Source organism: Balaenoptera acutorostrata, chromosome 6 (assembly GCF_949987535.1).
Source record: "Balaenoptera acutorostrata chromosome 6, mBalAcu1.1, whole genome shotgun sequence".
NCBI classification, from domain to species: Eukaryota; Metazoa; Chordata; class Mammalia; order Artiodactyla; family Balaenopteridae; genus Balaenoptera; species Balaenoptera acutorostrata.
Window position 1 is genome coordinate 42,934,829 of NC_080069.1, and position 60,523 is coordinate 42,995,351.

Sequence of the window (60,523 nt, forward strand, 5' to 3'; positions counted from 1 at the left end):
AGTTCTTTCTTTCATAGATCTTGCCTCAAACAGGTTTTTTTTTTGGCTGCGCCGTGTGGCATGTGGGATCTTAGTTCCCCCACCAGGGCTTGAACCTGTGCCCCCTGCAGTGGAAGCACGGAATCTTAACCACTGGACCCTCAGGGAAGTCCCCAGATTTCTTTTTAATTTGTCAGTCTTTCCTAGTTGTTCTTAGGAAGGATGGTCTGAATAAACTTAATCTATCATTGGATTGGCAGCTCCCTAATTGTTTACTTTGAAATGCTTTTTTAAACTATGGAAGTACAATAGCATGTTCCAAAAAATGGAAAAAATGTACTCACAACTTTATCCCCCTAACAAACACTGCCAACAGTCTGGGCCGTCTCTTTCTGGTCTTTTTTCTCATGGGTACATTTTTACACAGCTATGCTTGTGTTGCTCAAATAATTTCACATGCTGGTTTTTTTCACTTACCCTTATCTCATCAGTATTCTACCTAACTACTTCTTATTGTAAATATCAACTTTTTCCAAAAGCTATTAAATTTTTTTTTTCCAGTTCTTAGTTCACAAGTTTATTATGAAAAACACTGCAGTGCTCTTGTGCAGTAACATCGTCTTACAGGAGGGAGGAAAAAAAAAAACAGTTCTGTTCAAAACAACTCACCAGGATCTGACAGTAACAAAGAACAACATGAGGCTGAGATTTGAGAAGGGGAAATAAACTGAGTGCAGACAAATCATACAATTAAATTAAACAGTATCCCTGAAGATAAACAAAACAATTTCAAAACTCACAAGTAGAGGGGAGGCCTTGGTACTTAATTTTAAAAATGTTCATTAAGCTCCAATGATTGTTTGCTGCTATTCTTATCTACAGTCATGCTGAGTAAAGCTATAGCTAAATGGAAGTTAAATTGTATTCACGAGGTGTTAATGTTTACATCTTATTATCTGCAGTCTCTCAGAGAAAGCAAAGTAACTACAAATAGCGCTATGCCAGAAACTGGTTTCTTGACCAACAATGTCGCTTCAGCATGCAATGAACTGGTTCATTCTAAAGTGGTCATGGCTGTTGATGACAAGAGGCTTTGTATTTTTATATGGCATATCTTTTTGGTCCGTGTGAAAACAAGTTTTTTTGAATGTTAACTATTCTCTGACACTTTGTGGAGTTACTGTTGCTCTTCCCATTTCCATTAGGTCAAAATATGGTTCATGGCAATACTGTACAAGTTTAAAATTTCGTTACAGGAAGTAGTCTGGGGTACGACGAGTAACATGTGGCTCGCCTCTGCGAGGTGCTGGGTCAAACTGCAAGAAAGAGTATTTTAGAGTATCATCAAGTTCCATGATTGCAGCTTGGTTACCGCAACGATAACAATAGTTTGGAGCACTGAAAATCGTTACTACATTTCGGTCATTGCACCAGTTATATCCCTCCATCACCAGCTGATGAGCTCTAGACACCAACGTGAGGCCATTGGCATGATTAAATGTCTCAGAAATATCTTGCCCAAAGGTGTAACCAGCTCCTCGAGGAGATATACCCCAACCTCCACAGTCATCTGGATCTGACCATAGCAAGTCACACATTGGACCCTCATGGGGAACTTCTTGTAGGCGATCAAGTGCTCTGATATGATCCAGTGTATCTATGGATGGTGAGAGGCCACCATGTAGACAGAAGATCTGCCCATCCACCAAGGCAGTGAGAGGAAGATAGTCAAAAAGATCTGTAAAATATTTCCAAACATTTGCATTTCCATACTTCCGTAAACACTCATCATAGAAACCATATACTTGTGTGATCTGTCTGCTCTCATGATTTCCTCGAAGAATGGTGATGCGTTCACGGTAACGAACCTTAAGAGCTACAAGCAGAGTAACTGCTTCAACTGAATAATATCCTCTGTCAGCATAATCTCCCATAAACAAGTAATTTGTATCTGGCGATTTGCCACCAATTTTAAACAGTTCCATGAGATCATGAAATTGCCCATGCACATCTCCACAGACAGTGACTGGACATCGAACTTCTTGCACATTGGATTCTTTTGTCAGGATTTCTTTAGCCGTCTCGCAGAGGCTCTTGACCTGGGACTCGGACAGCTGCTTGCACTCGTTCAGCTGCTCGACCCACTGGTCCAGCTCCTTGGTGAACACCTTCTCGTCCATGATGCCACCCACCCGAACCGGCTGCCGCTCCGCTCTCCTCCCGCGCCGCCGCCCGCACACGGGCCACACGCACACGCCGCCGCCGGTTCCCGGGGTACTTGTGCGGGTACTGGCGGTTGCTCGGCGCTAGCGCTGGCCCGCTGGCTCACCCCTCCGTGCTCGGCCACCGGCCGCGGCCGTCCTCCACTCACTCTAGCCCCGGAGCTCTGCCAGCTATTAAATTTTTAATCTTTGTCCGAAAAGAAGACCCACAACTACTTCTTATACCCAGTGAACCAGCTAGCCTATGCACAGTGAAACTGAGTGATGGATAGAACATAGAGTGGCCCACGCTGCTGGTCCTCTTGATCATGGCTAATCAGGTTTTGCCAGTGGAGCTGTGGAGCCAAGAAGCCAGGTATAGGGGAGCAGGAATAGGTGATCTTATCAGAACCATGGAAGTCTGTCAGCCTGCAACTTCCTCTAATCCCTCCTCTGCTTCAGTCCGCTCAGTACATCCACCCTGCTCCTTTAGTATCCATCCCAGCAATGCTATCAGCTTCTGCCCAAGCCTTCCAGTTAAGAGATGGCCTTATCTTTTCAGCCCCGTGCTAAAGTATTCCCGTCAGTTTATACTTAAACCCGTCTTCTTCTTCTTCAACACCTGTCAATCTGGTGGAGCCGGTGATTAATAAGTATATTATAGGCCTTAATTAAAAAAAAAAAAAAAAAACCTTGCCAAGTCACGACAGTTGATACCCCCTCCTTCATCTACTAGGAATGTTCCTGTGCCAAAGATTGCCTGATTTTTGCAGGACCTGTTCTTTAGAAAAGCAGCTCTCAACCCTTTTTCTGCTCTGATACATTTGACAAATGATATTTAAATGCTCAGTATACCCCAGTGCACAATTTCCAGCATATGTGCTGTAACTCTACCCCTTTTTGTCTCACACAGCAAAGCACACCTGAATGGAAGCAAGTAAAAATGGCATAATACGGAGATAAACTTAAATCGTCTTTATTTTTCACTGAGTAAAACATTCACAAAATTTGACATGATATTATTTAGTAACAAATCATCAAGGTTGAAAACCACTGCTTTGGAGAAAAGTAGTGATTCTTCTCATCAGAAAGCAGTTACTGAGCACCTTTTGATGCACAGCACAGATCCATGTTGCAACCCAATATGTGGTTGGTCATAAGCAAACTAATTTTGTTATGGTTTTACCCTCAATATAAATTAAACTAACAGCTCCATGATTTTATGCTTTATACTTTTCTCAGTCTTATATGTATGTAGTTTATTGGTTCTTCAAAACCCCAAGCCTGTTTATTTTCCAGTGGAGTCATTGATACAATTCCTACAATCAGGAATCCAACTGTACTTTGCTCCCCACTGACTGCCCCATGGCCCATCCTTGTTTCTAGCCCCTAATCTTGGGTACTTTTGCCATCTTAGAATTAAGATTGCTTGGGACAAATAGGGAAAAAGTGAGGAGGGGACAAGCCATCTCTCTAAGGGCAATGATTTCTTAGGCACCTCTACAGGACCCATAGAGTAATGTAAATTCTTTGCCCAAACTCAAGAAGAACTATATATATAAAAGAGACACTCCTAGGATACTTGAGAGGTGTTTCCTGACATGAGAATGATGGCTAATATCATGGGTCCTTGCCAAAATCCCAGGCAGTTAAAACTATTTGTGGGAGAATTCCCTGGCAGTCCAGGGGTTAGAACTCCATGCTTCTACTGCAGAGGGCACGGGTTCGTTCCCTGGTCAAGGAACTAAGATCCCACATGCCTCGCGGCTCAGTAAATAAATAAATAAATAAATAAATAAATAAACTGAAGTTTAAAAAAAAACCTACAGTAAGTCCCCTACATACGAATGAGTTCCATTCTGAGAGTGAGTTTGTTAAGTCCAGTTTGTTCATAAGTCCAACAAAGTTAGCCTAGGTACCCAACTAACACAATCGGCTATATAGTACTGTACTGTAATAGGCTTATAATACTTTTCACACAAATAATACATAAAAAACAACCAAACACAAAAAATATAGAAAACATTTTTAATCTTACGGTACAGTACCTTGAAAAGTACAGTAGTACAGTACGACAGCTGGCATACAGGGGCTGGCATCGAGTGAACGGGCAAGAAGAGCTACTGACTGGAGGAGGGAGGAGGTGGGAGATGGTAGAGCTGAAGGATCGTCAGCAAAAGGAGACGGAAGGCAAGCTGCAGTTTCACTCACGCCTGACATTGATGGCACAGTTCCAACAAGGAGCCAGATGCACGTTCGCATCTTTGAAAGTTCGCAACTTGAAGGTTCGTGTGTAGGGGACTTACTGTATTTGTGGCCTTCGTATTTCCAAGGGATAGATGCAGATGAATAGAAATTGTTAAATAGTTTGAAATACTCATTTCTGCAGTTACCTGGAGAGGTGAGAGCAAGAAGCCAATGTGAACATTAGGGTTTAATATGGTTGTAAATAATCCTCCAAAATGGACACTCTGGAGGGGTTTTTACCCCTTTCTGTGTTCAAAATTCAACCTTTCTCATTCTGTATTAAATTGTCTCTTCTTCAGTATAAAAACTGGTGCTAACCTAAAGGTGCTTTACAGAGCTCACTATTTTGTAGAACTGCAATGCCATGTGTCAGGCTAGGATTAAAATATTTACAAAAGATTTATAAATACTTTTTTTATTTTGGCCGTGCCGCGGGACACGTGGGATCTTAGTTACCCAACCAGGGATCAAACCTGTGTACCCTGCATTGGGAGCGTGGAGTCTTAACGACTGGACCACCAGGGAAGTCCCAAAAGATTTGTAATTTTTGATGAAGGAAAAACTTTTATACAGCATTTATACCTAGAGATATAAAGTCTTTGAGCACAAGGTATACACCTGCCCAAGGGCTTAGAGAAGATGTGCAATACAAGTGAGAGAATATATCATTACTGAAACTATTTCTCACAGGCTGCGTTTACCTACAGTTCTGTTGTAAGCCACATTTTTCAGACAGTAAATATTTTAGACTCGTGGGTCTCTGCTGCATCTATCCAACTCTGCCCTTGTAGTGAGAAAGCAGCCATAGACAATACTCAACAAATGGGAATGAATGTGTTCCAATAAAACGTTACTTACAAAAACAAGCAGCTTGATACTCAAACTGTACTACATTTTCATGAAGCATGCCTTTATTATAGGTAATTGTCATGTTAAAGTGTGACTGATTTTTAAATGCAAATTTGTGTAAATAAAGTGCATAATTTTTCACCTGGCACAAAAAAAGTGTGGGCCCACCATATTCACTGATGTAGTTAGTGGTTATTTTTTCCCTGTGATAGTTGTGGCAATCAGAAGTTAGCTGAGGCAAAGCTCTTTGTTGGGGAGCCTGCAGCAATGTTCCTGACTTGCCTAGAGGTATCTTACTCTGTGGAGATGCTGAGAGAGACCATGGTGAGAGCTGCTACAGGACTGGGCCATGGAGCAGGGTCCAAGTTCATTTGGTTCTTTCTCCCTACTATCCCATAGCCCACTCTCACTCCCAGCTCTGTTATTATGATCTTGGATTTGTGGAAGAGTTCTGTGGGGGACTTTCATCTACTTATTTTCCAGGTGAGATTCTCTTCTCTATTCATGAAATTGAAAGCTGATTAATATTCCCTTCAGTCTAGACACATTTGCACTGTATCTTGCTAAAATTTCACAAAATATAAATGCCCTTCCTGTACTGAAATACATTTTCTCCTACTTTTATATTTCCTTGGACATTTCAATAGTGATTTTGAAGAGAAAAGAATGAAATGGAAAAGGAAACTTGTTTAAATGGGTCCAGTGCCCATTGGCAGTTCTTTTATACCATGACTTCTCTTCTCTCAGTAATTTCAAGAGTTTTCTCAGGAGGAGAGTACACGGATGGAACACATTGAGCCCTTGCATATCTTAAGAACACTTTCTTTTCTCTTTCCCCCACCCCTCTTTAAAAATTTTATCATGAAACAGTTAAGTTATCCACTTCATATTAGCTCCAGTTCTCTAGAAAACAGAGCCCAGGGAAAACTTAAGTACTAATTCCTTTTAAGGAGCGTGAGGGAAAAGGGAAATGAGGCAGGAACGACTGGAAAGGAAATATAAGGTGGTGCATTATAAAACCAGCCCAACTGTCACTTAGCCATGCCAGGACGTCTCTGGACAGGCAAAACAGAAACACTGTGCTTCATAACAATCTGTTAGAGATGGAGAATAGAGATAGAATTCATCTGCCTGTCTTGTAGCCAGCCTCCAAGGTGGCCCTTAACCACCCCATCATATTTATATTTATTTATATTATATTTGTAATATAAATGTACTACTTATTATAATTAATATAAATACATAATATTTGTGTATTTCCCATACTTTTTTCTTTATAAAAATGAGAGGAAACTATATACACTTGTTTCACTTATGTACAAGAGCATATATACCTACCTCATCCTTTTTAATGGCTGTATAGTATTCCATTGTGTGGATATATCATAATTTATTCAACCAGCCTCATGTTTAACTTGTTTCCACTCTTTCACTATTATAAATAATGATGCAGTGAACACCCTTACACGTAAGTCTTTGTGAGTTTATCTATTAGCTAGAATAATTCCTAGAAAGGGAAATGCTTGGTTAAAGGCTATGAGCATTAGCATTATACATTTCCACAGGTACTGCTAAATGGGACTCCAAAAGTTTGTTCCTATTTATGTTCCAACCAGCAGCATGTAAGAAAGCCTCTTTCCACACCTTTCCTAAACATATTTTATAATCAAACATTTTTATTTTTGTCAATCTGAAAAATGAAGGTGGTACCTTATTGGGTTTTTTTGTTTTGTTTTGTTTAGAAATTTATTTTTATTATTTATTTATTTATTTATTTATTTATTTTATTCATTTATTTTTGGCTGTGTCGGGTCTTTGTTGCTGCGTGCGGGTTTTCTCTAGTTGCGGTGAGCGGGGGCTACTCTTTGTTGCAGTGCACAGGCTTCTCATTGCGGTGGCTTCTCTTGTTGCGGAGCATGGGCTCTAGGCACGTGGGCTTCAGTAGTTGCGGCATGTGGGCTCAGTAGTTGTGGCTCACGGGCTCTAGAGCACAGGCTCAGTAGTTGTGGCACACGGGCATAGTTGCTCCGCGGCATGTGGGATCTTCCCGGACCAGGGCTCAAACCCGTGTCCCCTACATTGGCAGGCGGATTCTTAACCACTGCGCCACCAGGGAAGTCCTCTTATTGTTTTAGTTTGCATTTTCTTGTTATGAATAAGGTTGATCAGTTTCAAGATGATGAATAAATAGGCTTCTTCTAGAAAATCACCTCAGGGACTTCCCTGGCAGTCCAGTGGTGAAGAATCCGCCTTCCAGTGCAGGGGACGTGGGTTCAATCCCTGGTCAGGGAACTAGGATCCAACATGCCACAGAGCAACTAAGCCCGCACACCACAACTATTGAGCTCACGTGCCTCAACGAGAGAGCCCGTGTGCCACAAACTACAGAGCCCACGTGCCCTGGAGTCCACACACCACAACAAGAGGGAGAAAACCCGCATGCCACAACTAGAGAGAAGCCCAAGCGCCGCAACGAAGAGACCACACGCCGCAATGAAAGATCCCACATGCCACAACTAAGACCCAACGCAGCCAAAAAAATAAAGAAAATTTAAAAAAAAAGAAAATCACCTGAAAACAAGGAAAATAAGAATTGAAAATTGTATCTTAGATAAAACTAGGAAACAGATATAACTCAGAATTATGGCACGTGAAAAGTAGTTGGAAGGAATGTAAGTGCTCTGGCTCAGAAAATGTAGTCAAACCCAGGAAGTTCCAGAGTTCCTTTAGGGATTTATTGATGCCATCAAACATCAGGGTCACAAGATGGCTACTCTAGATGTAAGCATTAGTCCAACTTCTTATTCAAAGGCAGAAGGCGAGAGGTCATAGGTTGGGAAGCTTTAAGCACGCTCTCATATCTTGTCTCTTTTATCAGAAAGTGAACTCTTTCCCAGAAGCCCCCCAGCAGATTTCCTCATATGCCTTATTAGTCAGAACTGCGTCCACATGTCCATCCTTAGATGCAAAGTAGTCTGGAAATTGGGAATCTGGCAAAGGGGATCAATTGTTTTGACATATATTATTGATTAATAAACCACTCCCAAAGTGAGTGGCTTAAAAGACAATTACAGTATTTTATTATTACCTCTCATTGTTTGGGTGATTGGGTGAGGTCAGCTAGGCAGTTTTGTTTGGAATCTGTCCACAATTGCAGACAATGCTGGTGTGGGAATCATCAGAAGACTTACTCATCTACACATCTGGTACCTGCGTTGAGAAGATAATCAGTTGGGGCTGGAACAACTGGGGCTCCTTGGGCATCTCACTCTATTTCTATGTAATCTCTCTTACTCATAATCTTCTAGACTTCCAACATGGCTACTCAGGAAATCAAGGGTACATGTTCTGAGAAAAAGAACTTGCAGAAGCCATATTGCCTTTTATGACATAACATCAGAAGTCACACAGTACTTACTCCATCTTCTGTTTGTCAAGTGAGTCACAAAAGCCTAACCACCAGTTTCAAGGGGAGAGGAAACAATCCATCTCTTGATGGTGAAGTGACAAGTTTCAGGAAAAGCATGTCACACTGGAAATATTAACATGGCCATTTTTGACAATATACTATCCCTCAATTGTCTTTTACCAATCATGATTCATCCTGAGGAACTAGGCATATTGCAGCCCTGAGTAAAAATTAGCGTTCATCATACATTGCTGGTGGGAATGTAAAATGGTACAGACACTGCTGAAAACACTTTGATGGTTCCTCAAAAAGTTAAACGTAGAATTACCATGTGACCCATCAATTCTACCCCTACATAGATACCCAAGAGAACTGAAAACAAAACCTTGTATAAAGAATGTTCATAGCAGCATTACTCATAATAGCCAAAAGGCAGAAACAACCCAGCTGTCCATCAGCTGATGAATGGATAAACAAAATGTGGTGTATCCATTAAATAGAATATTATTCAGCCATAAAAATGAAGTACTGATACATTCTACAACATGAGTGAACCTTGAAAACACTATGTTAAGTGAAAGAGGCCAGACACAAAAGGCCACATATCATATGACTCCATTTATATTAAATGTTCAGAATTAGAAATTACATAGATATAGAAAGCAGATTAATGATTGACAGGGACTGGGGAGACGACTGAATGGGGATTGATGCTTAATGAGTACAGGGTTTATTTTTGAGATGATTAATTTTACCTCACATTTTTTTTAAATTGGGGTTCTGTTAGATAAGAAGTGGGAGAATCACTGGTTGGCAGCCAATTTCCTGTTTTATGAAGAAGAGAAAGCTTATTGGTCTGAAAAAGTCTTCATTTCTCTTTAATCTTTGAAATTTTTTTTTTTTTTGCTTAATGTAGAATTATAGGTTGACATTTTTTTCCTTCCAGCCCTTTGAAGGAGTCACTCCACTGTCTTCTGGCTTGCATAGTTTTTTATGAGAAGTCAGCTATATTTGTATCCTTGTTCCGCTTTATGTAATGTTTCTTTTTTTCTCAAGCTGCCTTCAAGACCTTCTCTTTGTCTTTAGTTCTCAGCAGTTCAAACATGATATGTCTAGCTGTGTTTTTAGTTGTTTATCCTGCTTAGTATTCTCTGATCTTCTTGGATTTGTGGTTTGATATCTGTCATTAATTTTGGAAAATTCTTGGCCATTATTTCTTCAAATATTTCTTCTGTCCCATTTCCTCCCTCTCCTCCTCTTCCTCCCTCTCTCTCTCTCTCTCTCTCCCCCCCACCCCCACCAACTTTCCTCCCTCCCTCCCTCTCCTGGGATGCCAATTGCATATCTGTTAGACTGTTTGATATTGTCCCACAGCTCTTGGATATTCTGTTCTGTTGGGGGTTTTTTTTCCACTTTTTTCTTTGTGTTTCAATTTGGATAGTTCTATTGAATTATCTTCAGGTTCACTGATTCTTTCCTTCTCTGTGTCAAGATTACTGATAAGCCAGACAAAAGAAATCTTTATCTGTGTCACCAGGTTTTTCTATTTCTAGCATTTCCATTTGATTCTTTCCTAGCATTCTCATCTCTCTGATGAAATTGACCAATCTGATCATGAAGTCTGTCCACTTTTTCTACTAGATCCTTTAACACATTAATCATAGTTCACTTCATTTCCCTGTCTGATAATTCCAATATCTGTATCATATCTGAGTCTGATTCTGTTAATTGCTTTGTCTCTTAATAGTGTGTGATTTTTCTCTTCCATCTTTGTATGCCTTATAAAAATACTTTGTTGAAAGCTGGACATCTATTGCAAGGCAGTAAAGACTGAGGTAAATAGTTTTTATGCCTGGAAATGGGCACACCTTTCCTTCTACTAGGATTTAGTGTGAGAGATTGAATCAACCTACTCAGATGCTGACTTGTGTTTGGGTTTTGTTTGTGCTATGGATACTGTCAGTGCATAACAGGCTGCAAGTTTCTCTAACATTACCTGTGTTTATGGTTGAGGCTGGTTGTCCACAGGCAATGTCTACCCCACCCTCAGCTTTACATCTTCCCACAGTGCCTGCTCCTCAAAAAATGTCTCCCTCTATACTCTTGATGCTATTTTAGCAGTAGACTGCTGTTACGTGTTCCTCGATACTTACAAGCCTCCTTGGCAGGGCAGGGGAGGCATTCTCTGTTTTTCTGATTCAGTATCAGTTTATTTTTTTTTTTAAGACTGGTTTATTATGTTTTGATTCAAATTTGTTATATGTAGATTTTTGTTTTGAGACATGTTTTGGCATTTTTTTAAAATTATGTTATTTATTTATTTATTTATGGCTGCATTGAGTCTTCATTGCTGTGCGCAGGCTTTCTCTAGTTGCAGTGAGTGGGGGCTACTCTTTGTTGTGGTGCATGGGCTTACTGTTGCAGTGGCTTCTCTTGTTGAGGAGCATGGGCTCTAGGCATACGGGCTTCAGTAGTTGTGGCTCGCGAGCTCTAGAGCGCAGGCTCAGTAGTTGTGGCACACGGGCTTAGTTGCTCCACAGCATGTGGGATCTTCCCAGACCAGAGATTGAACCTGTGTCCCCTGCACTGGCAGGCGGATTCTTAACCATTGCACCACCAGGGAAGTCCCTCAGCATCAGTTTTAGATAAGCACTGCACCCCCCGGGTCTTACGGTTAGGGCCTTCTTTACGATCCTACCCCACCCTCTGTTGGAAGACCTCTAATGATCTGGGTCCCACACGGGTAGGGGTTTTTTATCCCCTTTCTCCAGATGTAGCTGGTCTTCACCAATACAAGATTTGCTACCTGATGACGGAATTTACTGCCCTTCGCCCAGTGGCTTAAGGCTTTGGTTCTATAGGGAAGATAGGGGAGAAGGATCTGGGTAGGGCTTGATGCCTTTCCCTGCAGTGGCTGTCCTTCCTTTCCCACAGGCCTGTATACCACAAGGGAAACTTTCTCAGGACTTGCACGCTGCCCCGATCTTTCTTGTGAACACATAGTAAGGTCCATGCAGAAGAGCCTGCAAATGAGTGTGAATTGCCCTTGTACTTGTGGCTCCCGGAGTGGCTTGTGAATTGCCCTTGTACTTGTGGCTCCTTTCTGTATTCTCACACTGGCCTATATTTGGCATTTAGTGATTCCTTGAAACTTATAGCTGAATTCTTACTAGCTTGATGGTGTCCGGGGATGGAGTCAGCCCCAAATAAGCAAGTGCATCTGTGCTATATCTCCTTGGAGGCACCTGTCTTTCCTAAGATTAAGATTAGATTGCCCTGGAACATCAGCTCTCTGATAACTTCCAAAAAGTTATGAATTTGCAGATTGTCTTGTGATTTTCTTGTTGTTGTAATAGTGGAAGCAATGCTATTTCCAGCTTCCCTTTGTCCTAAGCAGAATCCAAAAACCCCTGAGAAACTGTTTTATAGTTAAATCTGTTACATGTACTTGAATGCAATTCGTAACTAATACAAGTACCAACTAGCAACATTACTCAAAAATAAATTGTAAATGTAGCAAAGGTGTAAGCATAAAGAAATAAAACCATGAGTACCTAAAGAACTGGGGAGAACTTCTATAACTTCAGAGAGCGAAACCTTTCTAAGTTTTCTTAAAACACAGAAGCCATAAGACAAAATATTAAGGCTAATAAATTTGACTACATAAAATGCAAAATTTTCTGCATGGCAAAAAAATCATCATTAACATCAAATAACAAAAAAATATTTGCAGAGGGCGGAGATCAAGATGGCAGAATAGAAGGACATGGAGCTCACCTTCTCCCACAAATACACAAAAAATACATCTACACATGGAACAATTCTCACAGAATACCTACTGAACGTTGGCAGAAGATCTCATACAACCAAAGCTGCAAGAAAGATCACCACGTAACCGGGTAGGACAAAAGGGAAAAAAGGAATTGGTACAAGACCTGCGCCCCTGGGAGGGACCTGTAAAAGGGGAAAGGTTCCCTCACTCTGGGAACCCCCTTCACTGGCTGGGAGATCAACCAGGACAGATAGGGAGCTTCAAAGGCTCAGAGGAGAGTGCAGCAGCTGGCTTGCGGCAGGCAGAACAGAGAGAGACCAGCACAGACAGTCCCAGCCACCTCGCTGCACTCCCCAGCCCGAAACACACGTCTGCTGGTGTGCATTGGGGAGTGGGTGCTGAAACTTGGGCTTCAGCATACGGACCTGGGGAGAGGACTGGGGTTGGCTGCGTGGAGAGGGTCTGAAGGGACCGGAGTGTGGTCCAGGCCACAACCAGGGATGTGCACAGGATGGAGCCCAGGTCCTGCATAGAAGTCGCATTCTTAACATGCATGCAAAGGGAGGGGCAGGGCCCCCGCCCTAGTAGCCTCATTCTCTGCATGTTCACGGTGGGCGAGGGTCCACCTCTACGAGCTGTGGGAGCACACAAGCACCAGCAGGCTTCCCACACACAGAGTCGGGGCTGAAATCTGAGCCAATTCCCAGTGGCTGTGCGACTTTTGCAGATTTGCGCCACCGGTGGCTTTGTAAGTGCAGGGGCTGCAGAACATTCAAGAGTTTACTGGTGCTCCCGTGGCTGGAGCAGGTCCAGCATTAGCAGTGGCAGGCTTTGTGGGCCTGCACACACAGAGGCAGGGCTGGGGTCTGGGCTAATTCCTGTAGCTCCCATGGCAGGTCCAGGTGTACAGCTACAAGAGATCTAGGTGCTGGACGTCAGCGGATCTTCACCGGCAGCTTTGTGAGCACAGCGCCTGAGGGACATCCAGGCAGATTGCCAGCATTCAAGGTGGGGCCAAGGACAGTGCCAACAACAGTGTACTTTGTGAGCACACAAAACAAGTGACAGGCGACACCACAGAGTGCACTTCCTAGTGGACAGCTCCTGCAGAGGAATACTCAGTGGCTCCTCTCCCAGTGGGAGTGCTCCAGTCCCACCTACCTCATACTGCAGCTTAGAACCAGATCTGGGGGCTTCTACTCCCACAGCTGGGGAGCAGACCCTGCCCCCGACAGGGATGTGACAACCACAGAGCAAAGAGGAGGCCCCATTCAACATCTGGTGCAGGCTGTGGTCACCACAATACCAGTCACACCCCCTATCAAGGGGATAACAGCCAGCACACACTGAGGAAAGCTGTGGAAGGCATCCATACTAAAAATAGCCCTCACACCAAAAATATTAGACTCATGCAGGCTACACAGGGATAGTCCCACATAAAAACAGCCCTTACCACAGTAGATAACTGTTTCTCCTAAATTCATAGAGTCAGAGAAATATAAGTAAAATGAAGAAGCAGAGGAACCACTCCCAATTAAAAGATCAAGAGAATTCCCCTGAAAGAATAAACAATGAAACAAACCTCTCCAGTCTATTAGACCCCGAGTTCAAAAAGGAGGTAATAAAAACACTGAAGGAATTAAGAAAGTCTATCGATAGAAATGCAGATGACTGTAACAAGGAATTAGAAACTACAAAGATGAGCCAATCAAAATTAGCAAACTCACTTGCCTAGATGAAAACCCAGCTAAAGGCAATAAATAGCAAACTAAATAGTGCAGAAGAACGAGTAAGTGATCTGGAAGACAGATTAATAGAAATCACCCAATCAAAACAACAAATAGAAAGACAATTATTTTTTAAATGAAAGCAATATATGAGACTTAAGGGATGATATACAGCAAGCCAATCTACACATGATAGGGATCCCAGAAGGAGAAGGAAGAGAAAAATGGATCAAAAATATATTTGAAGAAATTATGGCTGAAAACTTCCCAAATCTAAAGAAGGAAACAGATACCCAGGTACAGGAAACACAGAGGGTCCCAAACAAGATGAACCCAAATACACCTACACCAAGATGTATTATAATAAAAATGGCAAAATTTAAAGAGAGGATTCTAAAGGCAGCAAGAGAAAAGCAAAGTGTTAATCACAAGGGAACCCCCATAAGTCTATTGGCTGATTTCTCTACAGAAACATTTCAGGCCAGAAGGGAGTGGCAAGATATATTCAAAGTCCTGAAAGAGAAAAACCTGCAACCTAGTATACTCTACCCAGTAAGATTATCATTTAGAATAGAAGGAGAGATAAAGAATTTTTCAGACAAGCAAAAACTAAAAGAATACAGCAATACTAAACCTATCCTAAAAGAAATATTGAAAGGTCTTCTCTAAATAGAAAAGAAGCAAGAATCTATAAGAAAGAGAAAATCACAATAGGAAAAAAAATCACTTAAAAGAAGATGTGGTAATATATACAGTGGAATACTACTCAGCCATAAAATAGAACTAAATAATGCCATTTGCATCAACATGGATGGACCTAGAGATAATCACACTAAGTGAAGTAAGACAAAGACAAATATGATACGATATCACTCATACGTGGAGTCTCATTTTTTAAAAATGATATAAATTATTTCCAAAACAGAAACAGACTCACAGATTTCGAAAACAAACTTATGATTACCAAAGGGGAAATGCTGTGTGTGGGGGGTTGTTAGTTAGGAGCTTGAGATTAACATATACACATTACTATATATAAAATAGATAACCAACAAGGACCTAACTGTATAGCACAGGGAACTCTACTCAATATTCCATAATAACCTATATGGAGAAAGAATCTGAAAAAGAATGAATATATGTATATGTATAGCTGAATCACTATGCTGTACACCTGAAAGTAGCACAACATTGAAAAGCAACTATATGCCAATAAAATTAATTTTAAAAAAAGACAGTAAATCACTTAAATAAACCAGTGCACAGATTTTTTTTTAATCAAAAAAATTTTTTGTGGAAGTGATTATAACCATAATGAGCAGCATGAAGATGTAAAAGAGAGCATCAAAATCATAAAATGTTGGGGAGGGGCATAAGAAAATGTAGTTTTCTACGTTATTGTAGAAAATGTAGTTTCTACAAGAACTTGTACCAGTTCTTCTCAAACTCTTCCAAAAGACTGAAGAGGAGGGAACACTCCCAAAGTCATTCTATGAAGCCACCATCACCCTGATACGAAACAAAGAAACTACCAAAAAAGAAAATTACAGGCCAATATCTTTGATGAATATAGATGCAAAAATCCTCAACAAAATATTAGCAAACCTAATCCAACAACACTTAAAGAGGATCATACACCATGATGAACTTGGATTCATCCCAGGGTCACAAGGATGGTTCAACATACAAATCAATCAATGTGATACACCATATCAACAGAAGAAAAGACAAAAACCACATGATCATCTCAATAAATGCAGAAAAAGCATTTAATAAAATTTAACATCCATTCCTGATAAAAACTCTTACCAAAGTGGTTATAGAGGGAACATATCTCAACATAATAAAAGCTATTGATGACAAACCCACAGCCAACACAATACTCAACAGTGAAAAGCTGAAAGCCCTCCCGCTGAAATCTGGAACAAGACGAGGATGCCCACTCTCATCATTTTTGTTCAACGTAGTATTGGAAGTCCTAGCCACAGCAATCAGATAAGAAAAAGAAATAAAAGGTATCCAAATTGGAAGGGAAGAGGTAAAATTGTCATTATATGCAGATGATACACTATTGATACTATGTATAAAATAGATAACTAATGAGAACCTACTGTATAGCACAGGGAACTCTACTTGGTGCTCTGTGGTGACCTAAATGAGAAGGAAATACAAAAAAGAGGGGATATATGTATACATATAGCTGATTCACTTTGCTGTACAGTATAAACTAACACAATATTGGAAAGCAACTATACTCCAATAAAAATAAATAAAAAATAAAACGATGATACTATATATAGGAAACCCTAAAGACCCCACACAAAAACTACCAGAACAGATAAATAAATTCAGCAAGGTAGCAGCATACAAGATTAACATACAGAAATCTGTTGCATTTCTTTACACTAACAATGAAATATCAGAAAGGGAAAATAAAAAACAATCCTTTTTAAAATCTCATCAGGGAGTTCCCTGATGGCCTAGTGGTTGGGATTCCAGGCTTTCACTGCCATGGCCCAGGTTCAATCCCTGGTCAGAGAACTGAGATCCCACAAGCCACCAAATAAATAAATAAATAAATAATAAAAATAAAATAAAATTGCATCAAAAAAATAAAATACTTAGGAATAAACTTGACCAAGGAGGTGAAAGACTTATATGCTGAGAACTGTTAAACACTGATAAAGGAAACTGAAGATGATTCAAAGAAATGGAAAGATAGCCCATGCTCTTGGATTGGAAGAATTAATATTGTTAAAGTGGCCATACTACCCAAAGCAATCTACAGATTTAATGTGATCCCTATCAAGTTACCCATGACATTTTTCACAGAATTAGAACAAATAATCCTAAAATTTATATGGAACCACAAAAGACCCAGAATTGTCAAAGCAATCCTGAGCAAAAAGAACAAATCTGGAGGCATAACCCTCCCAGACTTCAGACAATACTACAAAGCTAGAGTAATCAAAACAGCTTGGTATTGGCACAAAAACAGATATATGGATCAATGGAACAGAACAGAGAGCCCAGAAATAAACCCACACACCTACGGGCAATTAATCTTCAACAAAGGAGGCAAGAATATACAATAGGTAAAAGATAGTCTCTTCAGCAAGTGGTATTGGGAAAGCTGGACAGCAGCATGTAAATCAATGAATTTAGAACACTCCCTCACACCATACACAAAAATAAACTCAAAATGGCTTAAAGACTTAAATATAAGACATGACACCATAAAACTTCTAGAAGAGAACATAGGCAAAACATTCTCTGACATAAGGAATGTTTTCTTAAGTCAGTCTCCCAAGGCAAAAGAAATAAAAGCAAAAATAAACAAATGGGACCTAATCAAACTTATAAGCTTTTGCACAGCAAGGAAACCATAAACAAAACAAAAAGACAACCTACAGACTGGGAGAATATGTTTGCTAACAATGCAACTGCCAAGGGCTTAATCTCCAAAATATACAAACAGCCCATACAGCTGAATACCAAAAAAACAAACAACCTATCAAAAAATGGGCAGAAGACCTAAATAGACATTTCTCCAAAGAGGACATACAGATGGCCAGCAGGCACATGCTCAACATCGCTAATTATTAGAGAAATGCAAATCAAAACTACAATAAGGTATCATCTCACACCAGTCAGAATTGGCCATCATCAAAAAGTCTACAAATAATAAATGCTGGAGAGGGTGTGTAAGAGAGAACCCTTCCACACTGTTGGTGGGAATGTAAATTGGTGCAGCCACTATGGAGAACATTATGGAGGTTCCTTAGAAAACTAAAAGTAGAGATACCATATGATCTAGCAATCCCACTCCTGGGCATATATCCGAAAATCTCTTATTCAAAAAGATGCATGCACCCCAATGTTCATAGCAGTACCGTTTACAATAGCCAAGACATGGAAGCAACCTAAATGTCCTTCAACACATGAATGGATAAAGAAGATGTGGTAGTTTTGGAACCAAGATGCGGAGTAGAAGGACGTGCTCTCACTCCCTCTTGTGAGAACACCAGAATCACAACTAGCTGCTGGATAGTCATCGACAGGAAGACACTGGAACTCACCAAAAAAGACACCCCACATCCAAAGACAAAGGAGAAGCCACAATGAGATGGTAGGAGGGGTGAAATCACAGTAAAATCAAATCCCATAACTGCTGGGTGGGTGACTCACAGACTAGAGAACATTTATACCACAGAAGTCCACCCACTGGAGTGAAGGTTCTGAGCCCCATGTCAGGCTTCCCAACCTGGGGGTCCTGCAACGGGAGGAGGAATTCCTAGAGAATCAGACTTTGAAGGCTACTGGGATTTGATTGCAGGACTTTGACAGAACTGGGGGAAACAGAGACTCCACTCTTGGAGGGCACACACAAAGTAGTGTGTGCATCAGGACCCAGGGGAAGGAGCAGTGACCCCAGGGGAGACTGAACCAGACCTACCTGCTAGTGTTGGAGGGTCTCCTGCAGAGGCAGGGGGTGGCTGTGGCTCACCGTGGGGACAAGGACACTGGCAGCAGAAGTTCTGGGAAGTACTCCTTGGTGTGAGCCCTCCCAGAGTCAGCCATTAGCCCCACCAAAGAGCCCAGGTAGGCTCCAGTGTTGGGTTGCCTCAGGCCAAACAACCAACAGGGAGGTAACCCAGCCCCACCCATCAGAAGTCAAGCGGATTAAAGTTTTACTCTCCGCCCACCAGAGCAACAGTCAGCTGTACCCACCACCAGTCCCTCCCATTAGGAAACTTGCACACGCCTTGTAGATAGCCTCATCCACCAGAGGGCAGACAGCAGAAGCAAGAAGAACTACAATCCTGCAGCCTGTGGAACAAAAACCACATTCACAGAAAGATAGACAAGATGAAATGGCAGAGGGCTATGTACCAGATGAAGGAACAAGATAAAACCCCAGAAAAACAACTAAATGAAGTGAAGAGAGGCAACCTTCCAGAAAAAGCCTTCAGAATAATGATAGTGAAGATGATTCAGGACCTCAGAAAAAGAATGGAGGCAAAGATCGAGAAGATGCAAGAAATGTTTAATGTTTAACAAAGACCTAGAAGAATTAAAGAACAAACAAACAGAGATGAACAACACAATAACTGAAATGAAAAATACACTAGAAGGAATCAATAGCAGAATAACTGAGACAGAAGAACGGATAAGTGACCTGGAAGACAGAATGGTGGAATTCACTGCCACAGAACAGAATAAAGAAAAAAGAATGAAAAGAAATGAAGACAGCCTAAGAGACTTCTGGGACAACATTAAATGCAACAACATTCGCATTATAGGGGTCCCAGAAGGAGAAGAGAGAGAGAAAGGACCCAAGAAATTATTTGAAGAGATTATAGTCGAAAACTTCCCTAACATGGGAAAGGAAATAGCCACCTAAGTCCAGTAAGTGCAGAGAGTCCCATACAGGATAAACCCAAGGAGAAACACGCCAAGACACATAGTAATCAAATTGGCAAAAATCAAAGACAAAGAAAAATTAAAAGCAGCAAGGGAAGAACGACAAATAACATACAAGGTAACTCCCATAAGGTTAACAGCTGATTTCTCAGCAGAAACTCTACAAGCCAGAAGGGAGTGGCATGATATACTTAAAGTGATGAAAGGGAAGAACCTACAACAAAGATTACTCTACCCAGCAAGGATCTCATTCAGATTCGATGGAGAAATCAAAAGCCTTAGAGACAAGCAAAAGCTAAGAGAACTCAGCACCACCAAACCAGCTCTACAACAAATGCTAAAGGAACTTCTCTAAGTGGGAAACACAAAAGAAGAAAAGGACCTACAAAAAAACCCCAAAACTATTAAAAAATGGTAATAGGAACATACATATCGATACTTACCTTAAACGTGAATGGATTAAATGCTCCAACCAAAAGACACAGGCTCACTGAATGGATACAAAAACAAGACCCATATATATGCTGTCTACAAGAGACCCACTTCAGACCTAGGGACACATTCAGACTGAAAGTGAGGGGATGGAAAAAGATATTCCATGCAAATGGAAATCAAAAGAAAGCTGGAGTAGCAATACTCATATCACATAAAATAGACTTTAAAATAAAGAATGTTACAAGAGACAAAGAAGGACACTACATAATGATCAAGGGATCAATCCAAGAAGAAGCTATAACAATTATAAATATATATGCACCCAACATAGGAGCACCTCAATACATAAGGCAACTGCTAACAGCCATAAAAGAGGAAATCGACAGTAACACAATAGTAGTGGGGGACTTTAACACCTCACTTATGCCAATGGACAGATCATCCAAAATGAAAATAAATAAGGAAACAGAAGCTTTAAATGACACAATAGCACATAGATTTAATTGATATTTATAGGACATTCCATCCAGAAACAGCAGATTACACTTTCTTCTCAAGTGCACATGGAACATTCTCCAGGATAGATCACATCTTGGGTCACAAATCAAGCCTCAGTAAATTTAAGAAAATTCAAATCATATCAAGCATCTTTTCTGACCACAATGCTATGAGATTAGAAATCAATTACAGGGAAAAAAACATTAAAAACACAAACACATGGAGGCTAAACAATACGTTACTAAATAACCAAGAGATCACTGAAGAAATCAAAGAGGAAATCAAAAAATACCTAGAGACAAATGACAATGAAAACACGACGATCCAAAACCTATGGGATGCAGCAAAAGCAGTTCTAAGAGGGAAGTTTATAGCTATACAAGCCTACCTCAAGAAACAAGAAAAATCTCAAATAAACAATCTAAACTTACACCTGAAGGAACTAGAGAAGGAAGAACAAACAAAACCCAAAGTTAGCAGAAGGAAAGAAATCATAAAGATCAGAGCAGAAATAAATGAAATAGAAACAAAGAAAACAATAGCAAAGACAATAAAACTAAAAGCTGATTCTTTGAGAAGATAAACAAAATTGATAAACCATTAGCCAGACTCATCAAGAAAAAGAGGGCGAGGACTCAAATCAATAAAATTATAAATGAAAAAGGAGAAGTTACAACAAACACCGCAGAAATACAAAGCATCCTAAGAGACTACTACAAGCAACTCTATGCCAATAAAATGGACAACCTGGAGGAAATGGACAAATTCTTAGAAAGGTATAACCTTCTAAGACTGAACCAGGAAGAAATAGAAAATATGAACAGACCAATCACAAGTAATGAAATTGAAACTGTGATTAAAAATCTTCCAACAAACAAAAGTCCAGGACCAGATGGCTTCACAGGTGAATTCTATCAAACATTTAGAAAAGAGCTAACACCCATCCTTCTCAAACTCTTCCAAAAAATTGCGGAGGAAGGAACACTCACTCCCAAACTCATTCTACGAGGCCACCATCACCCTGATACCAAAACCAGACAAAGGTACTACAAAAAAAGAAAACTACAGGCCAATATCACTGATGAAAATAGATGCAAAAATACTCAACAAAATACTAGCAAACAGAATCCAACAACACATTAAAAGGATCATACACCATGATCAAGTGGGATTTATCCCAAGGATGCAAGGATTCTTCAATATATGCAAATCAATCAATGTGATACACCATATTAACAAATTGAAGAATAAAAACAATATGATCATCTCAATAGATGCAGGAAAAGCTTTTGACAAAATTCAACACCCATTTATGATAAAAACTCTCCAGAAAGTGGGCATAGAGGGAACCTACCTCAACGTAATAAAGGCCATATACGACAAACCCACAGCAAACATCATTCTCAATGGTGAAAACTGAAAGCATTTCCTCTAAGATCAGGATCAAGACAAGGATGTTCACTCTCACCACTATTATTCAACATAGTTTTGGAAGTCCTAGCCACAGCAACCAGAGAAGAAAAGGAAATAAAAGGAATCCAAATCGGAAAAGAAGAAGTAAAGCTGTCACTATTTGCAGATGACATGACACTATAAAACTCTTAGAGGAAAACATAGGAAAAACCCTCTTTGACATAAATCACAGCAAGATCTTTTTTGATCCACCTCCCAGAGTAATGGAAGTAAAAACAAAAATAAACAAATGGGACCTAATGAAACTTCAAAGCTTTTGCACAGCAAAGGAAACCATAAACAAGACGAAAAGACAACCCTCAGAATGGGAGAAAGTATTTGCAAACGAATCAACAGACAAAGGATTAATCTCCAAAATATATAAACAGCTCATGCAGCTCAATATTAAAAAAACAAACCCAATCCAAAAATGGGCAGAAGACCTAAATAGACATTTCTCCAAAGAAGACACACAGATGGCCAAGAAGCACATGAAAAGCTGCTCAACATCACTAATTATTAGAGAAATGCAAATCAAAACTACAATGAGGTATCACCTCACACCAGTTAGAATGGGCATCATCAGAAAATCTACAAACAACAAATGCTGGAGAGGGTGTGGAGAAAAGGGAACCCTCTTGCACTGTTGGTGAGAATGTAAATTGATACAGCCACTATGGAGAACAGTATGGAGGTTCCTTAAAAAACTAAAAATAGAATTACCATATGATCCAGCAATCCCACTACTGGGCATATACCCAGAGAAAACCATAATGCAAAAAGACACATGCACCCCAATGTTCATTGCAGCACTATTTACAGTAGCCAGGACATGGAAGCAACCTAAATGCCCATCGACAGACGAATGGATAAAGAAGATGTGGTACATATATACAATGGAATATTACTCAGCCATAAAAAGGAACGAAATTGGGTCATTTGTTGAGATGTGGATGGATCTAGAGACTGTCATACAGAGTGAAGTAAGTCAGAAAGAGAAAAACAAATATCGTATATTAACACATATATGTGGAATCTAGAAAAATGGTACAGATGAACCAGTTTGCAGGGCAGAAATTGAGACACAGATGTAGAGAACAAACGTATGGACACCAAGCGGGGAAAGCTGTGGGGGGTGGGGGGGTGGTGTGATGAACTGGGTGATTGTGATTGACATGTATACACTGATGTGTATAAAATTGATGACTAATAAGAGCCTGTTGTATAAAAAAATAAATAAAATAAAATTCAAAAACAAGAAAAGAAGATGTGGTATACACACACACACACACACACACACACACACAAAATGGAATATTACTCAGCCATTAAAAAAGAGTGAAATAATGCCATTTGCAGCAACATGGTTGCACCTAGACATTATCATACGAAGTACGTCAGACAGAGAATGACAAATACCATATGATATCACTTATATCAGCAGCCCCCAGCCTTTTTGGCACCAGGGACCGGTTTTGTGGCAGACAGTGTTTCCACAGCCCGGGGGTGGGGGTGTGGGGGAGGGTTCAGGTGGTAATGCGAGCGATGGGGAGTGATGGGGCGTGACAGGTGAAGCTTCGCTCACTCGCCTGCCACTCACCTCCTTCTGTGCGGCCTGGTTCCTAACAGGCTGGGGGTTGGGGACCCCTGACTTATATGCGAAATCTAAAAAAAAAATGATACAAATGAACTTATTTACAAAACAGAAACAGACTCACAGACATAGAAAATAAACTTGTGGTTACCAAAGGGGAAAAGGGAGGCAGGAATAAACTAGGAGTTTGGGATTAGCAGATACAAACTACTATATATAAAATAGATAGACAACAAGGTCCTACTGTATAGCACAGGGAACTACATTCAATATCTTGTAATAAACTATAATAGAAAAGAATCTGAAAATATATATATGTAAAATTGAATCACTTTGCTGTATACCAGAAACTACAACACACTGTAAATCAACTATACTTCAATTAAAAAAATATTTGCAATGCATATGTAAAGAGCTAATTTTCATAATATTAAAAAGTAGTTGTAAATCAATAAGTAAAGATCAATAATCTATTGGCAAAAATAGGAACAGACAATTAACAAAAAAGGAAATAAACATACAAAAAGGTGCCTAGCCTACCTTAAAATAAATGTGTAAATATACAAGATACATTTATCACTTCTCAGGTTGACAAGGATAAAAAATGTGACATGTATGGGAAGAGAGGCACCCTTAGGCAGTTTTGGTGAGGGTACAAATCCATACAACTGGTGGGGCAATTAGGCAATATCAACATTTAAAATTCTCAAACCTCTTTATCCATCAGTTCAAGTCTTAGGAATTTCTCCTACATATATATTCATACTTGTGTACAATGACATATATATGAGGTTCGTGTCAGCATTATTATTCAGACCAAAAAAACTGTAATTAACTAAATTTACATATAACTAAATAACTGAATGTGACATTGAAGATAAATTGTGTTGTAGCTCTATCAAAGAAGACTGTACAGCCATCAAAGAAAATTATATACACAAGATATATTCATATTAATAAATATTGTCCTGGGAAAGGGGACGGGAGGTATGGAATGTGGAGAGCCCTGAAGTAAGCACACAATAAATAGAAAAATGAAATATTCAGGTGAAAGGGTGGAGTACAGGAAGGCAATATAGGAGAGTGTATAACATACAGACAGATATATAAAAAGGGTCTGGGAAATGTATATTTCCTTTGTTTCACTTTAGACATGAAAAAGAAAATCGTGTCCCAGCTTCACACTCTCTTTGATCTTTAAGCGTCACCGAAAAGTCAGACAAAGGGCTGGAGATGCAGCATCAAGAGGTAAAGTCCCAGTCTCTGCTCTGACTCCCCTCCACTGTGGGTGAGATTCCCATGAACCTTGTCCCTCGATGACCCCTGGTGCCAGGAGCCAGGTGCTCTAACCACTGAAGGCTTCAGTTCTCCAAGCTGACAAAATCTGCCAGAAAACTGTTTTGGGTGGGAAATCAGAGTCTGGGAATGTTCCAAAATTCTCTACCTTACCCCTGGGAATGAAGAGTGAGGAAGCAGGGAAGAAGTCCTTAATTGTGTCATTTACTAGTTTTATGTTTACTAGTTTCCACTTCCCTGTGGAAGTCACTTCATCTTTCAGTCTTGTTACCATGAAATGGGCATCTGATGATCCTGCCTCACTCACAGTGTAGTTGTGAAGATCAAATGAGAGCAGGTCCAGGAAAGCACATCATACCTGGTTAAGCGGTACACAGACGTGCCTTACAGCACTAACTGTTGGAGTTTGCGGTCTCCTCTCATTCAAAGGCCTTCAGCTTCCTACAGGATGTCCCCGGATCCACTCCTGCTCCATGTAACACTGTCTCCTGGTTTCTCAGCTAGGAGACTTTCCCGGGAAGAAGCTGAGAAGCCGTGGGAGCTGCTCTCTGTCATGAGAAGGTGATCTCTCGCTCTTTGCAGTCTCCCAACTCCCAGCCTGGCCTGTGATCATTCCTCTGCTTGGCCTGGGGCAGCGCTGGGGAGAAGGATAGTGGCTGACAGGGAGCCAGACAGTGGAGCCTGGAGCACTGGTTGAGAGCGTTGCCAGGGCAGAGGGGGATCAGATATTTCAGGAGAGAGGAGCTTCCTAGTTCTGCTCTGTGCTAGGCTCACAGTGGCCCTGGAATTCAGAATTTCACTAGCGCATAGTTCAGAAAAGACTCTACATGGGTTTGCACTCAGCCACAAGACAAGTTTTACAGTCAGGAGGATGGATAATTAAGTGAATAATTGTCATCATTTTCATATTCTCTTTACAGCTACACCCTTTCAAGGGCAGCCCCCTGGACCCTGCTGACATTACCTCCTCTGGTTCTGTCTTCAGGGGGGCCAGTTCCTGGGACAGCCCTCAGACAGGAGCTTGTCATATATTATACCCTTCTTCTCTAGATCTCTAGAGAATGGGGATGGACTCTCAAGAGATGTTGTGTACACCCTTTAATCCCCAGAACACAGAATTCCCAAAAGGATCTCCTTTTCTACAGTTTAGAAATACTGAATACCAGGCTGCGGCCTAAGCCCCAAAAGAGAATGACTCCAGGTTCTACCTGGTGATGTTCCTGGTGCTGCCCCATCAGCTAACCATTGGCTCCCCCATCTACCTGGTTCCTTCTCCTAGTTCAGCTTCTCAACACAGGTCAGCAGGGAACTCACCCCCCTCCCAGTCTCTCAAGGCCCTGTGCTCCCAGCTGCTGTCTGAGACCTCGCCCAATAAGCCCCAGGCCCTCAGCCCAGCCCACCATAACTTGCCAAATGGCATTTCCCTAGGAAAAAAAAAAAAAAAAAAGTACATGAGTAAACACCCAGCGGATGCAGGCCTCAGGGTTTACAGGACCAGGGGAGGGCAGGCACAATCTCCAGGCCACACACTTGCAAAGAGGCAGATGTCACTCCATCAGTAACAACCAGTGGCCATGTTTCCCTCCCAGCCAGGGCTGGCTTCCTCAGGAGGGGAGCGTGCGGCAGCTCCTGTGTGCAGATTCCTGTTGCCAAACCTGCGATGCCATGGCTCTGGAGATTCAGCAGGTGGTGGTGGGTGAGAACACCCTGATCTCCCCCACTTCAAGGAGGCCGTCGCAGGGCTCCTCTTACCTAGAGATTTTGTCCACGTCTAAAGTGTCTTCTGAGCAGAGTCTGGAGCATCGTTCCCCACACTCCAAAGACCTTTCACTTCCATCTGCAACCCTCACAGTGTCAGCGGAATCCTTAACCCAGTCATCTGCCCAGTCAACTGGTGCAGCTAGCATCCGTGATTACTGGGCTGAACACCTCAAGCAAAGGCAGGGATTTCAAGTACCAGAGGTGCCCAGGGGCCCAGAAACTATGTTTTCTTCAAGGTTTGAGGAACCTAAGGTTTCAGTGACTGCAGGAGATGATGCAGAGCAACCCCAACCTTGTCTATGGGAACCCAGGCCAGCAGCCCTTGAATTCTCAGGTCTCTCTGCTGACCCTGAACCGAGAAATCACAACCCTGACACATGCTACGGCCTTACGTATGGTCACTGTCCTCCCTGCCCACCTGTTGTTCCTCAGTACTGAAGCCCGGAGCCTTCTTGAGGTACATGTAAAAGGACTGGTGCACTTCCAGAGGTGGGGGCTCCCCAGACGTGTGGAAGAGTCCCTGAGGCAGCTTATACCAGATCCGCCATTATTTTACCACCCTGTACGTAACCAACCAGTTTCTTTCATCCAGAATGATACTTCTCAGTTCTCTATTGAGAAATTTGGGACCGTTTCATACCAGAACTGGGGTTCATGTATGGCCGGCCAGCCCAGCCAGGCCTTCTGGGTTTCTAAATGGTCCATTATGGACCCAGAACAAAGACACTACTACCAGCATCTCCCAGACAATATGGCTCTAGCCTTGTCCTCTCCACCCCTTAAAGAATTAAGTGGCCTTTATCTAATGCCTGGGCAACAGGCTAACGACTCACTGCACATAGTGGGCCATGTGCAGCCGAAATATAGCCAGCTATTCTGTGGCCTCCCTTCTCTGCACAGTGAGTCCCGGGTTGACACTTTCTTGGGTTCTCAAGGCCTCTCCGTGAACGGGAGCATGTCCAAGCCCCCCTTGAAGGATCCTTTTCTCTTCAAGGAGCTCTCCTTCCTCCCTCTGATGCCTAAAACTCCACCCCAGTCAGCTCCACCCTCTTCTCCATCTTCCCCAAATTGGATTGCCCCACCTGAGCACCAACAAGCTCAGATCAATATCCCGTTTCTGACCCTGGATGAGTGTGAAGCCTTGGAGTGGCACCTGCTGCAGAGGCAGCTCCAGCTTCAGTGGGGCTTGCCAGATGTTTTCCAGAGAAATCAGCACACCCAGAGCCCCGTGCAGTATAAGCCCTGTGACAAAGCCCAGTCTGCTGAGACTGTGAAAACTTCCTGGCCAGGGCAGCCCATCTCAGTCCTCACAAGGTAACTACTCTTCTTCCCAGAGCATGCCAGGAGGCTGCTGGAATTCCACCTCCAGAGACAGTTGATTCACCATCGCTGGGGCCTGCCCCAGAAGATCCAGCAGTCCATCCATTTGCTCCTGTCCCCTGCTGACGAGCAGACTCTCTCCTGGAGCAGCACAGCCCTAGACAATGTGAACGTCCCCCAACCTACAGCTCTAGAGGGCACTGGCGTTGGCAACCCACTCCCAGCCGTCAAGGACCCAGTGTCAGTCCCTATGCCGCACTTGTTTGACCAGGCCAAGGCAATATTGCAGAGCCACATCGACTCCAAGTGTGGGCAGATTCACCAGGGCAAGGTTCCCGTCTGCGTATGTGGCTCCTGGGAGTGCAGAATTCCTGGGGGCCTGGAAGTGGCTCCCTTTACCTGCACCCCAGAAAGCAAGCCCCTAGAACTACAGGCAGCAAATGATCCAGACAAACAACAGACAGTTACACCCCGGATGCCAACGGCCCTTGACCAGCAGCAGCAAGCCTCATCAGATGCTATCACTGAACATCCTAAGCTGCCCCAAGCCCTGTCCGAGGGAGCCGTTGAAAAACTGGAGACAACTTTACGGCACAAGTACCTGGCCTTCTTGTCAGGGATGCCTGCTCTTTATTACGTGGCTCTCTCCAGGGCCATGGCCCCAGCAGTAACTTCCCAAGCTATGAAAACAGAGATGGTGCCTGGCCTGTCGAATTTCCAGTAGAACCTCTGACTCAGATGACCTTACCTGAAGAGCAGGGTCTAAGTCCTGGGCCAGGCTTTCAAGATGCCAACGAGACTTGTGCAGACATTGCAGGTGAATTCCAGGCTGAAGTGCAGAGGGAAGGAATAATCAAGATGGTGCCTCTAGAAAGCCAGACAGAGCCTGCGAAGCCCTCCTCACTCGGGAAACCCATCTTGGCCAAACTAAATTTCCATCTGAGAAAGAAGATCCTAGAGATACAATTGGGAATTCCCCTAAAGGCAGGGGAGTCCAGGGAACAAACTGTAGCAATGCCAGAGAACATATGGACACAGGAGTCTCTTGGGAGTCTAAACAACCACGGAAAAACACTGCTCCAGGAACTCCCCATCCCACCAGATATGCCACGTGCCCTGGATCCAGAATGGCTCCACCTCAAACAACAGCTGGCCACTGAGTTACAGGCAGTGCATCAGAAACAGAAGCAACCCAGTTCCAGGGCAGTGCCCCGTGATTCTGTCCACTGGGCCTCCAAGATCTCACAACCCAGTGGGGACATGACAGAGACCCAGGTGCTTTGTGTTCAGCTGGAGGCCAGTGTGAACAACCCCAGCCTAGAGGAGCCCCAAAGCCCTGACAAGAGCAAGGACTCAGCCCAAGACCCCACACTGGCAGAAAAGAGAGAGGAGCCAGGCAAACCCAAAATGGCAGGGGACCACGGAGAAGGGGATGCCGGGTTTGCAGTCTCCTCCACAAGAGAAAAAAGCCACTCTGCTGAAGCCCAGAGGCCAGAGGGATGCTTCTGAACAGGACACCCTGCAGCCCCTGGCGACGGAGACGTCGCTGTCACCCTCATGCTCCCTGTGAGCACAGTCCCCAGCATCGCCCTCAGCTTAGACTCCCAGAGCTACCTCCTGGAGTCCCTGGGGGGAAAGACTCTGAGAAGAATGACCTGCAAGACAGCCAAGCCAAGCTCAATGTCATCCTCAAACCAGCAAGGGTTCCTGAGAATGTCCAGCCTGTGGTGCCCCAGGCGTCATAGGGCCAGCCTTTCCTGGGCCAACTCATTCCAGGTAAGCCATTGCAGGGCCAAACTTTACAAGGTCAGGTTTTGTAGGGGCAGATGATGCCAGGCTATACTCACAAGAGGCCCAGCCTTCCAGAATCTGGCTTGAGAAATAAGATGAAATCTTTTCTACACTGTATTAACCCCAAAACAAAAGGCAAAGGGCATGAGGAATCCATGTCCTCCACATGTGAGAAAGTGGCTAACACAAGAAAAGAACATGTAGCAAAGAGCCTGGCTCCAGCCAAAAGTCCCAAGGGGCGAACTAAGACAGAGAAGACAAGAGGGGACCCAAAGGCCCAATTTCTGCCTACTGAGAAGCAGGTGGGCCTGGCCTTCTTGGATGGGCCCCATTCCCCAGACAGTAAGCTCTGGCACTGCTCCCACTCCCATCAACTCCACTCTGCCTCAGTCCTGGGCATCCCCCGCCGCTGCCCTCAGCACAGTCCTCGAGTGGCTTGTGCTTTCCAACCAGGGAACCCACCTTCACTCTCACCTCTCACCTCGGAGGGAAACACTGGTCTGCTCAAGAAGACCCAGCGCATTCAAAAGACTCTGTAGTCTCCTCAATGTCTGCATCCCTTGAAGAGGACTGCTACTGTCATTTTCATTAACGTACAGGTGGACAGAGTGCCACCCACAATATACTCTATATCTCTAAGCAGAGAGGTGTCTGTCTGCTCCTTCTCTCTACTGTGGTGTGTTCAGGGAAGGCATAAGGGAGGTAAATGTCCTTCTTATCTAGGGAAGGAGTTTTAACTCACACTTAAGCTGGGTAGCACTCCACACAACAACCCCCCCCTCACTGGACTGTGGAAAGGAACTGGAGCAGAGAAGGAAGGCCCCTGTCTAAGGTACACTGAAGGTAAAGGTCAGGCTTCACTTCTATTGTGGCGTCCTTGGGCCCAGAGGAGCAATGTGGACATGAGGATAGTACTGTCAAGAAGGAGTGGCCAGGGGCTTCCCTGGTGGCGCAGTGGTTGAGAATCTGCCTGCCAATGCAGGGGACACGGGTTCGTGCCCTGGTCTGGGAAGATCCCACATGCCGTGGAGCGGCTGGGCCCGTGAGCCGCAACTGCTGAGCCTGCGCGTCTGGAGCCTGTGCTCCGCAACCGGAGAGGCCGCGATAGTGAGAGGCCCGCGCACCGCGATGAGGAGTGGCCCCCGCTTGCCACAACTAGAGAAAGCCCTCGCACAGAAACGAAGACCTAACACAGCCATAAATAAATAAAAATAAATTTAAAAAAAAAAAAAAAAAAAAGAAGGAGTGGCCAGGAATCCCACAGGCAAAATTCACTGATGACTTCTATATATGCCCACAGTCTGGAGGGGAGTGCCAGTTTTCCAACCTTGAGGAGGTGCTTTGTGTATACCAACAGCATATAGCTAATATGACTAACATCAAAAGCAAATGGTAGAATCTCCCCTTTCTGCTCCCTGTTGGTTATTGGTTAGATCTTTCTGGAGAACTCACCTAGGAGGCTGCTGTAGCTCTCTTGCCTATATCCCACTTCCACTGCCTAACAGCTGCATGGAATGAATGACACCTGGAATGAAGATCACAGTAGGACATGGAGAGGGGCTTGTCCCCCACCCCCAAGGGTAGGCAGGGACAGAAGCAGAGAGGAAGACCATGTAGATGGGGGTCTGAGTCCCTGAGATAGAAGCTGACATGTTCCTGGGACTTCCCTGGTGGTCCAGTGGGTAAGACTCCACGCTTCCAATGCAGGGGGCCCAGGTTCAATCCCTGGTCAGGGAAGTAGATCCCGCATGCTGCAAGTAAGAGTCTGCATGCCGCAACTAAGAAGTCCGCATGCCACAACTAAGAAACCCGCATGCTGCCACGAAGATCCCGTGTGCCGCGACTAAGATCCAGCACAGCCAAAATAAATATATAAATATTTTTTTAAAAAGAAGCTGACATGTTCCTGAAGAAGGCATGATAAGAGAAAAGGCTGGTTTGCTATGTACTCAAAAGAAGTTGAGCCAGGAAGCCAACCCGATACCCAAGTGCTTTTAGAGGATGGAGAGGAATAAACTGAGTTTTAGTCTGTTGTCCATCGTGTGATGAAAAGCAGTGAGTTGAGCCTTATTGTCCAAAGGCAATGCAAATTAATTCAAAATTTCTGAACACTCACCCTCCACCCAACAAATCTGTTTCCCAATGTCAGGGATTGTTGTAACTATAAATCCATGTTTTTGCTCAGCCCAAACATGAAGTCAGTCACTGTGTTCTAATCTCGATAGATCTCAATTTTGCCCCCTTTTTCCTGTGTTTACTGCCTCTGCTTGTTAGGTTTCTCATCCATAGGTATCTCATTCTTGCCTGAGTAATACAATAGTGTGTTATATCCCCAGGGCTTAGGATAGCAGCTGGTGCATAATAATACCTTAATAGTACTTGAATCCAAAGTCGGGGCTGGGGAGGCAGACAAGTCATTACATTCGTATGATGAGTGCTATGGAATAGGGAATACTGCCACAGGATTACTGGGGTACTCAGCTGATGAGGACCCCAGAAGGGTCACAATAAAAAGAACCTTGATTATGCTGTACACCTTAAACTTATACAGTGCCGAATGTCAATTATATCTCAAAACTGGAAGAAAGGGGAATTCCCTGGCGGTCCAGTGGTTAGAACTCCGCACTTGCACTGCAGAGGGCCCAGGTTCAATCCTTGGTCAGGGAACTAAGATCCCACAAGCCGCTCCGCGTGGCCAAAAAAACTGGAAGAAAAAAACTTAAAAAAAAAAAAAAAACCTTGAGAAGTGTCTTATATTCAATTAAAATATTTGCTTACTTACTATATGCAAGGTACTATAGTAAACACAACAAAGACACAGGACTTACACCATAGAGTTCATGATTTGATGTGATAGACAGTCTCACCTGCCCAAATTGTCTAATCAACATAAATACTTGAATGTCCAAAATTCACCTCTATAGAACAGTGAACTCCTGATTCCCTGCTTCCAACCATCATCTAATTACACATACATGCTCCAGTCACAGTATTCACAACATCAGTTAACAGCAACTCCATCTTTCCAGTTGTTCTGAACAAAAACATTGGTGTCATCCTTCACGTTTTTTTCCTAACCATCCACATCCAATCCATCCTGTTGTCTCTCCCTTATGAAATGAATTCAGAACACGACCACTTCTCACTCTCTCTGCTGCTATGATTACTGCAGTAGCATCATGACTAATCTCCCAGCTTCTGCCTGAGACCATACTTCCAACAGTCTTTTCTCAACAAGGAAGCTTGATGGTCCTCAGGGAAGGTCCTGGCTGTAGATGATTAGATAGAAAGATAGATTACATAATGATGATGATGATGATGATGATGAAGAAATGGAGGAAGGGGTGAGGGAGGGGAGGGGAAAAATGAGGGGGAGGGGAGGGGGAGGAGAAGAATTAGGAGAATAAGAATAAGACAGATAGATAGATAGATAGATAGATAGATAGATAGATAGATAGATAAATGGAGATGTAAAACCATGAGACTGGATAAGATCACCAAGGCACTGACTGCAAATGAAGAACAGATCTAGGACCAGGCTTTGGGACACCCCAACATTAAGAAATTGGAGAAAAAAGTGGGAACCAATAAGCAGAGACTGAGAAGTAGTAGCCAGTGAGGTAGGAGGAAAACCAGGAGAGTGTGGCATACTGGAAGCCAAGAGAGGAAGGTGTTTCAAGAAGAAAGTGATCAACTGCGTGAGAAGTTGCCAATCCGCCAAGTAAGATGAGGACTCAGAGTTGATCATTAGATTTAACAACACAGAGATCATTCATAGCCTTGAGAAGAATAGACTAAGGTCAGAGATGGAGGTAAAGGCATAACTGGAGTGGATCCAAGACAGAGAGGAAGAGCAACTGGTGATAGCAAGTGTAATCAACTGCTTCAGGGAGTTTTGTTCACAGAGGTGCAGAAAAATGAGGAGATAGCATCAAGAGGGCTTTTTAAAGGTAGGAGATATAGCATGTTGGATGTTGATGGAAAAGATCCAGTCAAGAGGAATAAACGGATGATGCAGGAGAGAAAGGGGGAACTGCTAGAGCAATGTCATGGTGCAGAAGTAACAGAATAGGAGTGAGTCCCCAGGTTCAGGGGTTGGCCTTGGCTAAAATCGCAGACTCTTTGCTGCTGCTAAGTACAGAGAAGGTGACAGTAATGAGGAGGGACTTTGTGTATCGTGAAAAAAAAAGGTTTCCTTACAATTAAGAGAACAGGGCAAATACCTAAAGGGGTGAATGAGGAACTGGGAAGGATCGTGGCAGGGGGGAGGGGCTGACACAGAGAGCCGAAGCCAGAGATGAAGAGGAATGCTGGAAGTTACCATGGCAAGAGGTTTTTTTAGGGCCTAAGAAGTCAGTAGCAGCATGGGAGCCCAGGTGGGAAAAAAAAAAATAGTTGAAGTTGGTGATCACTTGTGTGAGGAAGGTGTTCTTGGAATATAGGGGGAGAGATGTCAGAAAAAGCTCTAGATGCACAGAGCATGAAGAGGATGGGGCTTGAGACTGAGAAAGAGGGCAGATGTAGCATCCTAGTGTCCATCCAGAGACTGGGGATGTCTGAGGGTAGGAGGAGAGAACTGGGAAGCAGAAAGACAAAGAGGCTGCCCTGCGTGGATGGAAGGGACCTCTGTTTTGCACACCTCATTTCTCTCAGAAGGTGGCACGTCTGCATTTCCACCTTCTGACCCACCACAGAGGAGCCAAAAGCTGCAGTAAGGGCAGGAAGTGCTGTGGCTTCCGCATGGTGTGGGATGGGGACTGTGGGATGCCCCCGCCTCACTGATCCCTCAGGAAATCCAGGATGCCTCAACATACCATCAAACCAGGCGGTGGGGGCAGGACTCTTCCCCTGATAGGACCCAGCACTTAGCACAATGTGTCCTGCTAGCAGGATGCAGAAAAGCCAGGATGGGAAGAAGCATGACTGTGTCGCTCCTCTGAAGGGTGATTCGGCGCCTAACAGATGGGAGCCAGGCCCTGCGGTGGCCCCCAAGGTGAGGGGGCACAAGGCCCAGGCCTGCTGAGCCACACCCTCCAGTGTTTTCCTACAGCATCCCCAAAGATCACAGGGGGTCTTGTGGCAGACACATCCTCCGTGCCTGCTGGGAGCTGGGCAGAGAGCCACCGAGCAAGGAGAGGAGAGGGAGGCCCGGAATGAAGGGAATTGACTCAGAAGGGTCACAGCAGCGTCACGTGGGAAGCTGAGGTTAATGTGCACACATCCTGGCCTAGGTGGGGCGGGTCCTTCCCGTGTATCCTACCTGCCACGTGCCAGCACTGGCTTTTGCTGCTGACCAAGTTTTGCAACAAAGGGCTAGGGGCAGAGAGATGAGCTGGAACCAAGACCTTCAGGATTCTCAGTTCTCAGCAAAATCAAGAGCTGAGAGAAGACAGGGTCAGAGCCTATGATTCATGCAGGATGTTGTAGAGGGATGAAGCCTTGCTCATCCCATCCTATAACCCTAGCACAAGCCCCACCTTCCAGCTCCCCCTCGGCTCAAGAAGTAAAATCAGAATGAAAACTCTCACGGCAGGGCACAGAATCAAGTATTCACTACTCCAGAATTGCTGGTAGATGCTACGGATACAGCAATGCTTGCTTGGGAACTTTGGAGTTCGCCTCTGCCCTCTGAGATACCATACTGCCATGGCGAATGGCTCTGACCTTCTGGAGCCCTTCTTTGGTCTCTGCAGAGAGCATTTCAGAATCCTACAGAGAGCATTTCAGGCAACTGAGTACCTGCAGTGCGAGAGAATGGCTTCTCCACAAAATCACTTCTCTTGTTGAACACTAAGTCCCAGCAAATAGGGACCGTGGCTGCTTTGTTTTTGCACCTCCTCACTGCAGCCCAGGCAGGGAGTGCAACAAACACAGGATGGGCACAGGAATAAACCCCAAGGAGAAGCTGCTTCCTGCACCTGTGAGAGGGGACTGAGCCTCTGCTCTTCACCATTCATCCAAAGCCCGCTGCTCCAGCTGCCCCACGGCACAGGCCTCGGCTCTCACACAATGAAGGACAAGAATGGCTCCTGTGTCTACGGCAGGGACAGGAAATAAGGGAGGACAGCCTTGAGTGCGGGTGGGGATGTGAGGAACGAGCACAAGGCAGGCATGTGAGGTGCTGGGGGACGCAGAGGACCAGATGCCTAACGGGGCTTGTAGAGGACTGTCCATTCCCATGCACAGAGACAGTGAGGCCAGGACCCTGAATACTTGATCTGGACGAGAGCATGGGGAGGAAAGAGGGGGCCTGAAGGAGATCTCTGTTTCCAGAAGGAGGGGTGCATGCTGCCAACTGCCCCCCTTTCCCGCCTTGTCCCCCTCCTCCACTGTAACTTCTCTGGGTCCACAGCCAGGCAAAGAGCATACTGGGGGCTTTCCAGAGTGTATCATTCCCAAGGTCAAGCCCCACACAGAGGCCTCAGGGGCAGGGCCCTGGGCAGGCAGCCGGACACATGGGAATCCAGACAGTGGGAAGGGAAAGGAAGCCAATCTCTTGCAGTAAATAGTGCTGGCAGCTGGGGCGCATCAGGGGAGAGGGTCAGGGGAAAGCGAGAGGCCAGAGCAGAGTCTCACACACACTCAAAGACACATGCGTACAGACACCTAGCCACACAGACACAGACACAGGAGGACATAAAGTCAACAGTGCCACTCAGAAGCTAACTCAGAGACGTTCAGGAAACACACCTACATAGACTCATGAACACCCTGAGTCAGACATGCCCCAGCAGACTCTGGCAACACACACATGCCGACAGACACAGCCCATCTTGCAGGCCCACAAACACAAATGCATTCCCAATCCATCCTTCCCAGCCTTTCTCCCCGATAAAACTCCAGGCCACCTCAGGCCAGGCCTGTTTATCCACCTCTAAGCTCTGGTTTGTAATTTCTATCCCATTGCCTGTCCTTTAATAAGGACAGTCTTGGATCCACGTGCATACCCTGGTCTCAACAACTTGGCTGTGTGCTTTTAAAGGAATGCCACGGTCAGCAAGTGAGTCCCCTGCCCTCTTCAGCAGCCCCATCCTTCACCTACACTCCCATCCCTACCCCCGGGAGCGTCCCCAGTTTACCGAGACCCTCGGTCTCTCTGATGCAGCAGAAACAGGATCTAAAGGAAGAGTAAACCAGACAGACCTACTCTGTCAAAAACCCCCTCAGGAAACTGTGAAGAACCAGCTCCTGACTCCTCAGGAAGGAGCCCTTGATACAGGGCATGGCCACATGTATCGCTCTACCCCAAACTTGAACTACAGTCCATGCCTTTCAACCCTAACCCTAACCTCAACTCCAACCCCATTCACAAACAGCTCTAAAACCAGTCCTTCAAGTGAGACCCTCAGAATAACTGTACCTCATAAAGGTAATGCTGGTGGGTATTACCCAAAAAATGTTTACATGGCCAGGTAAGCTCAGGATAGAAAACTGCGATGTTCCCTCTCCCCAGGAGCTAGATGCCTACTTCCCTCTAGTCGGATCGCAGCTTCAGGGATCATACAGCCGTTTATAACTCTCAAGTGCAGAGGGCCAGAAAATGTCCAAAACCTCTCATCTAAGCCAGATCAATAGCACACAATATGCATAAGGTTAAGTCCCTCTCCAGACTATCTTAGAAGATTAAAACTGACCCCCAACACAAAATGTATCTCCTTGACCCATTTTGACCCCAATTTAAAACTCAAACAGTACCCTACTCCAACCCTAACACAATCCTAATCTAAGATGCACTAGCTCTTTTTTTTTTTTTAAAGATCGAGTTAGCTTTCTTGAACAGTTCATGAATTGGGCAGCATCCCGTTTAGCAAGTAGAGGGGAGCTCTAACAGGCTATTGAAAAAGAGAGGTTTTTAAGAGTATGACAAGGAAGTCAAAAACAAAAAAAGATTATTTCAGGGTTAGGTAATCTATCTATAGGGGATGAAGGAGATCTACGTGCCAGGTTACCTCATCTTCCTTTGGGGGATGGAAAGGATTACCTCACTGGTGCGGACCAGAAATTTCCACACTGATCAGTTTGGATTACATTCTTGGAGAAGGTTGTAACTGCAATAAGGTCAGGTATTAAGTCTTCCTTTTAGCACAAGTGACTCCATTTTGGGCCTGTCATTTCTTTTTTAACAGGGAAATGGTGCCAGATGGACACCCCTACTCCACCCACACTTCAGAGTGCTGGAGAAGAAAGCAGATTTTCATGGAACCTTTCAATTCTCACCATGTAGATAAACAGATTCTCCAGCTACTGGTGAGATCTACAAAATGCACTAGCTCTTATCAACAGGAACCATAAACGCAATTCCAAATCCTACTTTAACATCACCGTGATTCCAGCCCTATGCTTACCACTACCTACCTCCAATCCGTAACCACTATGTCAGTGCTGTTCCAAGCATAGTCCTAACTCTAACCCTGTCCCTCGGTAGCCACACATTGAGTAATGTCTGCAACTACGCTGGGCACACAAATATCACACACTTATGAAGGTAACGGGTCATCTGCAGTCCAGGAAGCAGTAGCTCCCTCAGTAACAGCTGCACAGTCATCAGGGCAGCTTGTCCCTGGCGGGCTCAGTGCTCAGCTGGGAACCCAGGAGCACTAAGGCACCCAGGCCCTTTGACCCTTGTTAGACATACAAGTGAACAGAGGCCCAGCTCACCCCAAGCCCTGTTCTAGCCCAGCTTCTGAGCGGAAATTCCTGCCATACCCCTCCCCGGCTCCTGCCTGCCAAGCTGGGAGCATCTGTTGCCCTGAAAGCCCCACCCGGTAGGAACAAATGGGCCTGGGGCCTGGAGCTGAAGGGAATGTGGCCTCTTCCCAATGTGGGCAATTCCAGACTCCTGCAACACCCGCACCTAGGACCTCTACCCTAGAGCCTGGCCCAGGTGCCCGTCCTAAAGAGGTAGTGGGTCTGCCGACACTGGGGATGAGTAGGGGTGGATTAGCACACCTCCTCTCCCCGGCTCCAGGGTCTCAATCTGGCGTTAGGGTGTGTTCACTCTGCGCTCATCAGCAGAGGTAAAGCTGAAGTGAGCCACATGCACCTCCCTCACCTCTCACCCTCGGCACCAGGACCTCCGGTGTAGCATTCCTCTGTACCTCGGCCACCGCAGAGACTGTCAAACACTACCCAGGCTCTCTCGAGAGTTTACACCAAGCCAAAGCCTTCACCCAACAGACTGGAACACTTAGGTGGATACTCACATGTCAGATGTGTAGCCATCCGAGTCTTTGCGTCCGCTTCCTTACCGTCTACATCCAGGCTGGCCTGAGGACCGAGAGAGGGGCTTGGTTCAGGGCTGCAAGCTCCAGACCCGTACACCAAACTTAGGGTTCAGGTGGGACTGTGAGGTGAGATGAGCCCAAGCCAGCAACCGAGGGCACAGGAATGGCTGGATGACAGACCTGGGGCCCCAGAGAAGGATGAGGATAACAACTCCTCTCACCATCTCAGGTCCTTTCCTGAGGACTGCATCTACATCTAAGCTCCACTTCCTTCCAGGTTCTCTTGGTGCCTCCCTCTCATCCCCCCACCTCCACCCCACAGGCTCAGACACTTGCACCCTAGTGTATGGCAGGGATTTCCTGTCATCTTCCTGCTCTGAGAGTAGCTATTTCCAGCCCTGACTTTATGTCCAGCCAGGTATCTACCTCCGGCAAAGTCCCCACTCTTTCCTTCCCTTCCTTTAGGGCCCCTAACTTAGGTTCTAAGCCCCAGGAGCAAGTAAGGAGGTCCCAATACCTCCAGTATGGAACATCTCCCTGAGGCCGGTCTACCACTACAGGCTCAAGTTCAGAGGTAGGAACTTAGGGTAGATCCTAGGAAGAGCTTCCCAAATTGAGGAAAGGCAGTTGAGGATGGGACCTAAAGGGGCTGTGGACACCATCTAACAAACAAGAGGCCCTCGTGATGGCATAAACAAGGGGAATGGGGCAGTGTGCCCTGGGAGAGAGAAGGAACCTAAGATTTTAGAAGAGGAAACTTCACAGTCCCCAGCTCTTCCCTGTCATGTTCTCCCTCTTTCCACAAGCTGTGCCAGGGCAGAAAGTCCTCCCCTCAGGAAGACTAGGGGTACATCATCCCAGCTTCCTCTTCCCCCAGACCACCTTTGTTCCCTTCCACTGGCTCTGTGCCCGTCTGGAATTTGGGATGGGGAGCCAAATAGGCCCAGGTGGCTCTCCCAGCCCCACCCTACCAAATTCTTGGAAGTACCTGGACAGCTTGGTAAAAATACAGATCCTTTGGCCCTATTCTGAGATTCTGTTTAAGATGGTCTGGGGTAGTGCCACTAATTCTGTATTTTTAATAAGCTCCTTGAGTGATTCTGAAGTGCAGCCGAGTTTGGAAACAGTGTAAACAATCTAATATGATATGACTCTGGAATCATATACATGTCCCCCCAAGCCCATGCTATCCCACCGCTCTGGGAACTCTTCAGAGATAGGCTGCTCACTACTTATTTAGCCACTTCCACAGAAGGTAGGGCAGGTGTGGAAGGGGAGATTTTAGAGATGGGAATTAAAAGCTTTCTCATGCCAGGATTTGCCATAAGACCAGGTAAAAGACGCAAGAAATCTTATCTCCTTGTTTTTTCCCAGTCCTGTTCCAGGAATGCCAGCCTCTTGCCAACCGGGGCACTCCCTGCCCTGCTTAAGGTCTCAGCCTGTTGTAAAACTGCAGACTCAAGACCTCAATTATCTCTCTTCTAATTCACTCAGATTCCAGCCCCTCTGTTCTGTGGGCCTTGGGAAGGCCCATACCACATCCTCATCCCCATCCCAACAATATCCCCATCTCCAATACCCATCCCCTCTGCAACCCACCCTTCCCCAACAGCAACACCCCTATTATGAGCACAATCTTTATATCACTATCTTGTACCTGGACCATGCTGTCCTGACTGCATCCCTCCCAATCTGTCCTCTCTATATCTCCCTATGGTCTCCCATTTCCATAAAGCTGGGGTGAGCCTGGGGGTGAGGGGCACGCTGGGTTTAGCACTCTGGGAACCAGATGGATTTTCCAGTCCTAACCTGGTGATCACAACTCTGAGGTTCTACACTGGCTTTAAACACAGATTCTAAGTCAGGACCTGATAATCCTCACACACTACACTCCAGCATAAATTCCAAATGGAGGGCTTCCCTGGTGGCACAGTGGTTAAGAATCTGCCTGCCAATGCAGGGGACACAGGTTCAAGCCCTGGTCCAGGAAGATCCCACATGCCGCAGAGCAACTAAGCCTGTGCGCCACAACTACTGAGCCTGCGCTCTAAAGCCCACGAGCCACAACTACTGAGCCCGCGCACCACAACTATTGAAGCCTGCGTGCCTAGAGCCCATGCTCCGCAACAAAAGAAGCCACCACAATGAGAAGCCCATGCACCACAACAAAGAGTAGCCCCCACTTGCTGCAACTAAAGAAAGCCTGCGCAGCAACGAAGACCCAGTGAAGCCAAAAATAAATAAATAAATAAAAATTTTAAAATTCCAAATGGATAAAAGATTTAAAATGTTAGAAATTAAATACAGGAATGACAGCATGCAAAATGTCAGACTAGAAAGCTCTAGGGTCAGGGTCAGTCCCTCCACCGAAGCAACCACTGAGCTGAAAAGAGCAATTGGAATCACCTATTTCAGAATTCTGGAACCTAACTGGGCACATAACAATCAGGGGAGTGCTTGATGAAGGCAGAGGATGTTGATCTTTCATAAGAGAACATCATGCATGAACTAGCTACTAGTCAATGCTGTGGGGACGGCAGCCCACATTCCCAGAGTGGCTGGCTGGTGGCAGAGAACCTTGTCCTCCAAATATTGGGGGTTTTACATTTTGGTTGGTCTGGGGGTTCCCTGAGAGATAGGTGCAGATGCTTGCCTAGGTTTTAGCCCTCTTGGGCTGCAGTAGCTTCCACAGTGGCATATATCAGAATATTTAAGGGGACATAACTCTTTTGTGGGAGAGGGGGAGAGAAATCTTTACCAGGTCATTGGCTGACCACAGAAGTAAGAGAACAGAAACCTCAGGGACCACACACAACAAAGAATACACTTGGCAAAACTTATTTGGAAAAGTCAAAATGGACAGCTACAGCCCTTAACAAGTAAATATCTGAAACCCCTAAGGAGTGGAAGAATCAGATTTCCAAAGACACCACATTTTAATACTCAGAATGTATAGTTCTCAACAAAAAATTAACAAAGCATACAAAGAAACAGGGAAGTATGAACCATTCACAGGAAAAAAAAAGAAGTTGACAAAAACCAACCCTAAGGAAGCCCACACATTGGACATATTAGATGAAGACTTTAAATTAACTGTCTTAAATATGCTCAAAGAGCTGAAGGAAACCATGGGCAAACAACTAAATTCTAGAGCCAAAAATACAATAACCAAAGTGAAAAAATTCACTGAGGGAGTTCAACAACAAATTTGAGAAGGCAGAAGAAAGAATCAGCGTACTTGAAGATAAGGCAATTAAAGTTATTGAGTCTGAGGAGCAGGATAAAAAGATAAAGAAATATGAACAAAGTCTGAGAGACCTATGGGATATCATCTAACATACCTCACCACAGGAGTCCCATGAGAGAGAGAACAGAGCAGAAAAAAAGTTTTTGAAGAAATAATGGCGGAAAACATCCCAAATCTGATGAAGGCATGAATATACATATCCAAGAAGTTCAAAAAATTCTAAGCAGAATAAACTCAAAGAGATCCATACCAAAACACATTATAGTCAATTTGTGGAAATCCAAAGATAATCTTGAAATTTTGAAAGCAGCAAGAGAGAAGTGACTCACTACGAACAAGGTATTCTCAGTAATATTAACAGTTGATTTCTTCTCTGAAACTATGGAGGCCAGAAAGCAGTGGGATGATATATTTAAAATCTTGAAAGAAAAAACTATCAAACAAGAATTCTGTATCTGGAAAAACCATCCTTCAAGAATTAAGGAAAAATTAAGACATTTCCAGATAAACAAAAGTACAGGAAGTTCATTACCAGTAGACTTGCCTATGAGAAATGCTAAAGGGAATCCTTCAGGATGAAAGGACAGGACAGTAAATGGTAACTTGAAGCAATACAAAAAAATAAAGACCTCTGGCAAAGATAACCACATAGGTAAATATAAAAGATAGTATATTCTATTTTTGGTTTATAACTCCTCTTTTTTTCCTATGAGGATTAAAAGGCATAAATAATAATTATAAATTGATGTTAATGGGTACACAATATATAAAGATGTAATCTGTGACAATAACAATATAAAGGAGGTAGAACTAAGATGTATAGGAGCAGAGTACTATTTGTTTGTACTACTGGAACAAAGTTGGTATTATTCAAACTAGATTATTATAAGTTTAAGATGTTAATTGTAATCTCCAAGGTAACTACTAAGAAAATAACTTAAAAATATACAGAAAAGGAAAAAGAAAGGAATCAAAATGGTACACTAAAAAAATCAACTGAATACAAAGAAAGGCAGTAATGGAGGAAATGAGGAAAAAAATCATATAAGACATACAGAAAACAAATAGCTAAATGACAGAAATAAATCCTTCCTTATAAGTGATTTAAATAAATGAGTCACGAGTATGAAATGTACAGTGTCAATATAATCAATAATTATGTAATATTTTGTATGGTGACAGATGGTAACTAGACTTATTGTGGTGATCATTTTGAAATGTATAGAAATAGTTCCTGCACCAGGAACTAACATAGTGTTGTAGGTCAGTTGTAATTCAAAAACAAACTCATAGAAAAAGGGACTGGATTTGTGGTTACCAGAGGTGGGGGTGTGGGAAGGGGGGATTGGATGAGGGTATTCAAAAGGTACAAAATTTCAGTTATAAGTACTAGGGATGTGATGTACAACATAATTATATTAATTATAATTATATTAATTATGTTGTACATCACATAACTGCATAACACTACTATATGTTGTATATGAAAGTTGTTAAGAGTAAATCCTAAGAGTTCTCATCACAAAGAAAAAAGTTTTTTTCTATTTCTTTAATTTTGTATCTATATGAGATGATGGGTATCCACTAAACTATTTGTGGTAATCATTTCATGATGTATGTAAGTCAAATCATTATGCTGTACACCTTAAACTTATACAGTGCTATATGTCAATTATATCTCAATGAAACTGGAAGAAAAAAATAAACAACATGAAAAAGTAAATGAGTTCAACTCTCTAATTAAAAGGCAGAGATTATCAGAATGGATAAAAAAAAAAGCATAATCCATCTATATGCTATCTACAAGAGACTAACTTGAGATACAAATACAGAGCTTTAAAGTAAAAGGATGGAAAAAAATATCCCATGCAACTAGTGACCAAAAGAGAGCTATGGTAGCTATATTACTGTCAGACAAAATACACTTTTTGTCAAAAAAGGTTATAAGAGACCAAAAGGACATTATATATTGATAAAATGTTTGATACAGCAAGATACAACAATTATAAACAACTGACAGCCAAGCCTCATAATATATAAAGCAAAAATTGACATAATCAAAGAGGAGAGTTGACAGTTCTACAATAATAGTTTTAGAATTTAATATCTCACTTTCAATAATGGATAGAATAACCAGACAGAAGATCAAGAAGGAAATAGAGAACTTGAGCAACAGTGTAAATGAATTAGACCTAATAGATATACACACCAAAAACACACCAACAACAGGAAAATACATATTCTTCTGAAGTTCACATGGAATGTTCTCTAGGATAGATGATATGATAGGCCACAAAACAAGTCTAAATAAAATTTTAAGACTGAAATCATACAGAGTATCTTTTCTGATCACAATAGAATAAAACTAGATATCAGTAACAAAAGGAAAAGTGAAAAATTCACAAATATATGGAAATTGAACAACACATTCAAACGATGCATCAAAGAAGAAATCACAAGGCAAATTAGAAAATACTCTGAGACAAATGAAAACAAAAACATAATATACCAAAACTGTTGAGACCCAGTGAAAGCAGTGCTAACAGGAAAATTTATAGCTGTAAATGTCTACATTTAAAAAGATTTCAGGGACTTCCCTGGTGGTCCAGGGGTAAAGAATCCGCCTTACAATGCAGGGGACACAGGTTCGATCCCTGGTCAGGGAACTAAGATCCCACATGCCGCAGGGCTACTGAGCTTGCACACCTCAACTAGAGCCCGCGCACCACAACTACAGAGCCCACTCACCCTGGAGCCTGTGAGCCACAACTAGAGAGAGAAAAACCCACACACCACAATTAGAGAGAAGCCTGCGCACCACAATTAAGATCCTGAATGCCACAACTAAGACCCAATGCAGCCAAAAAATAAATTAAATAAATAAATAAATAATAAATAAATCTTTTAAAAAAAGAAAGAAAATACTTTGAGACAAATGAAAACAAAAACATAATATACCAAAACTTTTGAGATTCAGTGGAAGCAGTGCTACGAGGAAAATTTATAGCTGTAAATGTCTACATTTAAAAAGAAGATTTCAGGTACTTCCCTGGTGGTCCAGTGGTAAAGAATCCACCTTCCAATGCAGGGGACATGGGTTCAATTCCCTGGTCAGGGAACTAAGATCCCACATGCCGCAGGGCAACTAAGCCCATGCACCACAACTGCTGAGCTCGTGCGCCTCAACGAGAGAGTCCGTGTGCCACAAACCACAGAGCCCATGTGCTCTGGACCCCAAATGCCACAACTACAGAGCCCACGTGCCCTGGAGCCTGCACATCACAACCAGAGAGATAAAACCCGCACGCCACAACTAGAGAGAAGCCTGTGCACTGCAATGAAGAGCCCAAGCCTCAACAAAAAGATCCCGCACGCCTCAGCGAAGACCCTGTGTGCCACAACTAAGACCCAACGCAGCCAAATAAATCAATAAATAAATAAATGAAAAGATTTCAAATCAATAACCTAACTGTACACTTTAAGAGACTAGAAAAAGTCAATAAAACCAAACCCAAAAATAGCAGAAAGAAGGAACTAATACAGATTAAAGCAGAGACAAATGAAATAGAGAATATAAAAAATAGAGAAAAATCAACAAAACAAAAAGATGGTTCTTTGAAAAGATCAACAAAACTGACACACTTGAGGTTAGACTGACTAAGGAAAAAGAAAGAAGATTCAAATTAGTAAAATCAGAAATGAAACTGGGGGCATTACTACAATTTCATAGACATGAAAAGTGTTATTAGCGGATACTATGAACAATTGTACATCAACAAATTGGGTAATCTAGATGAAACAGATAAAGTCCAGAAACACAAAAATTATCAAAACTTACTCAAGAATAAATAGAAAATCTAAATAGATCTATAACAAGTAAGGAGATTCAATCAGTAATGAAAACATCCCAACAAAGAAAAACCCAGGACCAGATGACTTCACTAGTGAATTCCACCAAATATTTTTTTTCTTCCAAACATTTAAAGAAGAATTAGCATCAATCCTTCTCAAACTCTTCCAAAAAATTGAAGAGGAGGAAACATTCCCTAACTCATTTTATGAGGGCAGCATTACCCTGATACCAAAGCCAGACAAGGACACTACAAGAAAATAAAAGTACAGGTCAATATCCCTGATGAACATAGATGTAAAAAGTCTCAACAAAATACTAGCAAACCAAAGTCAACAGCAGATTAAAAGAGTCATACATGGCGATCAAGTGGGATTAATTCCAGGGATATGAGGATGGTTCAACATCCACAAATCAATCAATGTGATACACCACATTAACAAATTGAAGAATAAAAATCATATGATCATCTCAATAGATGAAGAAAAAGCATTTGACAAGTTTTAACACCCATTTATGATAAAAACTCTCAATAAAGTGGGTATAGAAGGAATGTACTTCAACATAATAAAAACCATGTATGACAAGACTTCAGCTAACATCATACTCAAATGTGAAAAGCTGAAAGCTTTTCCCATATGATTAGGAACAAAAGACGAGTGTTTATTATCACCACTTCTATTCAACTTAGGACTAGAAGTCTTAGCCAGAGCAATTAGGCAAGAAAACTTATATATGTACATAAAATCCCAAAGACTTCACCAAAAAACTCTTAGAACTAAGAAACAAATTCAGTAAATTTGCAGAATGCAAAATCAACATACAAAAACCAGTTGCATTTCTATACACTAACAGCAAACTATCTGGAAAAAAATTAAGAAACAATCCCATTTACAACAGCATCAATAACAATAAAATACTTAGGAATAAATTTAACCAAGGAGGTGAAAGACCTATACACTGAAAACTATAAGACACTGATGAAAGAAATTGAAGACACAAATAAATGGAAGGATATCCTGTGCTCTTGGATTGGCATAGTAATATTGCTAAAATGTCCATAACTACCCAAAGTGATCTACAAATTTAATGCAATCACTATCAAAATTCCAATTGCATTTTTCACAGAAATAGAAAAAATCCTAAAATTCACGTAAAACCACAAAAGATCCCAAATAGCCAGAGTAATTTTGAGAAAGAAAAACGAAGGGGCTTCCCTGGTGGCGCAGTGGTTAAGAATCTGCCAGCCAATGCAGGGGACATGGGTTCGAGCCCGGCCTGGGAATATCCCACATGCCGCGGAGAAACTAAGCCCATGCATCAAAACTACTGAGCCTGTGCTCTAGAGCTCGCATGCCACAACTACTGAGCCCGCATGCCACACTACTGAAGCCCAGGTGCCTAGAGCCCATGTTCCGCAACAAGAGAAGCCACTGCAATGAGAAGCCCACACACCGCAACGAAGAGTAGCCCCCACTCGCCACAACCAGAGAAAGCCCACACACAGCAACAAAGACCCAATGCAGCCAAAAATAAACATTAATTAATTAATTAATTAATTAATTAATTTTTAGAAAAAGAAAAAGAAAAACCAAGCTGGAGGCATCATGCTTCCTGATTTCAAACTATATTACTAAGCTATAGTAATCAAAACAGTATGGTACTGGCATGAAAACAGACACATAGACCAGTGGAATAGATTACAGAGCCCAGAAATAAACCCATGCATATATGGTCAACCAATCTTTGAAAGGGGATCAAGAGCACAAAATGGGGAAAGGATAGTCTTTTCAAAAAATGGTGTTGGGGCTTCCCTGGTGGCGCAGTGGTTAGGAATCTGCCTGCTAATGCAGGGGACACGGGTTTGATCCCTGGTCTGGGAAGATCCCACATGCTGCGGAGCAACTAAGCCCGTGCGCCACAACTACTGAGCCTGCGTGCCACACCTACTGAAGCCCACGTGCCTAGAGCCCATGCTCTGCAACAAGAGAATCCACTGCAATGAGAAGCCTGTGCACCTCAACAAAGAGTAGCCCCCACTCACTGCAACTAGACAAAGCCCATGCACAGCAATGAAGACCCAACTCAGCCAAAAATAAAATAAATAAAATAAATAAAGAAAAAAAATGGTGTTGAAAAAAATGGATAGCCACATGTACAAGAATGATACTGGACCCCTACTGTACACCACTCACAAAAATTCAAATTAAAAACTTAAATGTAAGACCTGAAACCATAAAACTCCTAGAAGAAAACACAGAAGAAAATCTCCTTGGCATCAGTCTTGGCAATGATATTTTTGGATATGACAACAAAGGCAGAAATAAACAAGTAGGAGTACATCAAACTAAAAAGCTTCTGTATACTCTTTCCCTGCCTCTGCTGAGTAGCTCAGAGGTGGAGGTTGGGGTACATTCAAGATTCAGTTCCACCCATTACCTACCACCATGGCCGAGGAAGGCACTGGTGCTGGAGGTGCAATGGACGTTAATACTGTTTTGCAAGAGGTGCTGAAGACCACCCTCATCCACAATGGCCTAGCACATGGAATTTGCAAAGCTGCAAAGTGTTAGACCAGTGCCAAGCCCATCTTTGGGTGCCTGCATCCAACTGTGATGAGCCTACGTAAGTCAAGTTGGTGGAGGTCCTCCGTGCTAAACATCAAATCAACCTAATTAAGGTTGATGACAGCAAGAAACTAGGGGCGTGGGTAGGACTCCGTAAAACTGACAGAGAGGGAAAACCCTGTAAAGTGGCTAGTTGCAGTTGTGTGGTGGTTAAGGACTGTGGCAAAGATTCTCAGGTCAGGGATGTCATCAAGAAGTACTTCAAATGCAAGAAATGAACAAATTAAAGACTTGGCTCTTTAAAATAAATAAATAAATAAGCAAGTTTCTACACAGCAAAAGAAACAATCAACAAAAAGAAAAGGCAACCTAGGGACATAGGAAATAGGAGAAAATATTTACAAACCATATATCTGATAAGGGGTTAATACCTAAAATATATAAGGAACTCCTACAACTCAATAGCAAAACAAACAAACAAAAACTCTGACTAAATACTGGGAAAATGGGCTTCCCTGGTGGCGCAGTGGTTGAGAGTCTGTCTGCCAATGCAGGGGACGCGGGTTCGAGCCCTGGTCTGGGAAGATCCCACATGCCGCGGAGCAGCTAAGCTCGTGAGCCACAATTGCTGAGCCTGCACATCTGGAGTCTGTGCTCCGCAGCAAGAGAGGCCGCGATGGTGAGAGGCCCGCGCACCGCGATGAAGAGTGGCCCCCACTTGCCACAACTAGAGAAAGCCCTCGCACAGAAATGAAGACCCGGGGGCTTCCCTGGTGGCGCAGTGGTTGAGAATCTGCCTGCTAATGCGGGGGACACGGGTTCGAGCCCTGCTCTGGGAAGATCCCACATGCCACGGAGCAGCTGGGCCCGTGAGCCACAATTGCTGAGCCTGCGCGTCTGGAGCCTGTGCCCCGCGACGGGAGGGGCCGCGATAGAGAAAGGCCCGCGCACCGCGATGAAGAGCGGTCCCCGCACCGCGATGAAGAGTGGCCCCCGCTTGCCGCAACTGGAGAAAGCCCTCGCACGAACCGAAGACCCAACACAGCCAAAAATAAATAAATAAATAAATAAAATCAAGTAAAACTTAAAAAAAAAAAAAAAAGAAATGAAGACCCAACACAGCCATAAATAAATAAATAAATAAATAAATAAATAAATAAATAAATAAACCCCAAAAGGTTAAGTAATTAAGAACTTTAAAAAAAATAAAAATAAAAAATAAGAATCAAATAATGTCAAAGGGGAAAACCAAATAGATAGAGTTATACCAATTAGTTAAAAAAAAAAAAAAACTGGGAAAATGACCTGAATAGATAGTTTTCCAAAGAAGACATACAAACAGCAAATGGGTATATGAAAAGATGCTCAACATCAATAATCACCAGGGAAATGCAAATCAAAACCACAGAGATATCACATCACACCTGTTAGGATAGCTATTATCAAAAAGATAAGGGATAAGAAATGCTGGAAAGGGTGTGGAGAAAATGGGAACACTTTTGCATTGTTGGTGAGAATGTATATTGGTACAGCCATAATGGAAAACAGTATGGAAGTTCCTCAAAAAATTAAAAAAGAAATACCATATGATCCAGCAATCCCACTTCTGGGCATATATCCAAAGGAAATGAAATCACTACCTCAAAGTGATATCTATACTCCCTTGTTCCTTGCATCATTATTCACAAGAGCCAAGATATGGAAACAGCCTAAGTGTCTGTTAATATAATAGATGAATGGATAAAGAAGATGTGAGATATATATATACATACAATAGAATATTATGCAACCATAAGAAAAAGAAGGAAACCCTGCCATTTGTGACAACATGGATGAACCTGGAGGGCATTATGCTAAGTGAAATAAGTCAGAGAAATACAAATACTGTATGGTATCACTTACATGTGGAATAAAAAAAAAGGTCCAAACACATACAAATAGAGAGTAGAATGGTGGTTGCCAGGGGGTGGGGGTGGGAAAAATGGGGAGATGTCTGTCAAAGGGTACAAACTTTCAGTTATAAAATGAGTAAGTTCTGAGGATCGAATGTACAGCACAGTGATTGTAGTTAATAATACTGTATTGTGTACTTGAAATTTGCTAAGAAAGTAGATCTCAAGCATTCTCACTACAAAAAAAAAGGAAAAGGTATAACTATGTGAAGTGATGGAGGTGTTAATTAACTTGATTGTGGTAACTATTTCACAATGTATACATATATCAAATCATCACGTTGTATATTTTAAATACATACGATTTTGTCAATTATACCTCAGTAAAGCTGGGGGAAAAAACATAAGAGGAAATCTTCATGGCCTTGGATTTGGCAATGGTTTCTTAAATATGACACTAAAAACACAGGTAACCAAAGAAAAATAGATAAACTGAATTTTAAAATTTTGTACATCACAGGACACTATCAAGAGAGTAAAAAGATGGAGCTGGAGGAATCAGGCTCCCTGACTTCAGACTATACTACAAAGCTATAGTAATCAAGATAGTATGGTACTGGCACAAAAACAGAAATACAGATCAACGGAGCAGGATAGAAAGCCCAGAGATAAACCCACACACCTATAGTCACCTAGTCTATGACAAGGGAGGCAAAAATATGCAATGTAGAAAAGACAGACTCTTCAATTAAGTGGTGCTGGGAAAATTGGACAGCTACATGTAAAAGAATGAAATTAGAACACTCCCTAACACCATACACAAAAATAAACTCAAAATGGATTAGAGACCTAAATGTAAGGCCAGACACTATAAAACTCTTAGAGGAAAACATAGGCAGAACACTCTTTGACATAAATCCCAGCAAGATCTTTTTTGACCCACCTCAGAGTAATGAAAATAAGAACAAAAATAAACAAATGGGATCTAATGAAACTTAAAAGCTTTTGCACAGCAAAGGGAACCATAAACAAGACGAAAAGACAACCCTCAGAATGGGAGAAAATATTTGCAAATGAAGCAACTGACAAAGGATTAATCTCCAAAACATACAAGCAGCTCATGCAGCTCAATATCAAAAAAACAAGCAACCCAATCCAACAATGGGCAGAAGACCTAAATAGACATTTCTCCAAAGAAGACATACAGATGGCCAACAAACACATGAAAAGATGCTCAACATCACTAATTATTAGGGAAATGCAAATCAAAACTACAATGAGGTATCACCTCACACGAGTCAGAATGGCCATCATCAAAAAATCTACAAACGATAAATGCTGGAGAGGGTGTGGAGGAAAGGGTATCCTCATGTACTGTTGGTGGGAATGTAAACTGATACACCACTATGGAAAACAGTATGGAGGTTCCTTAAAAAACTAAAAATAGAACTACCATATGACCCAGCAATCCCACTACTGGGCATATACCCTGAGAAAACCATAATTCAAAAAGATACATGCACCCAAATGTTCATTGCACTATTTACAATAGCCAGGATATGGAAGCAACCTAAATGTCCATCGACAGAGGAATGAATAAAGAAGATGTGGTACATATATACAGTGGAATATTACTCAGCCCTAAAAAGGAACAAAATTGGGTCATTTGCAGAGACGTGGATGGACCCAGAGAGTGTCATACAGAGTGAAGTAAGTCAGAAAGAGAAAAACAAATATCATATATTAACGCATATATGTGGAATCTAGAAAAATGGTATAGACGATCTTATTTGCAAAGCAGAAATAGAGACAGAAACGTAGAGAACAAACATATGGATACCAAGGTGCAAAGGGAGGTGGATGGGAGGAATTGGGAGATTGGGATTGACACATATACAAAATTGATACTATGTACAAAATAGACAACTAATGAGAATGTACTGTATAGCACAGGGAACTCTACTTAATGCACTGTGGTGACCTAAATGGGAAGGAAATCCAAAAAAGAGGGGCTATATGTATATGTATAGCTGATTCATTTTGCTGTACAGTAGAAAATAATACAACATTGTAAAGCAACTGTACTCCAATGAAAATTAAAAAAGAGAGTGAAAAGACAACCCACAGAAGGGGAGGAAATATTTGTAAATCATATATTTGATAAGGGTCTATTATCCAGAATGTACAAAGAACTCTTAAAATTCATTAGTCAGATTTGTATTTTAGGAACAGTCCTCAGCCTGATTGAAGGAACAGGAGAGTGTGGAACCTGGAGTGAAACAAGGAGGCAATCACAGTGTTCCAGAGGAGAGGTGGTAAGGCCTGCACCAAGACAGTGGCTGGGGATAGAAGGAGGGCCTTTCAGGGAGTTCCCTGGTGGTGCAGTGGTTAATAAGACTCCACGCTTCCACTTCAGCGGACGCAGGTTCGATCCCTGGTCAGGGAACTAAGATCCCGCACGCCACCTGGCACAGCCAAAAAAAATTAAAATTAAAAAAATTTTTTAATTTTTAAAAAAGACAAGGAGAGCCTCTCAGATTCAACTAATATTGAGGAGGTAGACTCAGGCTGCTTGGGGGACTGAATGGCTGTGTGAAGTTTTCATTTCCGCATACTAGTGAGGCTGGTTGCCAGGACAGGATCTGTCTTTCAGGAAGGAAAAGGAGGGAGATCCCTATACTTGCCTGGGCAGAGTAGCTGGGGATGGGGGAAGTGAAAGTGTCCGCCTGCATAAATAGGCGGCACACCAGTCCCAGCCCACACACGGCCCCCCAGTTTGGAGCTGTCCACCTCTCCTGAGCTCTACCGTGGCCATGGCTCAGTCGCTGATTCTGAGCATCCTTGTCCTAGTCCTGGCCTTCTGCATCCCCCAGACCCAAGGTATCAAGGAGGGAGTTGCCTAGGATGGGGGCAAGGGGCTGGAGAGGCCTGGGTAGGCGCCTCCAAGCAGCCCCTCACTCCCTGTGAACCCCACCTGCAGGCAGTGATGGAGGAGCACAGGACTGTTGCCTCAAGTACAGCCTAAGGAAGATTCCCACCCACGTTGTCCGCAGCTACCGGAAGCAGGAACCAAGCCTGGGTTGCCCCATCCCAGCTATCCTGTAAGTGGGTACAAGGGGGTGGGTGCAGGCTGGCAGCTGAGTGGGAGGGCATGATGGGCAAGACTAAGACAGGCTTGCTGACCCCCGAACCCTAGGTTCTCGCCTCGGAAACGCTCTCAGCCAGAGCTATGTGCAGACCCTAGAAAGGCCTGGGTGCAGCAGCTGATGCAGCGTCTGGACAAGCCATCAGCCCCATGGAAACCAGCCCAGGACTGTAAGAAGGACAAGGGGGCCCCCAAGTCTGGCAAGAAGGGAAAGAGCTCCAAAGGCTGTAAGAGGTAAGGAAGCTAAAGGGACGGGGGGTGGGAAGTGAAGGGGAGCCTTGATCATCCCCTCAAACCCCTCTTCTGCCCTCCCAGGACTGAGACCCCAAAACGGCCATAGCCCAGTGACGAGCCCGGAGCCCAGGAGGTCCCCACCAGTCTCATCAGGGCTTGGAGCCCCAGCCCAAGGGACAAGAAGCGGGCTAGGAGAGAGGGAGGACTCAGGGGCCCCAGAGCAGCCACCCCATGCTGGCCTTGCCTCGCCCCTTCTCCAGCTTCAACCACCCCTCTGCATACCCACCCTACCCTGCATGGCTGAGCTGCCCACACCAGGCCAGGCCTAGAGAGGCAGAGAAGGGAAAGTCCCAAAGGAAATGTGAGAGGTGGCAGCAGGACTGTCCCCTCTGAGGAAAGGTCACCCAGGGCCCTGGACCTGACCGTGCTCCACACTGCACCCACCTCTTCTTTGTAAATATGATTTATACCTAACTGAATAAACAGCCATTCTGGCCTTCTTCCCAAGTATCTGTTCCTGTGTGTTTGTGTCCACAGAGAAGCCACTGTCACCACAGGGTGGAGTCACACACTCTGGGGTCCCGGCCAAGAGCTCGGGCTGGCAAATTCTATATCCTCACCCACCCCAAGAGTTTCCTTGCTTCCCAGGTGCCCAGACCTGTGGGCAGTAAAAGGGAGGCTGACAGGCAGGGTGGGACCTGGGCTGCCCCTGGTCTCTGAGAAATCCCTGCCAATGAAGAGACAGCAGATCCCAGGCACACGTCCCCAACAGCTCCGCAGGCCTCTGAGACCCTGAAGAGATCCCTTCCCTGATTCCGCCCAGCATTCTCTCACTCCCAGCTTCACAGGGGACTGCCTCCCCTTTCCTTGGGGTCTACTGGAGGGAGGCGGGAGCCTGGGCCTGCCTGTAACACAGGTGAACACAAGTTCTACTGAAACCTGCCCTACGCAGAGTTCCAGCCCTGGGAGCCCTCGAGAGCCCCCATCTCCTCCCAAAGACCCCAGAGGACTCCCTTCCGCCCTGACCAGTGAAGCAGGGTCTACGGCCTCTCCTTATTGTTTGACGGGGCTATGTGCTCTTTATTCCTGAGTTCTCTATTCCTCCCTCAGCTTCCTTCCAGTCCGGAAAGCATCCTCCCCTTCCCTTTTCTCCTTTCTCCCCTAGGTGGGGCCTGGGGCACTTTAGCCCCTTTAACCTCTTGAGGCCAAGGAATAAGTCTCCAATGGCAGGAATTTGGAAACCCAGAACTCAGATGTAAATTAGTCTCCTCTCCAAGAAGACTCCAGTCTGACTCTCCTGTACCTCTTCCTCCCCAGAGCAGAGATCCTCCAATTCCCCGCTTCGCCCTTAGGCTAGGAGAGGCAGGACCATTAAATGGGGCCAGGCCACGTGGGAAAGAAGGGAACAGACCCTGGGAGAGGGGCAAGGAACTAGAGGTGGCTGCCACCACCTCTCCTTCCACCGGGGCCTGAGCATGCCACAGCACTTACCGCTTATTATAGTCATTAAAATATTTGCTCTCTGCTCCTTCTGAGTCCAGTGAAGATAGGGGCTGCTCCCTACCTATCATCATGCAGCAGGTGTGATCTTAGTCTACAAACTCTGATGTTCAAGATTTACTGCACTTTAAAATGTTCTTTCAGGAGTTCCCTGGCAGTCCAGGGATTAAGACTCGGCACTTTCACTGCCAGGGCCCGGGTTCAATCCCTGATCAGGGAACTAAAATCCTGCAAGCCACATGGTATGGCCAAAAATAAAATAAAATAAAATGTTCTTTCAATGAACCTACTCCAAGCCCCTGCACCAGAGCGCTGGCACTCTTGGGATCCCATCTGCCAAGGGCTGTGCAAAGGTCAAAGAAACAGCAAGGCACAGGAGAGGCTTCCTACGTGCCCTCGACACCATCTCATCATTGGACATCAGTCTCACCAGTGAATGCTGTGGCCCCTGTGTTCCCAGCAGGTATGAATCCCCAGGTCCTAGACTCTCAAACTCTTAGCTCTGTGCCACGTTTGAGCCATGGGAGCTCAGCTATGAGAGCCTCCGGGCTTGGACCTAGCTTCCCCAGACATCTCCCCAGAGCCATCTACTCAGGTGGCTTGCTTGCTTCATCCCAGTCAAGGATTAAAGCCCACTGCCCATACTGGCTGGACGTACACACCAATCCGCTCCACAGTCTTAAAAAACTCTCTCCAAAACCCTCCCTCTTCCCAGTCCCTCCTAGGTATAACCTCTTCCCAGGTTTGCTTTAGACTTTTACCAAGGCAGAAGGGACTCTAATATCAGGGTGCTACTACTCTCAGCCCTACCAAAACCCTCGCTTGCTCTAAAGAGAAAAGAAAATCATCAGCAAAAAGAGAAAAAAAGGAAAACATAGGCAAAACAAAACAAAACTTCGTATTTCACTAAATTATCCTGCCACACTGCATAGCTGGTATTTGCCTCAAGCCCTGCCCTGAGTAGCATGCAATATAATATCTATCTTATCAGAGAATGAGTCCCTACTCTCCTTTTCTGCCTTCATCTTTGACAATATTGTCCTGTTCTTTCTTCTTTCTGTAAGATCCATAATTCAAAAACATCAAATAATACATACTCATGGTTTAAAAAAATCAAAAAGTACCAAAAGGCTTATTCTGAACAACCATTTCCTGCAACTTTTAACTCTTAAGCTACTTCCTCTAGGACTTAGTGCCATATGTGTAAATACTTTGTTCATACCTCTGTTTCTTCATTTACCTATTTTTAAAGTTACCAACTGAGGGACTTCCCTGGCAGTGCAACGGTTAAGACTCCACGCTCCCAATGCAGGGGGCCCAGGTTTGATCCCTGGTTAGGGAACTAGATCCCACATGCATGCCACAACTAAGAGTTCATATGCCACAACTAAGGAGCTGGCGAGCCACAACTAAGGAGCCCACCTGCCACAACTTAGACCCAGCGCAACCAAATAAATAAATTTTTTTTAAAAAGTTACCTATTGACTTCCTATTATAAAAAGTGGAGATTTAGCTCTCTTATTAACCCTCTTCTCCTGTCACCCTATCCTCTAAATATAGCTATACCACTATATTTAGACAATGATCAGAATTTACATTATGATGACCATGTAAATATTGTTCACTGCAGAGCAAAGTAGCGTACTGTGCTTACTTTCCTTTTGTCACTCAGCTTTTTGTTTTTCTTAAAGATTCAAATTGTTCTTCCTTTTTTTAAAATACATCTACCTTCCCATTATCATAGCCTCAGTATTTTTCAAACACTTCATCATAGGATTAAAGACCTAATGTTTAAAATATATGTTATAGAAGACAATATAGGTGAGGGTGGTTATAATCTTGAGGTAGAAAAAGAACTTCTTAAACATAAAACCATAAAACACAAACCATAGGGGGAAAGATCAACACCACCAAATTCAAAGACAAGTAGGAGTTCAGGGTAAAGATGGCAAATTAAACACATGCATTTATTTTCACTCCTTCTTGAGCCCCAACTAAAACTAAAGTAAGTGTTTCTAAGGACTTCCCTGGTGGTCCAGTGGTTAAGAATCCGCTTGCCAATGCAGGGTACGTGGGTTCGAGCCCTGGTCAGGGAACTAAGATCCCAAATGCCGCGGGGCAACTAAGCCCGCGCTCCACAACTAGAGAGGCCGCGCTCCACAACAAAGACCCAGTGCAGCCAAAAAAATAATAATAAAAATAAAATAAATAAAGTAAATGTTGCTGGTGTGTGTATACATTTGTAAAGGCATCAAATCACAAAGACCCAAATGGGAGGGGAGATAAAAGTAACTTTTCAGGAGATTGCTGTTTAGATAAGTAAATATTTCAGTAAAAATAAGTACAAAGCATAAAATGAAATTATAAAGTTGGAGGACTTCCAAATTTACACACAGTAAAAAGAAATATTTTACTGAATACTAGTCTGCCAGTGTTCAACAGTAAGACAATTAATGGCTTTTACTAGAAAAGTGAAAAGAAAAAAATTCCAAAGATCAGTCATCCCCCAAATGTACAAAACCATCATCCCACAAACATGAAAACTCATTGTAATCCCTGGAATTTCCTTTAACAGTAGTTACTATCTTCTAACAATGTCACCCTCAGTGCCACTCAGAAAATTACAATTACTAATACCATGTTTTCAAATGATTTTAGCACTATCTCTTCCATGAAATGATAACACACCCACACACACTTACAAAGTGGTGGGCCAGCTCCTTCTTGTCAGTGTTGCCTCAAAGTCTGAAGCCTTCTGCTTCCCCTGGTTCACTCCTTCTTTGTAAATCCTTTAAGGTCCTCTTTGACACAAATGTAAAGGATGGATGGGGCTAGTAAGAGCTCCCAGAATTACAGCTAATAGAAATGTCTTAACAACCTCAGTCATATGAACTGGAAACTAATTTCAAACTAAGCAACCAGATTTCTTAACACTCCTCTCCCTCCATGGTACCTGGGCCACACTTTCGCTAGCCACTATTTCATTCTTTACTCATCAATCATTAGAGGGACATGATCACCAATGACAGGATCTTTCTTTTGACATCTTCAAAAATGGGGTACTATGGGGCTACCAGCACAGCACCACTGACATATTTGGCATCTTCTGCCCAGCTTTCTGGCACAGGAAGGTCAGAGGGACTGGGTCTATACTTGCTATTTATGAAAGCTCAAAACTAATTTGTTTCCTAGCTTTAATCATTTACCTGTGAAAATGTCTTCAGCTTCAACTGACCTCTTTTGTGAAGTTCTTTTTCTTTGCACGTCCAGGTGTTACTTATCCTTGTATTTGGGGACAAAGTGATGCTATTTTGTTAAAAATCATCAATGTTTCTTTCCTTTGCCATCAATCTTGACCGATGAATTACCACTTTTATGGATGTTGAAATTGCCAAGCCTTTTTCTAATGCCTATACTTGGTATTCTTCTAGCGGTGGCTATTCTGCAGTTCCCCTGCAGAGATTGTGTTACCTATGTCAGGAAGCTGAAAACTTCATTTTCTTCAAGAAATCCATTTCCCAGTTGGTGGCAAACAAAAACACCCCAGGGAAGCTCTGCTGCCATGTTCTTGAAGACTTTTGCTTAGAGTCATGGATTGTGCTAATAATAAATTTCAATCTAATATTAAATGAATAACCGAACTCCACCTGTGATCACCTGAGCAGCCGGCGCCAATTTCGGTTCAGAATACCCACAGCGGAAGGGTATTAAACTCCACTTGGCCTCATTGCCCGGCTCCGCCACTAGGAGGCAGCATCGTGGTCGCGGTCCTCGGTCCTCCAAAGGCAAACAGGCTTGTGGGTTGAATACTACTGTTCTCATTTCCTTCATCTTTCTGGGGTTTTTTTTTTCCCCCCTTTATTATTTGTCCTCAAATGTGTCTCATGCTAGACCAGGGGTCTAGAAGTTTCCTATGTCCACTGATGAGCAGGACAAACTCGTTTTCCGCCCCTGTCCAGGTGAAAGCACTTCGTCCTCCGGCACCGAGCATCGCGCCAGGCACACCAGTTAGGCTTTCAATAAACCTTGAGAGCCTATGGTTTCAACCTAAAGGTTGAAAGAAACCTTTCTTAGAGTTGGCACCGTAATTACGTGGTTTAAGGAATCAATCGGGTGCGGGTTATTTATGCTGCGAAGGAAGTCCCGGAGGTAATGTGAACTTCCTTCAGCCTTTAAGACAAACATTGCTTCCTGTCTTCCACGTTGGGCGCCCTGGCCTCAGGATAAGTTGGGAATACTTGGGGTGGGGAAGACAAATACTCACGGAAAAACACCGGCCTCCGGCCGCCCATGCGTCCCAGCCTGCCCAGCCGAGTACCCGCGGATTCAGGGGCCCGAGTGGCAGAGATTTGGCGGGACAGCCGCTGTGCTCGGCCCGGGGTAATCGCCACCCGGGGGCTTCCCGGTCCCACGCCGACCCCAGGTCCTGGGGCTGCGGGTCCCACCCGCAGCCCGAGTCTCCCCTCTGCACGTTCCGCCCGTGTGCCGGGACCCGCGCGCTGGGACCCGGGGCCGGACCCTCGGCCTCGGGACCAGCGGGGGCCTGGAGCGGGGACAGCACCAGAGGCCTTGCCAGGCCCACGGACTTTGGGCCCAACGCCCTTCTCGGTCTCTCTGAGCAGCCCGCCGGGTCGGGGCCGCACCCCGCCCTTGCTAGAACACCCCCCACCCGCCAGCGCCCACCCACCCCTCAGCCAGAGCGGCGCCCACTCCAGAGCCTCCCTTCCCAGGCTGGTGCGCCCTCTGCAGGCCTGGGAGGGGAGACACATCAGGCACAGACGTGGACACAGAGCCACAGCTCTCTCTCTCTCTCACACACACACACACACACACACACGTGGATGACGGGCACACCAGTCACGCTCAGCCCCACGGACACAGCTCCTGATACGCACATTCATCCATTCAACAAACATTTATTAAGCATCTAATCGAGATGCTCTCCACAATCGTTTACTCCCCGGTACTCCCACTCCTACCATGGCCTTGGTTGACTTCCCCGGCCTCGCTGCTGCCTTACCTGCCTCAATGGCTAAAGTGCCCTCCACCCAAGATCTCCGACCCGTGGGGCATGGATTTGGTCAGACCAGGGAGCATGAAGGCTGAGCG

General features: G+C 43.7%; 3 protein-coding genes, 1 non-coding gene and 1 pseudogene across 4 annotated transcripts; 4 read left to right on the top strand and 1 right to left on the bottom strand.

The window, feature by feature from the left end:
• Window positions 1-743: 743 nt before the first annotated feature.
• On the bottom strand, window positions 744-2,363 carry LOC130708415 (serine/threonine-protein phosphatase 2A catalytic subunit alpha isoform-like). Its single transcript, XM_057548411.1, has one exon. The coding sequence runs from the start codon at window positions 2,157-2,159 to the stop codon at window positions 1,230-1,232; it is 930 nt and encodes a 309-aa protein (XP_057404394.1). The 5' UTR covers window positions 2,160-2,363; the 3' UTR covers window positions 744-1,229.
• Window positions 2,364-14,192: 11,829 nt separating this feature from the next.
• On the top strand, window positions 14,193-30,294 carry SPATA31F1 (SPATA31 subfamily F member 1). Its single transcript, XM_057549140.1, is given in 7 exon segments — window positions 14,193-14,246; window positions 24,790-24,835; window positions 25,384-25,444; window positions 26,473-26,907; window positions 26,909-28,665; window positions 28,668-29,456; window positions 29,459-30,294. Coding segments are annotated over 7 exon segments (3,978 nt in total).
• A 1,125-nt stretch (window positions 30,295-31,419) lies between these two features.
• TRNAW-CCA (transfer RNA tryptophan (anticodon CCA)) lies at window positions 31,420-31,492 on the top strand. The gene has a single exon. It is a non-coding gene; the product is annotated as a tRNA-Trp (tRNA).
• Window positions 31,493-48,523: 17,031 nt separating this feature from the next.
• Window positions 48,524-48,921, top strand: LOC103012868 (40S ribosomal protein S12-like; annotated as a pseudogene).
• Window positions 48,922-53,300: 4,379 nt separating this feature from the next.
• On the top strand, window positions 53,301-54,421 carry CCL21 (C-C motif chemokine ligand 21). The gene is made up of 4 exons (XM_007177003.2): window positions 53,301-53,415; window positions 53,516-53,636; window positions 53,732-53,914; window positions 53,996-54,421. The coding sequence occupies exons 1-4, from the start codon at window positions 53,349-53,351 to the stop codon at window positions 54,018-54,020; spliced, it is 396 nt and encodes a 131-aa protein (XP_007177065.2). The 5' UTR covers window positions 53,301-53,348; the 3' UTR covers window positions 54,021-54,421.
• The last annotated feature ends 6,102 nt before the right edge of the window (window positions 54,422-60,523 follow it).

Excerpts from the sequence above, each read along its gene's own strand:
- LOC130708415 (XM_057548411.1), bottom strand. The coding sequence starts at position 2,159 with ATGGACGAGAAGGTGTTCACCAAGGAGCTGGACCAGTGGGTCGAGCAG.
- CCL21 (XM_007177003.2), top strand. The coding sequence starts at position 53,349 with ATGGCTCAGTCGCTGATTCTGAGCATCCTTGTCCTAGTCCTGGCCTTC. Across the intron at positions 53,416-53,515 it reads CTGCATCCCCCAGACCCAAG|GCAGTGATGGAGGAGCACAG; the intron begins GTATCAAGGAGG and ends CCCCACCTGCAG. Across the intron at positions 53,637-53,731 it reads TGCCCCATCCCAGCTATCCT|GTTCTCGCCTCGGAAACGCT; the intron begins GTAAGTGGGTAC and ends CCCGAACCCTAG.